Source organism: Lepisma saccharinum, chromosome 17, assembly GCF_977018435.1.
Source record: "Lepisma saccharinum chromosome 17, izLepSacc3.1, whole genome shotgun sequence".
In the NCBI taxonomy this organism is placed as follows: domain Eukaryota; kingdom Metazoa; phylum Arthropoda; class Insecta; order Zygentoma; family Lepismatidae; genus Lepisma; species Lepisma saccharinum.
In genome coordinates, this window is record NC_139245.1 from 10,941,257 (window position 1) to 11,013,345 (window position 72,089).

Here is a 72,089-nt window from a genome sequence, read left to right on the forward strand (position 1 = left end):
CCGTACACTATAAGTTTACGTCTACATGCGTTGTCTACACGTAATCTACGCGTAGCTTACATTGGGTGTAGTTTACATAGACTACGTAAACAATCTCAAGTGCATTAAAATTAATTTCTAAGGCTTTCATGAGAGGAAAGTGACATTTCCAACTACCTGGTATATTGGTTCCTAACGAACTGAAAATAATCCTATTTACAACAATATTTATCTTCTCTTCTATCATCACCATGGAAGAAGATAAATAGTATGAAAAAAAACAACAGATGGCAGTCGTGAGGCAAAATTAGTTGTTTTCCCATGAAACACTAGAATATTTCCTATGCTAGGTTTTCTTCCTAGGTGAGAAATAGTTGGAATTTGGAAGGGAGCGTGTGAAAAGTACTCCTTACACATCAGCAACTGATACGCAGTATAATTTTCTTTTAATTCCACGGCGTCCTTTGCTAAGTTATCACCTTTCGCCATGTTGTTTACATAGATTATATTATCTACGTGTATAAAATAGTCTATGTGTAGATTGTAGACTATCGTTGTTTACGCGTAGACGCACATCACTGGTCTGTAGTCAGTGCGTAAAGAACAGGATGGACGACATCCTGCACGGATACTGACTTTAACAGGGGAATTGAGAAGCAACATCCTGCATGTAGATGGCGCTCTCTTCAATGGAATGTTTGAGAACTAAAAGAAACATCCAGATTCCACTCTTTAGCCTCCATACACCCACAACTCTCAGATTTTAAAAAGCTATCATATTTCATATCTTCTGAAGGCTGTTTCTAGCTGTAGTTATGTCTCAATGATATGGTCGGGCAGAATTTCACGTGAAGCGTCAAAGTTTTCTTTAGATTAACTGGTTGATTTCGTTATTTCGTCTTTCTGACAGAGAACATTCATGCCAGGTCGGAATTCGAACCCGGAACCCATGGTATCGTAGCGCTTTGTGCTAACCATAATTTTCTGAGGCTAGATAACAACCGTTATCAACACAGTGGCGTAGCAAGGGGTGGGCGACCGTCCCATGGTGTTGATAGGAAGAATGTAATAAATAGAAGAGAGAAAAATATAAAGACTAATTTTTGCGGGCAATAAAATTAAGACATTCTGTTTCTATCTGGTTTTAAATTTTAGTTTAACGTTATAGTTTGAATGAATACGTCAAATCAGAGGCGTGACAATACAGGCGGTTGGGGCCCTAAGCCTACGAGAATTATTGTCATATTTCTCATGTGAAACATTTACGTAAAATAAAAAAAAATAAAATATGTTCGTCCATCGATAGTTTTTTCTTATGCTATGGTTTTTTATATTTACATCTACAAATTTTTAAAGAAATTTTGAAACAAAGAAAAGCTCATTGAAAATAATATTTATATTTAAAAATTCGTAGTTTGCATTTCTGATTTTTTTTAAACAAAAGTTGAGCATGTTTAAGGATAGTTCAGTGATGTCTTAGTGCCTGAAGAACATCTTTAGAAACGTAGACCTACTATTACTTCTACTTTGGTTTTAAAAAAATCCATTAGTGTGTTAGTGTATACTTCTGCCAAGTGTAAATTTCTCCGTGGCATATTATTAAATATAATTTTAGTCAGTAATTTATTATTACTATTAATATTTAAAAATTATAATTTGCTGACGTATCCTTGAAGATTTTCTATCGATTCAAATTGAGATTTGAAATTTAAAGATCGGACGGGGCCCTCGCATCCTAATCTCGCCCAGGGCCTCGCCACTGCTAGTGTATATGAATGTAATACGTATAATAATCCATATTCGAAAATGTACAGGGGATTGGATTGACCTTAAATGCAAGCGAGTGACCATAAAAAAATGTAAATTTATATTTTCAGTGATATACAGATTTCGCTCTTTTTCGCGTTGAATCCTGTGTTATGTTTCGTGGTTGTGCTCTCTCGCTCTTAATCTCTTTTCGCGGTTGTTCTACCACCCCAATCGCTAACCCTCCTTCTTACGTTCTTCCAGGGTGTGAAATCCTGGGGGGACAGGGGGGATTTCCCCCCACCAACAATCTTGACCTCAAAAATCACTCCCACCAAAATTTCCCGGGGAGGAGAGTTTTTCTTGTAACAACAAAATATAAGCAATTAGTATTTACTTCTTATGTACTTTACTAAGGATAATATCGAAAACACACAAAAACGTGAGTGCAGAATGCTTTCTCTCTTTCTCAAGAGATTATCACTCTGTCTACACCAATAAAACTATGCGTGCAATAAAAGAAGAATGCAAGTCAAACATAATTATAAATTATAATAGTTTTGTATTAATACAAAAACTAAACAAAAGCTTGTACATAACAGAACTATTTCGTATTATTTTTTTATTGATTGAATTTGTGTTTTTAGCCAACTTTATGCACAGTAAGGCTAATCGGGACTGGACCTACAGTTTAAAGTGGAATCCGAACCACTATGTGCCTCCATATTTCGTAATTTATTGACATCTTTAACCAGTTGGTAAATAAATTAATTTTACACATATCTGATATATATGAAAGTAACTAATTAATTACTTTATGTGTATTTAATTATAACGTTTTTTAAAAATATTTAGTAAGAAATTGACTTTTATATTTAATAACATTATAAATATCCATATCATAATTTATGTATGTATGTGTGTGTATATATATATAATATACTTACATGGGGGTGTAGATTAAGATCATCTCCCCCACCCCCCACCAGTCTTCAATGATTTCGCACCCTGTCACTATCCATGGCTCGTTAGCGACATGCTGCGAAAACAATATGACTCAGTCTGGCTGCTTTAGCAATAATTCATTCCGCGTATGTTGTATAATTGTTTTGTCCATTTGGGCTTCTAATTATGCCTAATGTAACAGCGTGTGTGCGTTCGATAGGTCCTATTGGCGGACGAAATTTATTACACGATTCCTTCGTTTGCATACCCTTTCCTTTAAAAACAAAAAAGAAGTTTCCTCTCCACAGACCATTTCATTCGTCCTTTCTCTTTAACGACCAGAGGCGAGAGATAGTAAAAAAAAACATTTTTAATCAGGCGAGCATTGCCATCGAACTGGAGAGTTGGCTATCTGCACCATTTATTCTACGTTGCACGGAGGAACAGTGGTACACATCCAAAACTGCCTATGGCTCGGTAATGCAGCAATTTACATTCTGTTCCTGCCCCCGTGTTTTCTGAATTTTATAGTTAGCGTCCCACTAATCAGCGACGGAAGAACCAGGGTGTGGCGACCACCTGTTGGTCTCTTCGACGTCCGCCATCTTGATTTCGGTCGTGTCACCTTGGAAACGGTGAAGGTTTAAAGGAGGGGAGGGGGAGATAGGGTTACCTCGGTGACGTTTTCATTTTTCAGCGAATGCTCAACACCGGTGGTTTCATTAGATGATTGTTTTAGGAGTTAACGAGCTCCTTCTTTCCGCCTCGTAATGGCGGTTTTCCGGTTCTCTCGTTAACTTTTGCTACCTCCTCGATTCCTGTAACGACCTCACTCGCGACGGATATTAATTTGTCCCTGAAGACTGTGCAAAGACTTGATTCGCTGCATGTAAGACGCTCGGGGGACAAAATGCAAGTATTTACTGTTGCCAGAGGCGTCTCCTGAACGAATGCGGTGCATGCTGCGCATGCGTCAATTGTGGGAAAAAGGACAGCTTGCTCTGCGACGACATTAATGAGCATTTCTACATTCTAATTTCTTCATATAGAAGTATTTATTTTACACGAGAACGCTGAACTAAGCTTATATTACATTTCTTGGATCTGAAGTGAAAGAAAGTAATAATTCTATTCCCACAATTGACACATGCGTCACTTCAGATCCAAGAAATATAATATAATCTTAGTTGAGCGCTCTCGTGTAATACTTCTCCTATATGAAGAAATTAGAATGTAGAAATGCTCATTAATGTCGTCGCAGTGCAAGCTGTCCTTTTTCCCACAATTGACGCATGCGTTCCGGAGACGCCTCTGATTGTTGCTAAGCTTGGTTGAATGTGGAAAATAAATTGTTGCATGATAAATTAATAGAAAGTCTTCGGTCTGTTACATTTTGATTGATTTGCTTTACTTTACTTAGCTTTTTGTGCCACTCTTGGCTGTTTTTGCAAAGATGGGGATGAGTGATGATATGATGAATTTGATGAATGGACACTCACGAACATCCATGCCCAGGCCGTGATTCGAACGCGGGACCCCTGCCGTCATATAGTGCGATGTGCTAACCACTCCGCCATACTTTTTTGAATCAGTAACTGAGTATGTTACTTTTCTGCAAACTAACTCGGTTACAGATGAGTAATTATGTAGATTGGAAGAGCTGCATAGAAATAAGACTTAATTTATCTGTCCGTTGTATGCCCAGGACGGGATTCGAACCCTGGATCTTCGGTTGCAAGATCGACCATGTTACGCGCTAGATGAAATCACAAGGTATGGATATGCTTGCTTGAGTTTGTTTTTTGAAGTCCACTTTATGCACAGAAAGGCTAATTGGGACTGGACCTACAGTTTAATGTCAGATCCGAAACACTATGTTCCTCCACCGGGTATCAAACCCGAGACCCCTTAATTACAAGAAGAAAACGTTACTACTATGCGATCGGGAAACGTTTCTATTAATTTGTGCTGTTGCAGAAGACAATCACATAAGACAGTACAATTTCTAGAGAGTAAGAGAAGACATCCTACCGTCGGGGACTGGTTAAGGCATGGGCCTCGCCAGATTTTTTGTAGGGGGCTGGTCAGATCATTGATAGAACTTGAATAGTGGAAATAATAATAATAATTATTATTATTATTATTATTATTATTATTAATATCATCATTTTAATAGAGTAGTAGTGACATAAATATATATTAGTGTGCAATATATATTACAACTAATGAAAAGAAACCAAATTTATTATTATTATATCCTTGGGAAGACTTCTTGCTCTACCAAATGAGTGAACGTCCAACTGTTTTATTCTGTTTTGATATGAACTTTTACATTTCTCGTTCAAGAAAGAGCTATAAAATGACATTTTAGCCGTACTGCTTATGTTGTGTAACTTCTTACATAAACCCTTCATTCTTTGCTTTGAATGATAAAAACATAAACTGGTTGTTGTATTTTGCACTAAATACTTGGTTGTGTCCTAATTGCGAACAAAAAAATGGGCCACACTTTTATTATTAAATTATATATAGGCTACTTTGGCGACTACTTTAATCATGTCGAATTTTCTATGATCCAACAAAACACTGACCAGTCTCAAGTCTAGAACTGAGTCCCTTTAAAATAAAATAAAAAATAGTTAAATAGACTCGGCAAGTGTGAGTGAAGGTTGTAGGTCCCAAGGCAGAAAAATGTGTTTGCGATAGTCCTGTTCAGGCAGCAAGTGTTCGCAATTAGAACGGTTCGCAATTAGGACTGTTTGCAACTAGGACTGTTCGCAAATGGGACTGTTCGCAATTAGGACTGTTCGCAATTGGGACTGTTCGCAAATGGGACTGTTCGCAATTAGGACTGTTGGCAATTAGGACTGTTGGCAATTGGGACTGTTCGCAACTAGGACTGTTCGCAATTGGGACTGTTCGCAAATGGGACTTTTCGCAACTAGGACTGTTGGCAATTAGGACTGTTCGCAACTAGGACTGTTCGCAATTAGGACTGTTGGCAATTAGGACTGTTGGCAATTAGGACTGTTGGCAATTAGGACTGTTCGCAACTAGGACTGTTGGCAATTAGGACTGTTGGCACTTAGGACTGTTCGCAACTAGGACTGTTGGCAATTAGGACTGTTCGCAATTGGGACTGTTCGCAATTGGGACTGTTCGCAAATGGGACTGTTCGCAACTAGGACTGTTGGCAATTAGGACTGTTGGCAATTAGGACTGTTGGCAACTAGGACTGTTGGCAATTAGGACTGTTGGCAATTAGGACTGTTGGCAATTAGGACTGTTCGCAACTAGGACTGTTCGCAAATGGGACTGTTCGCAATTGGGACTGTTCGCAATTGGGACTGTTCGCAACTAGGACTGTTCGCAATTAGGACGACACCAAATACTTTCGATTCAATGCATATTCATTTCGTTATTCTGGTCTAAAAATAACTAACTGAACTTTCTTTTCGTTATTATTTTTTTTTTAAATAACTAGCTTTCTGGCTTTTTGTAACGTGAAAGAAACGACGCCAACTTCCAGGGTTCAACCCCCCTGCTGGCTCTCATCGGTTAGACTAACGTGCTGAGAAGTCAGAGGTCCTCGGAACCGTGGCATGGTTCCATCATCCAATACATCAGCCCATCCTCGTCGTCGCGTTTAAGGATTACAAAAGTGACGTAAGATAACCGAAATAGAATGAGGGGAGGGGGAATAGGAAAGGAAACTGCAGAATGATCGGGAAAGAAGAATTTAGTAGACCTCGGATTTTTAGATTCTAAAAAATGTACTTTTAGGTTCCTAAAATAGGAACTAAAAATCATAAAATAGGTTCCAAATATTCTAAAATAGGTTCTAAAAAACATAAAATAGGTTCCAAATATTCTAAAATAGTTTCTAAAAATCATAAAATAGGTTCCAATTATTCTAAAATAGGCTCTAAAAATCATAAAATAGGTTCCAAATATTCTAAAATAGGCTCTAAAAAATCATAAAATAGGTTCCAAATATTCTAAAATAGGTTCTAAAAACATAAAATAGGTTCCAAATATTCTAAAATAGGCTCTAAAAATCATAAAATAGGTTCCAAATATTCTAAAATAGGTTCTAAAAATCATAAAATAGGTTCCAAATATTCTAAAATAGGCTCTAAAAATCATAAAATAGGTTCCAAATATTCTAAAATAGGCTCTAAAATCATAAAATAGGTTCCAAATATTCTAAAATAGGCTCTAAAATCATAAAATAGGTTCCAAATATTCTAAAATAGGTTCTAAAAATCATAGAATAGGTTCCAAATATTCTAAAATAGGCTCTAAATTCATAAAATAGGTTCCAAATATTCTAAAATAGGCTCTAAAATCATAAAATAGGTTCCAAATATTCTAAAATAGGCTCTAAAATCATAAAATAGGTTCCAAATATTCTAAAATAGGCTCTAAAATCATAAAATAGGTTCCAAATATTCTAAAATATGCTCTAAAAATCATAAAATAGGTTCCAAATATTCTAAAATAGGTTCTAAAAAACATAAAATAGGTTCCAAATATTCTAAAATAGGTTCTAGAAATCATAAAATAGGTTCCAAATATTCTAAAATAGGCTCTAAAAATCATAAAATAGGTTCCAAATATTCTAAAATAGGCTCTAAAAATCATAAAATAGGTTCCAAATATTCTAAAATAGGTTCTAAAAATCATAAAATAGGTTCCAAATATTCTAAAATAGGCTCTAAAAATCATAAAATAGGTTCCAAATATTCTAAAATAGGTTCTAAAAACATAAAATAGTTTCCAAATATTCTAAAATAGGTTCTAAAAATCATAAAATAGGTTCCAAATATTCTAAAATAGGCTCTAAAAATCATAAAATAGGTTCCAAATATTCTAAAATAGGCTGTAAAAATCATAAAATAGGTTCCAAATATTCTAAAATAGGCTCTAAAATCATAAAATAGGTTCCAAATATTCTAAAATAGGCCCTAAAAATATTAAATTAGACTAAAAAATCCTGAAGTAGGTTCCAAAAATAATAAAATGGTTCAAAGATCCTGAAAAATATTAATTAGGTACAATTGTTAAAAAAAAATTCAAAGAAACCGTGAGAAATTTTAATAGATATATGTAACATTAATTTTCTAACCCAATTTTCATTTCTATGCATTATTTTTAAAATGATCCACTAATTATTGCAATACTAATACTTGCATCGTTAGCAAAAGTTACTTATCGATATGGTAAGTGAATTATATATACGCAATTTCCTGCACGATACATATCAATATTTTTCACATTATCCTCAGACAAGACCCCGCCTTTTATCTGTGAGGATCATCTTATATGCTGAAAATGATCTTTAAGCAGATGCTTAGTCAATGGTGCAAATTTGATAAGCAGATCAGAAGTTTGCACTTGGACTGTGCAGGTAACAGTCGGATCAGGTATTTTGTTTTGTTTAGAGCCTTAAAAAACAGGCTTGGAGGTACAGAAAACACGGCTCAAACACGACAATCATTGAATTGCTTCATCACTAGAACGAGATATAAATATCCTGCAAAACCTTAAAAAATACATAAAAATCTAAAAAAAGGTTTAACTTAGGCACGTAAACCTAAAATAGGTTCTAAGGTCTATACCGCGTTTGTTACAACCTGTCCCGGTTCCCGCGCTAGCTGATCGCTGGCTTTTCTCCGTGCTGGGGAAAGTCAAAGCCAGGCAGCCAATTAAAATACGCAACGTCGCAACAGCGTCTATGTAAGCGCCTCTCTTCTGGCTTCCATTCGCTCCTCGCTGCCCAGCAGACGATTTTTTCCTCGTTTCTCATTGGCACCGAAACTGTCGAGCGATCGCTAGCGCGGGAAACGGGACAGGTTCTAACAAACGGGGTATAGTTGTAACCCTCAAGATAGCTTGCAGACTTCTATCCTGAAATTCCGTGGTTCGGTTCCGCACGTTCCATTTTTTTAATACAAGAGAAATAATTCATAATGCAATAATGCGTACATGCAAGAAAAATTGGTAAAAATGTCATGGCCGGGAAATGGATTTCTTCAAATTTACAGGAGAAAGTACTTACGGAATTGAGTTTCTGTGTAATTTCGAAAGGTTGTAGAAGTGTTTTCTCCCAATCTCAATGTATTTGGCCGCTAAATCATGTATTTTTCTATAATAATGTCCGTCCGATGCACGAAAGCTGTTGCTTGCATTTCCATCCATGTACTTGAACCGGATGTTGCGAGCATCTGATGACGTAATCCCCCGGTCAGTGTTTCAAAACACACAGTTTTTTCACTATATTGCCCAACCTAAAGCAACCTAGCCTAATCTTACCGTGATGGTGAGTGGGGCTATCGTGAATGGTTTTTGGGGCTATTCGTGGATGGTTATACGATCCCGAATGGTTTTTGGGGCTATGCGTGAATGGTTTTTGCTTGCAATGATATGTTGCTATAATGCGTGTTTGGCGCTTTAATCTAATTTTTTTTGTACTATAGCTACATTAAAAGACAAGCGATATCATAAACAATTTTAGGGGCGGTCTTGAGTGATAAGCCCCCTGTTTAGGGAGGAGGGGCATATCAAGTATAGTGTTCAGTAAAGCTAAGAGAAAAGTAGAGGAAGTGCCCGGGTTGAACGTCCTCTTGTGAGGAGCTGAAGTGAGGAGCAGTGTTGCCAGCTCCTCACCCGAAAAAATCACCAAGGTTTTTGTTTTTGGGTCTAACCTAGCCTAAAGCAAGGAGGTGGCAACCTTGCTTGAGGTATTTTCTCGCAGTGTTGCCAACTCCTCACTCGAAAAAATCACCAAGGTTTTTGTTTTTAGGTCTAACCTAACCTAAAGCAAGGAGCTGGCAACCTTGCTTGAGGCTTGCCTTACAGTGCATAAAGCAAGGTTGCCAACCCACTGGTATTTTTGCCATAGCCTTTTACAAGAAAAAAAAAGAGAAAGGGAAGAGTTAAACAACCGACAGCTTACCCACAGCCTTTTTTGCTCTAACCTAACCTAAAGCAAGGAGCTGGCAACTTTGCTTGTGCAATCAACCCGGTTGACCGCCCTCAAGTGGAGATTAGTGTTGCCAACTCCTCACTCGAAAAAAAATCACCAAGATTTTTTTTGGTCTAACCTAACCTAGAGCAAGAAGCTGGCAATTTTGATTGTGCAATCAACCCGGTTGACCGCCCTCAAGTGGAGATTAGCGTTGCCAACTCCTCACTCGAAAAAAAATCACCAAGATTTTTTTTGCTCTAACCTAACCTAAAGCAAGGAGCTGGCAATTTTGCTTGTGCAATCAACCCGGTTGACCGCCCTCAAGTGGAGATTAGTGTTGCCAACTCCTCACTCGAAAAAAAATCACCAAGATTTTTTTTGGTCTAACCTAACCTAAAGCAAGGAGCTGGCAACTTTGCTTGAGGCTTGCCTTACAGCACATAAAGCAATTTTTGCCAACCTGCACACACTGGGCAAGGAGAGCCGACACTGCTGTAAAAGAGAGAGATGGGTGGATGGCAACGCAGTATGTGTGTGCGTGTGTGCGTATAATATGTAGCATTATTAACTAGAGTGTGTTGGCAATTTACTTACAACTAAAAAAAAATAGAGATGCCAACGTTGGTGTAAGATGAAGAGAGAGAGAGAGATTTATGGCTGGGAACAGTAACGAGCGAATGCGCCATATCGTAATTTTCCAACTCCGTATATCGCGATTTTTGTAAACCTCTCTCTCTCGGGGGAACGACGTGCCACACACACACACACACACACACACACGCACGCACACGCGCGCGTATGTATTGTAACACAAACAAACAAACAAAATAATAATAATTGTTGTTTTTTTAGAATACCTGGCCCCTAACCCCGCCAGGGTGCGTGGTGCCCAACCAAAAATGTAAAAGTTTTCTAATGGCTGCGGTTATAGATTACCGCACCTCTGTAGAGTTTCACGTGTTTTTTTTTTTCCCCCAAACTTCCATAAAACTCTACAGAGGACCTCCGTAATACATGCAACGTGTACTAACGACTCTAGTGTTATTTGATGTTGTGATATTTTTGGATATAGAGTTTTATTGTGAGATATAGATAAAAAATAATTATGTTTATTATAATATTTTCTTGATGAAGATGGAGAATGTATGTGTGTGTTACAAATAAAGTTGCATGCTTTTTTTCTAGTGTGTGTGTATGTGTTTTTGATGTTTCGACAGCATCTGAAACGATAAAAAAGAAATTTTATTGTTAATTTTCACGTGTAAAAACAACAACAAATTTTTTTGTGCAAATTTTCTGATTGTCTCTCGTGCTATAGTGCAAAAAAGATATTGTAACTGATAACTAATGAAATTGACATTTGTAACTGATCTGAACTAGTGAAATTCGTATTGTGCTATTGTAACTGATTGTGCTAGTACAAAAAATTTCTTATTTGTGCAAGAAAAGATGTTAAAAACTTGTTAAAACTGCTCTGTGACCCTCTCGTTCTTCACGTCGTAGGCGAAGGACTTCTCTGCAATCAGGATGACACTGCATAGGGTATCCTCGGGCAAGGCATCGTGGAACTCGCAGACGATCTTGATGTTGGTTCGATCGTTGACCACAACCTTCTTTCTCTTAGATGTGTTGATGACGGTCATGGGTCTCCGTGCTTTGAACTCGCTGGGCGTGTAGTACATGTCCACGCTTCCCTCGGTCACGCGTTTGTAAGCCGAGAACGCTTCGTAAAGTTTGAGGTAATCGTTTTTGGTCACGTCGAGGTTGTAATTCTCGCGCGGGAACACTTCGTTGCGTCCATTCTTCAGATAAACGTTCTTGATCTTGCAGTCGTCGAACTTGCTGGAATCTTTTTCCTGATTCTTGTCCCTCCCGGTCTGAAAAAGCACTACGACGAAATCTGGCATGTCGAACTGTATGTTGTTGAACTGCGTCGTCACGTCGAATTCCATGTGACTTCCCGACGCCATCTTCTGCACGCACTGGTAACCGTGAAAGTGAATCGGCACCTGCGGACTTTTCAAGATCTCCGCTTTGTACTTGAGGGCGTAGTTCGTTTCGTATTCCACCACCGGCATTCTCAATTCCATGCTCCGGATGACGCACTTGGCTGCTTCGGGTAGAGTGTTGGCTATCGGCGTGGTGCCGTCCGGACCCAAAGTAGCGTATCGCATCAGTGCGTTGTTGTCGTTGGCCGCTCTTCGAAACGTGACCCTCAGTCCTCCCTTCCACATGATCTCCTTGTAGTCCGAGAAGAAACCCGGCAGCAGACGCATGGGAAAGAGCACCGTGTGACTTCTCGTCGATATTTTGGTCCCGGCTTCGAATCCCCCGGCCTGGTAGTATGCTGCGTCCGTTTTGGATAATTTCAACGTTCCCACTGCCGTCGACGTGATGCCTGGATAATCTATTCTGTCGATGACGGTGTTGTGTTTCCTCACCTCCACCTGCGAGAACAGGTGAGGCACGAAGTTGTCCACGAGTATCAAGTTTGCTGCTGCGGGAAACGCGTCTCCGCTTTCCTTCTTCACCACGTCGAATTGAAGGTAGAGGTCCGCTCTGTGAGGATGAACGAACCCATCGCCTACGTCCACGTCGTATTCGATCTCCCTGTTCGCTTCGTTGAGATTGGCGAACGTGCGACGGTTGGGAGGGAAAGATTGCAATTCGTAACTTTCGATTTGCTCCATTCTCACTATGTATGGTTATTTATTATACGTTGATCTCCACGATGGCCGTCGTAGTGGCACCTGCGAAATCCACCACGTCTCCTTTCTCGTTCGTCACCACCAACTCTATGTCGTCTATGCGGTTGCGACATACTGGAAAATAGATCGGCGAAGAGGGCGTGTAGATGATCGGTTCCATGAACTCGGAACTTGGTTTGAACGTGGCTATGATTCCCGTCTGCTTGTGACTTCCTAACAATCCGTCCGAAGATTTCGTGATCATGCCTTCCGCCACGTTACAGTGTACGTTCAGAGTCTCTATGGCCAAGAATTTAGGAATGTTGGTTGCTACGTGCTTGATACCAGCTTCGAGTTTGGTGTCGTTCTCGAAACCTAAAAGTTCTCCCATGGTGCCCAGGTCCACGGTCTCCGTCGCGGACAGGATTTCCACTCTGTGCGTGACCGAATTTTGAGAAAGGTACGTGCCTTTGGGTAATTGAGCTTGCAAAGTGGAAAGATTGTATTGTCCTGGCGTGACGACGATGTGTTCGCTTCCGACGCTAATTTTGTTGTTGTGCTGCGTAACATTGGGTATGAGGTACATGCTGTAGAATGCACGCAGAGCCACGGATTTAGGATAGACGATGTCGTCGTGCAGCGTGAGTTTCAAGATTGAAGATTCGCTCGTGAGATGGAACACGCCCATCCTAGTGATGCTGTTTGAGGTTCCACAATGCTTTCTGGAAATCCTCGATCGTAGGGTTATTTATTTTAGAGAGAAACGCGAGCACGGAGAGGCAGAGATGACCGCAGTTCACGTCTCCGAAATTTTGAATGCGTTCGTCGTTGTAGTATATAGAGGTTTTGTTCGTTTTCAGATAATAGACTAAATTTGTAGGTGGAACACCTCCGAAAGAATCGAAAACGAATGCTTTATCATCATTTTTGTGGTAACATATCCAATGCGTGCCTGGATTTTCTTGACCGTCCAAGTTGACTACTCCGCATTCTCTTCTTTTAACGCTTGAAGGTAACGAGTCGGACATGAAAACTCCTCTGAAGTGTTTGATTCGTAACGGTCCGATCAGAGATTCAATGTCTCGGTTGGTGAGTGCTTCTGTTTCTTTTTTTTAAACTTCTTCATCACGCCCTTTCCTCCTTTCTTCTCCATGGCCAGGTTGTGACGTTTCTGTTCTTCCAATTCCGCTTTGTTCTTCTTCGAGTCGATGACGGTTTTCGCGATGGCGGCACTTCCGCCGGCCAAACTTCCAACGGCCCCCAATGCTGCCAGGATGGCCGGGATGCTGAATATGAAGCCTCCGATCTTTTGCTGTTTCCGCGAACGCTGCAATCTTTTCAATTGAGGTGTGCTGAGCAGCAATTTCATTCCATGTCCTTTCGACAAGCAAGAACGTTTCTTTCGCGTTGTTTCTTGGTGAGTAACCCATCGAGGGCACCTAGATTTTTAAGATTGGAGTATGGTATCTGGTACACGACACCCTTGGGCTTCATGTTGATGCTCTATGTGTTATTTTCACGGTATGTTATTTATATATATATTCTGAGATTTTTTCTTGTGTAGTTTTTTACGGTATGTTATTTATATATTTTCAAGGCCTCGCAGTCGTTACACAAATTCTATAACGTGCTTCGTTTTCTTGCCAAGAAGTTCCTTTGTCCCCTTGTACACGATTCGAGTTTTGTTCTCGATTAAAATAGATAGCTTCTCGTCGCATAACATGTTAGCGTATCGATCTGGTAAAAATAGACTGTATTGTGCGTTGAGCAACAGGCGTACCTTGGGACCATACTGGGTAGAAACGATTGAACCGGAAGTTATCGTGTAAGGTTTGTCGACTTCCAATTCCTGAATTTTTACATACTCAACTGACAAATTTAGCATTTGTTTTAATGCTTGGAGATCACTTATTTTTTCGGTCGTCATATCAAAAAAAATTTCAGAGTGTTAGAGAGAAATTTAATTGTTTTTTTCACGATGTGTGTTATTTATATATACCGAAGATTATTTATTTATATATCAAGTTTTTTTGACACGTATATATATTATTATTTTTTTAACAGAGGAAGGAAGTCCGTGCTTCGGAAAACGCGATGATGTGCGTAATGATATCTTCCGTCTCCTGCATAGACTTGTACCAATCTACTGTGTACCGTCTTCTTCCCTGCCTTGCCTCGTGCAATTCATCGAACCTATCGTTTAATTTCTCCCCTGCGGCCAAAAGCAGAATGTTGAGATCACCGCACCTCAGGCCACTGATCTCCCGAAGATGGTCCTTGAGAACCATTTCACAAGGGATGCGAAATTCCGGCGTTGTTCTTGCTATGATTACAAGTTTCCCTACATCTCCGTTAACTACCTTTTTGAATATTTTAGATAGTAGCTCGGGTGGCAAATCAGTTATGCAAGCCATGTTGTTTTTTTTTACTGTATGTTATTTATATACCCCACCCCAATTTTTGTTTCGTGTTCATGGCGATGGTGGTGCCTAGTGCGGCGACCCGTTCACCCAACGATGCGTCTCTGCTCACGAACCTTTCGAAAGCTGCGTGCTCTAACTTTCTGTCTGCTTCGTGACGTGCGTCCAGATCCGTCTGCGTGGTGTTGTAGGCGATGTCGTGATCTTTGCATGCCGCGTCCAACGGATTCACACCCTTGTCTCCTCTCTCCAATCTTTTCTCGAGTTTGGTACCCGGTCCGCAGTACTGGTAGCCAGGTAGATGCATCTCGAAAGGTAACTTGTTGATGATGTCGTTCACGAGCCCCTTTCCTTCGGCCACGTTCCAAAATTTCGGAGGCAGCGTGTTGATGATTTTGATCAGGTAACCTATGCCCTTGTCGTCGTTCACGATGAAGTTGGAAAGTTTCGTGCTGATCATGTCCACGATGCCAACCTTCTCGTTGTAGAAATTACGGTTGCCTGCATTCTCTTCGCCGGCTATCACCAACAATCGGTCCACGAGTTTCCTAACGTCGTCCACCCAAACGAATTCTTTGGGTAACGTGTTGTAGCGTTTGACGCCGCTGCCCGTTTTGACCTGGTTCCAAATCGGTTTGATGAGATTCCTGTACTTCTCGCCGCTGCTCGATTTCACCCTATTCTGCGAGGCGTCGTTGTTCTGGTACAAGGCATCCGTCATGATCAGAATTTCCTTGTAACTCTGGTAATCTTCGTCGGTGTAATCTTTCGGCTGCTTTTTGGCGACGAGTTCCCACAGTCCCACCGTACCCGGATACCTGGTCCAACTATCCTTGTCGCCTAAATTGACTTTAATGTCGTTGCCTTCGAAGGTCGCCTTCGATTTCCCAATCTTCCACACCACACCGCCGCCTTCGCTGGTTTCCATGCTGGGATACAATCCGAACACTTCATCCTTGTCGAATTTCCCCGTGCTCAGGTAGTCTCGTGCCAAAGGTCGCAACTCGATTTTATCCGAAGACGACGACGTGCTACCAATGGCTCGACGTCGTGCCGGTGCATCCTTCAGTTCGAACGGCGTCGAAGGAATGCTCGAAATGGGTGTGGGTACGCCGTAATTTTAGCTGCGAGCGGTACGAGTTCGTTGATCAAATTTTTATTTTGTTCCGTGACACTTTTAATTTCTTTACCTAGACTGCTGATGGCATCGATCACGGGTTGATCCTGACGTTTCTTCTCTTCGTAGAATCCGCGATTCTCGGATTTCCAACCTTTGAAGCGTTTCGCGAGGTATTTTCGCAACTTGAGATTTTCGTCTTCGATTTTTCGTTTCGTCATGACGTTATTTATACACGTCGTTTCTCACAACGTTGCAACGTTTAGAAAGTCGTTGATTTTGTTTCTGTATTTTCCGTCGTTGGGTTTCCTCGTCATGTCGATCGTCGTGAATCCGAAATCGTCACCGTTCCAGCAAGTAGAGCAGCAGCTTTCCGAAAATTGATTGTAGTTCATGTCTCCGCCTACGTAGTCATCGTACGCGTGCTTGAGGTTGGTGTGATCTTGACGAAACAAACATATGAAATTAGCGTTGTCGCGTACTAACTGTTTTGGAATTTTGGAAAACGTTTGAGCTAGGTAGAAGCAATCCATTCCTTTGTGACGACCTTGCGTGAAAAAGTTGCGAATTTCATTTTGATTTTCCAGGATGGCGTCGTCGAACACAACGACTGAATTTTCGCGACAATCGTCGAGTGGTTTTATTTCCGAGGCGAATGTTGCAATGTCCAGACCATCGTACAGTTTCATCAGTTGCTGGTATTTGGATTGCTCCAAACTTTTCGAGAACACGTACAGGTGCCTGTTCTTCCAATCTAACCAATTCGGTGCGAGGAGAAAATTGTCCACGAGCAGTGTCGTTTTCCCACACCCCGAAGGACCTACGATCAGACAGCGGATGCTGTCGGGAAGCAACTTGCCGTTCTTTTTTTTTCTCGTTTGACTTTCCGGATCCGGTAGACGCTTCACCACGTTCCACGTACTTACAAGATCACTTCGTCCGCGCCGATCCAACTTTTTTCCGGAAGTCCCAGCCATTTGACAAACAGTTTGTCACCTTTCCTACGCAATATTTTTTCGATGAGGTACGTGTCGGGGTGTTTCGTTTTAGAGAGTTCCTCTTCGTAAAATCTTCCTTTCAAAATCTCGCCGCTACTATCTTTTATTATATACGTGTGTCGGTTTCCGGGTAGAACTCGAACCACCGTAAAAAGTTCCGTGCTCCAATTTTTTGTGAATCCCTTCTCGAAGGTGCGTTTGAATTTGCTGATCCTCACCTGGTCTCCAATTTTGTATTTAGCTTTTTTTGTCGTGGGTGTGTACTTTGGACAGTAAACGGTAGAAATTAAACGCTGCTCGTCGGACTTGGTAACGTCAACTGGCTTCATGCCTATCGTTCTGTGTACCGTATCATTATAGGTGTCGACGAGTTCCGGCAGGATGTCGACCCATTTGAGTAGAGGTTGACCCCGCCAACGTCAATCGCTATTTAATATTCGCAATTCATTTGCACGTATTTATAACTAATTTGCACGTACTTAGAACTTATTTGCGCGTACTTAGAATTCATTAGCATGTACTTAGAATACTTTACATTTATGTATTTGCATGTTTAGAACTTTTTATGAATATATATTTATTTATTTTATGAAAAATATGTATATAGAAGGTAATTAGAGGTACTAAATGCTATGCATATGGTTTTATATTCATTACTGCAAAGTATGTATCGTATAAAATGTTAATATTAATGTTTATAATATTGAAAATAAGTTTTCTATGGTTTATGAACCGCTATGAAAGGTGTTAATGGTACGAAAGAAGACGGTCCCGGTACTCGAACCTGCGATATGTAATATTATTAATTAGTACTATGTAATAATTTCATCATGTTATGAAACACGATGGTGCAACACGCTAGACAGAATACTGTCTCCGAATTTTGACTCCGCTCTGATGCCAGACAGAGAGAATGAATTAATATTCAGCGCAGGTAGAGAAGAAAGGAATTTTGGGGAAGCGCGGTGATGCCAGACAGAGAGAATAAATTAATATTCCGCCCAGGTATCAAGAATGAAGCCTCTGTTAACGTAGGTCAAGGCGAAAGGGTTTGCTGACGAGACGGGATGTTGTTGTTGTGACGGGGCAAATACACGACAAGTTATTTTGGAGAAAATAAATTGGTTAGAGAAACGAACCGCTTCGATTTCAGGTGGAAAAAGAAAATGTATCACGGGGTGATTGTGTCCCTTGAAAGAAAACAAAAGATTGTAAAATGCTAATTTTTTAAAAGTCTCCCGCTAAGCGGAAACTCCCTCTCTGTGTGGGTGTGGTGGGGCGATACGGACTTTAAAATAGTAATCGCCAAGGCAGATACAGAATTTGGACGAAAAAAAGGATTTTAAGTTAAAAGGACATGAGTGGAAGGTGATATAATTCAAGGCGGGTGGATGTAAGGAATTTATCTAATGGAAAGAGAGGCTGAGGGTTTTAAATTTGGACTCGTAGAGTTAACAAGGCAGCGTGAATTTAAAGGGAATGTTAGTTTCCAGTATGGAAAATAGGGGCGGCCCGATTGTGGGGTATTTAAACTTGGGAATCCGAATTTGTCCGCACATTTTTGTTATTTTTTCTACGGTGTTTGTTGGTGTGTTTGTCTTTTGAGTTTTCTGTTTTGAAGATGATGATCCATGTTGTAAGTATTGCATTTTTTATCTAAGTACAAGAGTTATACGAGAATGGAATTTGACTAGTGTTTTATTTTAAATACAAACTAACTTGTCAAGTTCTATCTCGGTTGTGTTTTAGCGGCAAAGTGTTTAGCGTGGCGAGACGGAATAAAAGTGAATTCTAGTAACAGTCGCGATTAATGTATTTGAGATTTGTGCAAGATCCGTAACAAGGATCGAACCTACGACCGTTTGCACCAACAATATTAGCTTTTTTTTACTCTACATATAACTATAAAACTTTTATTTTTTAAAAAGAAATAAAACGCACAAGTCTACTACATACAAGTTTATTGTTCTAAAACTAATCTACTACAAAATAAATACAGAGTCAAATTAATTTTACAAATTATTTATACATAGCGTTTACACAACGCTTTACAGTTTTTTATAAGTCAGGTTATACATATACAGAATACATAGCGTTAACACAACGCTTTACAGTTTTTTATAAGTCATTTTGTACACATGTTGTAATACATAGCGTTCACATAACGCTTTATATTTTCTCAAGCAAAATTGTACATATACATTTATATATAATGAGTTTTACATAACTCATACAGCTTTAACACTACGCTGCTATATTTATACATTATAACTACTCTAAATTACAATGCTTTTAAGTTGTTACTTTGTGGAACAAATAGCTTCCCAGAACTTGTTCTCCAAAGAAAAATCATATGAGTGAAACCGGTGCGAATCCAACGCACATATACATTCTGGTATATACATATATCCCTGCCCACAAAAGTGAAACTTTTTTGTTGGCTTTTCATTATATTTAAACACACAGTGACGTACGGGATTACCGTACAATTCTCTTCTGCGTAATGTCTGTACTGGCGCCCCAGAAAAGTACACTTTATTATTATTACAGGTGATAAATTCATTTATATACATTACACCTTTTTGTTCTGTTTTTGATTTGTTTGGAGCCCACAAATCATTGCATGTATATGCAATATGATGATTATTATAGAAAAATGTACTATGCAGAAATTTAGTATACAGTTTCATAACTAGTTCGATATCTACACTGTCCACTTTTGCATCGAACGCCTTTCTGTCACGTATAAATATTCTTTATGAGCCTGCTGGAAGTAGCAGCAAATAACACCCTTGTAAGTTTTGATCAACTGTTCCATTTTCTTTTTTTCTATGCACTCAAGATTTAGACATTTGTGAAGTTCTTCTTTTGGTTCGCCAAGTTCACATTCAGAACATGTAGGCTTGGGATAATTTTCTACTATTGCTTGTGCAATAGAGAAAATAAGACACTGGTCTTCGATGCAGTATTCACTGCAGGCACACTGTAAATTAATTAAAGGCACTTGAGAATTTTGTCCATACAATTCTGTCATTTCTTTTTAAGTTTGTTCCAAACAATGACAGAAAATAGGTTAGGGGTAACTCACGGCACATATAATGTAAAAACATAATACAATAAATTCCACACATTGATGAGTTCGGGTTTTGAACCACCGTTTCACTGATGCACCATGATATACAGTTCTTTTTTATAAATTTTAGTACATTTGCACTAGGAGGCTGACCAAAACTATCAAAGTACATGGCCTCCTTATCACTGTTTATAAACAAACTTGTCCAGTGTATTCCTGGTCCAGATTCATTGTCGGTGTTAATAATCAATGCAGCAGGCAATTGCACATTTTTTGGCAATGTGTTATTAGCAAAAACACCTCGAAAAATAAAAGACAGACATTTGTCTGATTGAACAGTTTTTTCAATTTCAATGTTATTCATTGTTCACTATCCGAAAATGCACTGTTTTCGGAAGAGCAACCTTGCTCGGATAAGTAATACACACTTGATGCGTCGTTGTAAAACGAAGCTAAAGAAGAATATCCACTGTCTGATGTTGAGGTGTTCTGTTTAGGTGCAGTCCTTGTGGCTTCTCCTATAATATGCTGTTGAAGCATGAAGCTACGGAGATAAGATGCGTATAAATGTGCGTCTCTAAGAGCACATTTGATTGTCCTTAATCTGTGATAATTGCGACAGCAATTTTGTGCAGGGAAGGCTAACAGTGACGCTTTAGGGCATCCTAGGTCCTCGAGGTTAACCACAGTGCGGTGAAGTACTGTAATCAGAAACTTGCATTTGTCAGCTCCAAAAGCATAAATAACTGATGCGTTTCTGGTGTACTGGGAAAGTACGGAAACCAATTTTGAATAGCAAAGTTCACCGATAGGCCATTCGAGAGAATGCTTGTTTTGTGTTTGCCACATATTTTCGTTTTTTGCTCCAATATCTAAAGTATCCCATTCGTAAGGTGGTAGAAATATCCATGATTGCATACTATCTGAGTCTGCATCGACTATAGCTAGTTCTTTAGGAATAAAGTTGCCAGAATTGTCTCGGAATCCTTGAAAATCAACGACAGCCCTCATATTGTGATCCGTACTCCTTCCTGGCTGGTACTCAACTGATTATTATTTTGTATTATCTGGGAAAATACCTCTATGTCTGTCTATTTGGATAAGAGAGTCGAATTCTCCATAAATAATGCATGTGACCGCCGTAGGCAACGGCGCAGAGAATGACAGTTTAGCACTTACACTCCCATCACGTAATATGTCCCAAGTAGAGTCAATTTCCATTGTGGGTGAAAGAATAAAGGGATACAAAGCAAATCCATTATCAAAATCTTCTCGGGAGAGACTATTTCCTGTATCCTGGTAATGTATTCCCGTTCCAGAGAATAAATTGTAATATGCTTGGATAATATTTTTGTCTGTGAAGCTGGGGCAGAGAGGTTGGTTTGGAATGGTTCTAGTTCCAACTTGGAGTTGAATTTTATTCAATCCGAAATGATGGAAATTAAAGGGGTTTTTATGTATTTGACCATTGAAAGCTGAATTTTCAACAAAACCTAATATTACACGTTTAGGAACAGTACCTAAAAATATATTATCTAGATTATAAGAAGTAATATTTTGAGGGATAGTTATTGATTTTACTTCCACGCGTGTAATTGGGTATTTAGCTGTAGTAGTTTCAAGAGCATTTGCATGAGCAAGCCCTATATCTGGAGATACAGTAACTCTTTTTACATAAAGAGAAATGTCCTGTATTTCTACACGATAAGAAGAATTCTCGGCGGCCATCAATGAAAATGCATCGTTTGTTCTATGTAATTTAATTCTCATGGACACATTGTTCAAGAGAAGACGAGGTTGGCACATAAAATCAGAATACAGTCGCCCGTACATGTCGAATGACCGACTTTGCGCGGCAAGACTCATTCGTTTTTCAATTCCTTTATTTTCAGTTAGATTTTCTAATTTCCCAGGCGTATCGCGATACCAGAGAGCAGCAGTGAGATGAGATTTTTTAGCCTCATTAGAATAGTTGAGTAATGTTTCAATGTATGCCCTGTAAGCGTAACACCCTGCAGAGGACGAAATCAATTTGTCATTTAACGAAACGTCGACCTGACTGAATGCTGTATGTAGAAAATTGTTTCCGGGGGCAACCAGGTTATCGGCAGCTAAGGCCGTACCATCTGGTTTAGTTATTTTACATTTTAGGTACAGATAAATGTGTGCTGGATCAATGTATTCTCCACTGTCTCCAGTAATGGCAAACTCGACTGGACTTTTACTAGTTAAAGATGAAATGGGACGATACTCCACTAAACAAGAATTTTCAATGCTAGTTTGAGTTAATGGCAGAGAAAACAAATCCAATTCTGTATTTGTGCATTCCGATGAGTTACAGTTTACTAACGACATGGTAGTTAATTAGCGAATATATCTCTGTGTACCCTTCGCCTTTTTTTGCGTGACTGGCAGGTAATAAAGGGTGGTTCGAATTTTATAGTTTTAGCCTTTCTTTTTTGTCTGCCTTTACCTGAAAGAATCTGAGAAATTTTTCTCTCGCCTTTTTCACGAAGAGCTTCTCCCGCCTGATTTACACGATCTCTGAAAGATTGTTTGAGAGGCCTGTTTTGTAAAACATCCCCAACAAATTCCATTCCCGAATGTAAAGCTTGCTGGCCAATTGCTTTAGCACCCTGTTTTAATAAAGGCGCCGCAAAACGAAACAAGCTTTTAAATATTGAACCGAGGGCTCCGTGGCCTTTTTGATAGGGAGGACCGGAAAAATAAGGTAAACCTGTTCCCGCCTGGTTGAGATAATAATCTCGATATAACTGTCGTCTATCGTATCTCATTGTCGCTTGAAATGTAGTTTAACACTCAGATCTCCGAAAGCAAATGAGAGTTTACGACCTGTGTTGTCTCTTAAAACTATTTCTATTGTATCAAATAAATATTTCGATACAGGCATATAATGAACGGGGTTAAATATTATAGATTGTGACCGGCCATAAGGAACCGAAGAAAATGTAAACATTCTTAAAAGAGGTGCCTTTGTATCTCCTACAAACTGGTAACTGAGTACATTAGTGTATACTAAAACCTGCTGGGGATAACCAATATTTAGGTTGGTCTGTTTCGAACTATGCTGTTGTTTAACAAGATTTCTATTTGGTTCGAATCCTAACTGCAGAGCCAAAATATCAGAGAGGTTCAGTGTAGATAATTGTGCATTGTATTTTCCCTCAACAATATTGCTGGACGGGTTATAACCGAATCGAAATAGCCCTTCTCCAATATGATCTTGATTTAAAACTTGTAAAACAGACTCCACACTTGAATAATATCCAGGGGGAACGATTGTTTTACCGCTCTGTTTACTTGACTGATCCGAGTCTTGGTTATAATAAGTCCACATAATTTCATTTTGTCCTTTTTGAATATTAAACAGACTGTTTGTGAAATGAATTTCAGACAGACCCACTAACCAGCCTCCAGACTCGAGCTTAACAGCATTAGAAAGTTTAGTTAAAAAATGAGAAGGTGTATTAGTCGGAAAAATATTTTTGGATGCATTTGAAACCAAAGTTACATAGTAATCATTATCACTGCCTTCAGAAATCATTATTCCACTTTTTTAAAATGTAATGTAACGCTTGACGCTCCAAACTCAAATGGAAGCAAAGTTCCATGCTCTGTTTTTAATATAATTTCAATTGTTTCAAAGTAACGCTTCTCTACTTTTAGATACTGCCTGGGCTCAAATATATAACTTTTTATTGCTCCATATTCATAATCAACCACACTAACCGTTCGTATTACGGGACCTATATTTGCTTGATATTTGACAATATCTGTGCATATGTTGATTTCACGGGGGATATGATAATCTAAATTACAAGGATAAATAGAACTTGATCTTGCCGTACCTGGACCAATAACCGAATGTATAGATATTTCTGACTTGGGAGTATCCAACGAAAAACCAAACACTGGAGCTAATTGTGGAGATATATACACTTTCATAATTTCATCTTCCTCTAGCGTTGTTTGTGTATACATACTATGCGTGGACAAAGTATAGCCAAATCGGACATGTTGAGCAAGAAGTTTTCTTTTTGAAGGGGGAATATTGTTTAATAATAATTGAATATTGGAGTAGTAACCTTTAGGAACTATACTTTCACTATAAAAAATCTGGTCCTTCTTTTTCGGTTTAAATTGATATGAAATGCTATTTGTATCGGAAACAATATTATAAAAACTCCAAGTTAAATGAAGCTCTGTGGCCGCCACCACCCATTGTTCATTTAATTCTATTGGTTCGCTCAGCTTAGTACGGTAATGTGCTATTTTATTATCAGGAAACAAGTTCAAGTTTACATTGGAAGGTAATGTAACATAGAATTCGTCCAGCGGCATAATGGCAACTAACCTAAACACGCGTAATATCTGATTTATGTACATAACTTGCACATGCGAGGGGGTAGTTTTTCCATTTTACTAGAACAAAGTCTCCCTTTCGTTTTAGAATTTTCTCGATAGTAAATGGCTTGTCTGGATCAAGTGTAATTTTTTGTAATTCTGGTTCATAGAAAATGCCTTTGACAGGATCGTTACTCCAGTCTTTTATACGATATGTAGGGGGATCAGTACTCATACGATCGCTAATTATAAAAATTTCCTCTGTCCAACTAGGTAGATATCCTTTCTCGAATTTCATTTTGGCTTTACTTATCCTTACGTAGTTACCGATATTAAATTTAAATTTGATATTATTGGTTTTTTGACTTGTATTGTTTCTAGACTGAGACCAGACCTGCAGCGCATTATTTTCGCTCACCTCAACAGGAGCCATTTTTATAGAACGGTGATACGAGTGATTATATGATTTTACTACAAGGGGGAGAATATCTACATAACGATATGTATTATTGGCTGAGAAGTGTTTATACAATTTTGATTTTAAAGTACGAATAAATCGTTCCACTACTGCTGCCTTTAGTTCTGAATAAACGCTATAATGAATAATATTGTACTTGTCAAACACTTTTTTCACTTGAGCGTTATAAAACTCTTTTCCTTGATCTGTCTGGGAGTAAACAGGAGGATATTCTAACATGTTTATAATTTTAGTGATTGCTTTTGCCATAATTTCACCCGTTTTGCTTTTCACTGGTATACAGAACGCTTGCCTTGAAAACACGTCAATTGCACAAAGTATATAGCGCATACCGTCATTGTACTTGGCGATATTCTGCATATCTGCCAAATCCATTTGCATAAGTTCCAGGGGAAAAGTGGTTTCGTAACGTTTACGTGGGAATTTTTTTCTAACTGGAACATGTAAAGTATATGCATCTTGTTTTGATAGCCACTCAGAAATATTCTTTCGTGATTGCGTAGAATGTTTGGATAATTTTTCAGTATTGGAAAATGAAGTCGGTAGTTCATGTGTATAATACAATGTTTTAAGATCCATAATTTATATATCTTCCCATATAAACTCAGCTTTCCTATTTCTTGAAGGGGGTGGGGGCGTGCGTGTAACTATATATTCTTTGGGTATGTTTAGAGAATGAAGGATAGATTGGAACTGATCTCTCCCGACAGGATCTCTACTTTTCTTACGGGGGCGAACAGAATCATTAATCAGATCTATGATATTTGAACCCTGAATTCTTTTTCCATTTATGTACACTGTTCCATATGCGTCCCAATTTATATATTGAGAAGAGAATAGTCTTTTAAGTAAAAGTTCCGTTTTCTTCTGAACAGTTTTCGGTACTGAAGCAAGAATTTCTTCCCTGAGAGTAACACTAGGAGGGGGGTCGTCTTGTTGCACTGGTTCACTTATTTGTGGCAGCTTATTTTCTTCTTCTTCGATCAATGGTAGGTGTGTGGGAATAGGCTTAGTAAAATTAACAAATTGTCGAAGTGCCTGTTGGTAAAGTTTCCATTTTTCACTTTCCCCTATATCTTCACGTGCTAATATTGTACGAATATTAGAATCTAATCTTGATTCGTGTCTCTGAGCTTTCTCAACGGAGGCATGCATATTAGTGGCAAAGTCCTCGGGAACAAGAATCATTTTTCTCACGCTCATTGTGAAAACAATGCACTACCTAACGCTGATATAATCGGACCGATTAAAAATGGCAAAAAGCCGGCGCCTTTTTGAATTAATATTTTCTTTTTATTTTTGAGCGAAGTGCCCTTCGCCGCTAGTTTACGCAAACTGGCCTTATACTTTTGAAGCTTAGTTTTTTGTACCCCTGAAAGTGGAATATTACCGCGTACTGTGTTGGCTGCACATTGTCCTAGTACACGAACTAGTCCTGGTGTTGCTCGTTGCAAAAGGCGTTTCCGTTGAATAGGTTTTAATTTACACAATAATTTAAGTGCCGGAGCATGTTCTTTTAGTTGTGATGTCATTCTGACGTTCGCACAAGAAATGGTTTGTTGACATGCTTTCAAGTGGCATAAATAGTCATTTGTTCATCAGGGAAAATATGCGCCCTCATACGTAAAATTTCAGGTGTATTTTGTGTTAAATCGAACATTAAATAACTGTGGGGTGTTTCAGTTGCATTTTGAAAAGCTTCCAAAACACTTTTACTATTGTCAGGTTTGAATTGTCGTGCTAAATGGTATATTTGGTGTTTGTCACGTGGATTTTTGAATATCACAAGATAGTGTGAGTTGAGGCTTATGTCTCTCATTTTAGCACCTTTGTGAAATAAATTTTGTACTATAAAAATAACACTTATATTTTTGTGATGAGAATATTTCGTAAATATATCTGCAACAGCGGAATCTTTGCTGCTTTCATTCATTAGATCATCAATGACTATTAATCCAGGAGTTTCAATATCCATATTTGCTACATCAGGGATTCCTTCAATAAAGTGAATATTTGTATTTTGGCTTAATTTTAATCTGGGAGGAACCGCACCATACGCCCATATTACTGTTTTTGGAATTTGTGTAAACATTTTATGTTTATAAAATAGAAGCTTATCCACAAAAGTGGTTTTTCCACTTTGTGAGGGCCCACAAACCATCATAGCAAACGGGTGTGTAAAACGCAGTTCCATGTTGAACAACACACGTTCTCTGCTTGAAGCGCAGACACACAATGGCCCAAATATATACCACAAATTAATTTTATCTTTTCTTTTCAGGATGAGATCAAACAGGAATGCGAAATTTGTTGGAGAACGGGCTTCAGGGGCAAAAAGGCCCTCATATTCCACCTCCGGACCGCTCACCGCCTGCGCCCGGTGTCCCCTCCCTCGTCGCGTCAGAGGCGGCGAAGAAGAGAGGGGAGATGCGGTTTCTGCGCCAGGCGGCGCATCAACGGGGAGTGCCCCTGGATAAATACACAAATTGAAATTTTGCAGACAATTTTGGGGCTGTAAAAAAAAAAAAAAAAAACAATAAAAAATAAAAAAACACTCGTTTTTTATTTAGATACCATATGGAACCGTCTCAAAATTTTCAATTTTTCTTCGTTTTGTGTGCACTGCTTGGTGTGTTTTCTGCTCAGATTCAGAAACAATTTCAAAATTGGCTTTTCGTTTAATTTTACGTGGGTTCTCAACAACTCGCTTTTCAATTTCCCCTTTGACCAGTTGCTTAAAATAATCAAAATTAATCTGGAGTCGAGTTCTGTAATTCATGGTAATGCCCCTTACTTTAATAACATGTTTCTCATCCTGAGGATCATGTTTGTTCACCATCTTATATGCATAGTTTTTGGGACCACCACCCAAAAAGCATGTAATTTGGTAGGGGTCTTTAATCTCATCCGTCATTTCACCAAGAAATGAGCCTGTAGGAATAAGTTTTTCATGTTCTCTTTCTACATAGAACACAGAGTCCGTATCCACGTAGTGAATACTTTCCTTGACTTTGTCCATAAAAGAATATAAGTGCATTCTTCCATAAGCAGTAATAAACGCAGAGACAAGTACATTTGAGAGTACTAACGGTTCATTTTTGCTTTCCAGATCAATATAATTCACTAATAAACAAAATTCGGAAATAGGGACAACATTACTGATTTCATACTGTGGATTAAACACTATATCATGGAATTTCTGTTCTGTATTTACAAAAATAGACTTAGTTTTTAACGTATTTTCTGAGAATTTTCCAAAAAGTGAATTTAGCAGAATTTTGGAAATAAAACGAAGTCCAGGGTTAGGTGCAATTTCATCTTTTACAAGTTGAATTCCCTCATGATCGAAATAATCTTGAATATACTTGTCTTTGTCAAGTTCTGAACTGCAGCCGGAAGGATATCCTGAAGACTGTTGTTTCAGTCTAAGAAATGTGTCTACATAGTCTTTGAACACATTATCATTCTGGTCAGCCGAAGGAAAATCCCAAATTTCATATATTTTGAGTATTTTGTACCCTTTTTTTACAGCCAGTTTCAGTTCTTCCGATACCCAGGTGCCATGTAAGTATCTTTCTTTATCTGCGTGTGAACATTGTTCTTGATTCTCGCTTTGTGCACAAGTTCTGCATAAAGCAAACATTAATTTGTTATTGCACGACATGCCCAGTACTGGTAAATATAAATCTTTAGGGGGGAGAATATCACATTTTACAACCCCAAACACATTATCCAAGGTGGGAAACTCTGACGTGTAAATCACTGGTTTCCCTGTAGGCATTTTTCTTTGCTTCATCATTGCAGGGTAAAGGGAAACTACATCTAGCAATTTCATGCTTGTATTTTCATTCTCTTGTTTTTCATAAACTGCCCTGAAAAGTTCAGTGCGGCCCCCATTAAAAGCTTGTTTTGGGATAAGTGGATTATTCAGGGAATAACAATTCTCAGCAATAAATTTGCGTAATTCTGGATCTTTTTTAATTTCTTCATTGAATTGACATTCCCATTTTTCTACAACCTTGTACCCCATTTGCTCTAATATTTCTTTACGGGTAACAGTACGTTCGTACCTATGATCTAGGGTCTCACCAGTCTCGTTAAGAGGCTTATCCCTGTTTTCAGGAAGACAAATCGGGCAAGCATGGTAGTAGCACCCTTGGAAACTATAAACAGTTTTGCTTTCTTCATGGAGCCCGTCCAACTTATAACGTCCTATTTTAGCCTCCCCGAGATTCCCTGCGTGTCTTAGAGTGATCTTTTCAGTATTTTCTACCCACTTTAACCACTTTAATGCAATTAGAGACTGTTGGTCTTGTTCCCGAAATCCAAATGGCGGAACTTTAATAAGCGTGTTTTCTTTAAGATATTTACTTCTAAATATCAAAGACGCTAACGACGCAAGAGTCGGGCAGCGAACAAAGCACTGTATTCCACTCAGATCTTCGATCAGATTAGAGAATTTAATACATGCAGCAGCAAGAATTTCCACATCTTTAATACAGTATTCGCGCAACTCTTTTTGAAAATCAAAAATTTTCCCTGCTTGCACCGTTTCCTCGTGCCATTTTAGCATCTCTTCTCTTTCGTTGGGGGACTTGGAATCTATATCATAATATTGAATATCAGGGAATGGACCAACATAATTCTGATTTGCAGGAGTGGAAAACAAATACGGAAAATCGCCTTTCTGCAAATCTTCCGCTAGTCCCAGACTTGCAGGCAGATCTTTCAATTTCATGAGCATGAAATTCAAGGAGTCCCTGAACACTATTTTCTTGGTAATAGACATCTCTATTATTTTCCTACCCTGCATAATTACGGAGGGGGTAATATTCTCTTTAGTAATCAGGTAATTTAAAACAAAATGTGAATCGTATCGCCCTGCATTATGTGCAATACACACGATTTTATCAAACCCTTCCCTCGGAGTTTGTATATATTGCATAAATTCTTGAATATTGGGGAAAATATGGACACGGGGACCACACATCTCGCAGAAATCTACATCAGTGTCTTTACAGACATGACATGCTTGCTTAGCAACAGCCAGATTAACTACGTGTTTCTGCTCATTTTCTCTTTCTACCAGCATACACTCAAAATCATAAAAAATATAAAGAAACTTTGCACTTGGTTCAGGCTTAACAGGCTGAATATAGCATTTGTGTGCTGGGTCAACAAAAGCATTACAGCTTTTACAAAAGAATTCATCGCATTTGTGTGGTGTTTTGCGCAATCTCTTGTTCACTACTTTGTAACAAACGTTACATTGGTGAATAGTTTGACAAACACTTGATTTTCGCCCTTCTGTACGCAAATGATTTTCATAGCATTCCGGGGACAGAAACTTCCTGTTACATGCAGAGCATTTTCTGGGAATAGTGTTAGTGGCTTTATTACCATCATGAGTGTATTCACACAATGAACAATATCTCGTGCATTCAGTATGTTGATACTTGTGAGCGAACCCGACTTGACATTTGGGGCAGTAATACTTCTTCACAAGAAGTTTGGGGACAGAGTTGACTATATCAAAATGTTGATCGTGATACAGTAAATTAATCTGTTTAGGGGCGAACGGAGTGGATCGAATAACTTCATACTCCCTTTCCCCCTCTTTCATTGAAAACACTACAATTTGGTACTCTGGTCCCAATTGGTTTTGAAATTTAACAATGTCCTCTACAGTGCATCCATTGGTTGGATCGACGCGTGCTTCATGGCATAACCGCATAGCCGCTTCTTTCAGTTTATTATCAGATCTTCGAAATGATTGGATTTTGTTTGTGTTCTTGTCGACTTTGACTTGGGCAAATGCAATAGCGCGTGGCAAGCACAAATTGTCATTGTTAGTCATAATAGTAAAAGCAGTCTGTCTCTGGTTAGGATTGTTTATTGATAGTAAAGGGGCGTACTTCCTGTAAAGGGGGTACTTTTTCTTCCCTCTACCGCGCTTGGGTTCGACAATATGCGCCATGCATTTCAGAGAGTTATCTACAAAGAAGGATTCATTGCTGTTCAGCACTTTGGTCACATAGTGTTGAATAATTTTAGGATTTAATGCCGAAAGGCGGCGCCAAGGGATATAAATATCCTTATTGGTTTCATTGCCGAAAATAATCAAACCAACCTGACTGTCCGGTGCCACATCAAAGAAAATCTTTTTCATTAGAAATTGGAACATGGACCCAACCAAATATTCAGGGTCGCCCACAACCTGATTAGGTATTTCAATGGATACCTCCCGCCCTAGCATTCCAAATCGTCTAAAATATCTTTCTCTTTCATCCACAATTGAAAACTGATTTGCCCCCACCCCTAATTGACACATTGCTGTGTGCACTGTCTCACAGAAAAAAGTCGGATCACATGAAGGGATATCGTCATGGAAAATAACTCTGTCACACATATCATAGTATGCATTAACAAGTTCTAGTGGGGAAGTGTACTTTCCAGAATGAAAATTACATATAATTTCGTTCGAAGTACTCACCGCAGTGTGGTTAGCCTCGTTTGTGGAGCTTGAAGACGCCATCTTTTACTAATGGTCCCTTCCAGTCGCACGCACACAGACAATAGAATCACCTGTAAAAAATAGAAAAACTAGTTGTAGTACTTGTTCACATTACGCATATTTGTTTCTTGCTTCGGTTCATTATTTGGTTTACATATTATTTAAAACACAATACATATATGTAACAATTCACTTACCTTAATTATAGCTTCTTTTGAGTTCTTTGTCTTCAAATCTCAGACAATAATCACAAGTTGATGTCTTCTCTGACACAATGGTTCAGAAATTCTACTCAAACTAACATCTTCTCGCTTTTACGCAGTTTTTTATACTTCATAAACAAAAGTGACGCGTTCTCTGATTGGTTGAAATAAAACCGACGCGTTTTCTGATTGGTTGAAATATAAACCGACGCTTTCTTTGTTCTTGCGTTCTAGTTCACCTTGAACTCCTTCCCATCATCCTTTGTTCTAGTGTTCTCGGTAACCTTGGCATACTTTGACAGAAACATGTCGTAGCATGCAAGCGACGCGCAGTTTAAAAAAAAAAAAAATTGACCCTTGCTGCGCATTCTCAGACATTCTTTGTTGTCTGGTTGAATCCCTCCCTGCCCTACAGTATTGCATAGCTTACCCCTGTTATTGCGTACTGGTTAACCTTGAAAAAACCGGTTCTGAAAACCTACCGACGCGTTCTCTGATTGGTCAATCAGATTCCTTCTTTGTCCTGACGTTGTGACGTCATTTGACCTTGAGCGCGCTTCCCCAAAATTCCTTTCTCGTCTACCTGCGCTGAATATTAATTCATTCTCTCTGTCTGGCATCAGAGCGGAGTCAAAATTCGGAGACAGTATTCTGTCTAGCGTGTTGCACCATCGTGTTTCATAACATGATGAAATTATTACATAGTACTAATTAATAATATTACATATCGCAGGTTCGAGTACCGGGACCGTCTTCTTTCGTACCATTAACACCTTTCATAGCGGTTCATAAACCATAGAAAACTTATTTTCAATATTATAAACATTAATATTAACATTTTATACGATACATACTTTGCAGTAATGAATATAAAACCATATGCATAGCATTTAGTACCTCTAATTACCTTCTATATACATATTTTTCATAAAATAAATAAATATATATTCATAAAAAGTTCTAAACATGCAAATACATAAATGTAAAGTATTCTAAGTACATGCTAATGAATTCTAAGTACGCGCAAATAAGTTCTAAGTACGTGCAAATTAGTTATAAATACGTGCAAATGAATTGCGAATATTAAATAGCGATTGACGTTGGCGGGGTCAACCTCTACTCATTTGTAATTTCCCCGAAGCGTGAATCGTTTCCACATGTGTGTTTTCAAGGTTCGATTAAATCTTTCCACGATGCTGGCTTTGATGTGACTGAAGCTCGAATAATGTCGAATCTTGTGTTTTTGAATAAACTTTTGGAATACAGCGTTATAAAATTCTTTACCGTTGTCCGTTTGCAGAAACCGTGGTCGTCTGCCACCGCTTTCGCGAAAAATTAATTTGAATGCTTCCGTGACGCATGTTCCCGTTTTCGCCTTCAAAGGTAGAGCCCATGCGAATTTCGAAAACGTGTCTATGACGGTGAGAAGGTACTTGTTGCCCTTGTTCAATTTATGCACGTTTTTCAAATTGCCGCTACTCATCTCCACGAGGTCACTTTGCCAGAGGTCGTCGATGCCCTTGGTTACCACAGCCAAACGTTCGTAGTTACGGCGTGCAGGTTTATGCAATTCTTCGACGATGGCTTGCCTAGACATTTTTTTTTAGAGATTACGTTTCAAGAGAAGCACAAGCGTGATGGGATTCAAAGAGGGTGGCACTTCGCTCGTGTTTTGAATAATCAGCTTATCGCCGGCACTCACGTCGAAAACGGTGAGATCTTCGTCTTCGTGTATTTCATATATGTTGCGCGTTTCGTTCCAACGTGCCAGAGGAATGTTTCCTGCTTTCTGGACACCACGATTCGATATCAAGGTCATGGTAGGAACGCTAGCTTTTCTACCGTGAGACCAGTACGAAAATTCGTTTATCTGAATCGTACCATCGAGGAGAAACTTGTAGTACGGATGATAAGGATGCAACATGTACAGTTTGTTACCTTCGACGAATTTGGAGATTCTCTGTTGATTGGGTACGCTGTTGATTTCGATGGCTTGCAGAGAATGCAGTTTAGCGAATTTAGTGTCGACGCCGAGCAGATTACTGTGAACTTGTCCGAGTTTATTTTCGATGGGCAGCAAATGCTCGATTATGGTATCCGTTACGGTAGAAAACGACGGTTTGATTTTCACTTCCACGTTCAACTGCTTGTAGTTTTCGTTGAGTTCTTGCAACTTGGCACCGAAAGAGGCCAGCGTCGATTCCTGCGTGGATTCCAGCACTCCAACTTGATCTCTGATGTTGACGACGATGTTCTGAAGGTTCTCGACTTGATTCAATTTCGAGCTCTTCTCGGTAAGATCGTTCACGATGCTTCGCATCTCTGTAAACTGCGTGTGAAGGTCGGCTACGCTCTGGGAAGTGGGCAGCGTCGACACCAGCGAACTAATTTCGTCTCGAATCTGTTCCACGTTCGCCGTTTCCGTTTCCAGTCGTTTCAGCATTCGAGATATGTTTCTTTTCAAAGCGTGCAATTCTTTGGAGGTGGGGAGATTGGTCACTTTACTCTCGAGATCGCTCAACGAACTTTTGATGTCGCTCGAATCGGATAGTGCCGTCACCGCCGTTTTCAATTTTTCCAAATCTTCGCTCGAAGGCACGCTTGTCCGTAACGATTCCAAGTCACCCTGTATGTTGTCCAGTACGTGATGAAAATGAGCGAGATTCGTTTCGACGTTCAAATTTTCTAAATATTCGATCTTCTGCTGAACCGCGCTTAACGTGTCTTGAATACTCGTCAACGCTCTTGCTTCAGCGTGAATATTTTTAATTTCTTCGTTGATCAATTCCAAGGACGCCTGAAGCGTAGCGATGGTGGTTTGAATGTGTTCGAAATCTTGATAGGCCTCCAATTGAATTTTTATGTTCGCGACGCTTTTACCGATGACCTGCAGTTCGTCCGACGATGGTAGGTTCGTCATTGTATCTTCCAAAGTCTGCAACTTGGATTTAATTTCTTCCAACGTGCTGGTGAATTCTTCTTGTAATTTGGAAACGACGACGTGCAAGCGTTCTGCGTCTATATCGTTCACCACGGTTTGAAGTTCGGAGAAATTCTTTTCTATTGCGGAAGTTCGTTCTTCGATTTCGAGTTTCAATTTTTCCAAATCTTCATTTTTCGATTGAAATTGCTGTAATTTGGCCAAATCATTTTGAAGCGAATCCACGCTCAACTGTATATTTTGAACGTTGTCGTAAGAAGGTACGTCGACATAATTTTTTATGAGCGTTTTCAGTTCGGAATCGATTTTCAGAATGGGGTCGAGACATTGCGTTTGGAGCGTGGCGATTTCCGACTCTAACCTTTTGTTTAAGGTTTCCTGCAAAGCAATCAAATCGGTCCTCAACTTCTTAACTCGAATGTCCAACATGAGAATCTCTTCTGCATGGTCCACGCGCTTGGTGTTGCCGAAAATGTCGTTAGGCATTTTTGGTTAACGGTTATTTATAATAGGATAGACGATTCGTAATTCTACGAAGAGAGGAATAAGTTTGTCGTAATCTCCGAGGAGTTCCATGTAAAGATAATCTCCTGCGGAAACATCGTACGCAATGTTAGAAAGCATCTTGTCGTGCTTAATTCGAAAAATGTTCTTGCCGGTAGATATTTTGATTTCGCCCACGTTTTCCGGATTCACGGTGATCCGAAGTTTCCCGTCGATCGGAATTTCATAGAAATGTAAATTGTTGTTAAAAACATAAAACATCTTGCCCACGTTCTCATCCAATTTCGTCCAAATGCTGTTGAGGTGAATGATCAACAGACCGTTGAGTTTAGGTAACACGGAAGGTAAGACTTCATGATCTGGTATGGTTTCCATAATAATCTGTTTTTTGAAACCGAACAAATTCATAGGCATGCTGGTTATTTAAGAATACAGTCAAAGTTTCTTGTAATGACAGTCAAAGTGTTTTTTTTTTGTTTTGTTTTGTTTTTATGAATCTTCTGTTGAAGATGGACATATGTTGCAGGTTTTGCTTTCTGCTAAGCGATAGTGCCCCCACGGCAATGTGTGAATACCACACTCGAGAACGCACCTCTTGTCGTCGTTGGGATCCAGGGCAATTTTTCTAACTTTGTTTGTGGTGATGATATGGTCGACGCTCTGGATACGCTGTTCTTCTCTTAGAACCGACGACCTGGTCTTGAGGCAATCGACAAAGTCCTCGAATGCGAGATGCTCCCGAACCACCTGTCTGCCGACACCCTTGGCCTTCTTGGTAACGCTGCCCTCGGCTTTGATGGCATAGGCCTTGGCGCGAAGACCTGCAAACTCGAGAATTACATCACCGTCCTTCTCGTCTTTGAGTTTGCCAGGCACTTTTTTGTTTCGGGGCAGGATGCCGTACTGGTTCGGCTGGGGATAGCCCGAGGTGTCGAAGAGGTTGACCAAAGCTGGTACCGTGACTATATCCCTGTACGCATCGGCTGAGTGGACGTGGTACACCAAGCTGTCCGTGTCCGTGTAGAGAAGCGAGATGTTGTGGCTATAATGTGGACGTAATATGTCGTAGTACGTCTCGAACATGTGCAGCTTGCTCAGGTCTAATACTGAGGCACCAACATAAATTGGCTTGTCGAGCCTCACCTCACTCTTCCTCATATGCACCAGAGCAAGCTGCTCATTATAAATGGTCCTCGATTTGAATAACGGGTTCGCTACGAGCCTGCGACATTGTGCTTTCCTCGTTACCAATTTTATGTCCATGCGATTCCGTACATTCTCCATAGTTTTGCCAAACACCGCATTGTTCATTAACTTGAAGAAATCCTTATCGAGCTCGGACGTGGCTGCAGTGCGGTGTTTGGTGTTGACTTCAATATATGGACGCAACCATGGAGAATGCTCGAACTTGAGGATGCGGTGAACTGCGCGGACCGCGACCCCTTGCTTCATCAGCCACCGGAGATTCTGGTAGTGTAGGACATAACGCTCTTTGGACTCGAAGTCCATGACGAGCTTCTTCTGGTTGGAATCGGGTGGACACTTGAACTCGGGTGCAGGGGGAAGATCGCAGAACAAATCCTGCAGCTTCTCGGAGAACTCAAGGTCCACCTCGGCGAAGAACCCATGTTCCGATTCGTCGAAGCTTTCGACGTCGAAGTTGGAAGGGTCAACTCGAAGCCTCTAAAGGGGAGTGGCTGCATCATGGAGTATCCATAGAGGTTATTGACGTCCGTGTACATGATGTAGCTGGACGGTCGTGAGGGGTCGTAACCGGTGGACATGTGGTGATTGTTGGCGCGCGAGTGTCGCTGCGACACCTGGACCATTCCACCCCGCACGGCGCGTTCCACAAACAGCATCATGTCCACGTTCGAAAGAAGCTCCAGCTTGATCTTCGTCACCAGAAACATGGCTGACCACGCCAGTCCGGGGAGACTGTAGAAGTAGGCGGGGTCCAGCTTGTAGATCTTCATTGCGGTCGCACGGAACGTCTGGAACACGTCGGCGAGGAGCGTCACATCAAGTCTGAGGTAGGCGTCGTGGTAGTCCCCGAGAGTTCGACAGTCCAGCTCGTGCCACATGGACTGGGCATGGTGATATTCTTCGTCGGTGATGTTCGAGCCTCGCAGCTGACTGTAGAACTTCGCCTGGGGAGGTAGCGACGTCTCTGCGAACTTGGAAGGGTCTGTGACATATTCGTAGGGATAGACTCCCTTACGCCTGAAGAGGCCGGCGTCCAAGTTCGGAAAGTTTCCGGAGGTGATGAGCATTTGCTCGTCGCTAAGCTTCCCTGCGAGAGCATCGAGGCTTGCTGGGAGGAACCTCAGAGAGTCGAGGAAGCGAAGCTCGACGGTAGAGTGTGATCCTGGGATTCGCACCCACTTGCTCACACTGATGTAATGCTCCTCGTTCTGCGCCAGGACGTTGATTCGCATGTCGTCGTACCCAAGATGCTTGACGAGGTGGTGGAAGTCGTATCCCGAGCCGTTGTGAAAAAACACAGGGATAAATCGCGGGTCCCGGGCCATGAGGTTGCATCTGTTGCACCAAGGGCCAACATACCTACCGTCAAAGTGATCATGGTGTTGGACTTTACGGTTGTTGGCGGTGTACTCCTTGACGCAGACAGGGCAAGCGATGGACTCGTCGTGTCTACACTGATCGTCAGGGGACAGTGGGAGCATAGACTTGGGGGCCAACAGTACCTTCCCTATCTCGTTGGCCTCGACAACCATCCTCTCGAGGAAGTGTTTGGCTGCGTCGGGACCACGGTACACGTAGGGCTCGGGGGCGATGTGCTGGTCTCGTCGCACCACAACGTATGCGAAACTGGATGCCTCGTGGAGTTGGTAAGGGGTGGTGGAAGAAACTTCGGGGTCGGGATCGCAAGTGGACAGGGGTTTGAGGAAGGCCTCGAAATCCGCGATGATGATAGCGGGATGCTCTACCATGGCACCGTGCATGTGGAAACGCTCCACGGTGCCAGGTTTGGGCAAGACTGCCACACCCGGCTCGTTGGCATTGCAGTAGATCTTGTGGCGAGCGAGCTTCTCGACAGCGATGTTGGGACCTTTGATCTGCTGATAATCCTGCTGTTTTTGATTGTCAAAAGTTGACAAGCACCTGCGACAAACTTCTATGCTACCATCATGCTTGCTTTTTTGGCTCGACACCAACCGGGAGAGGGAACGGATAAGGGTGTAGTGGTGATGGGTCTCGTCCTTGATGAGCAGAAGGTGAATTTCCTGCGCACCATCAACGTTTACGTCGCTCACCCGGATGGGGTACACCACATTTTCGTCAGTGAGACCGTAAACGTTGATAGCCAACCGCGTACGAGCCTCAAACTTTCGAATGTCCGTGACCTCTACCGGGTAGTCGATCCCAGCCATCGCAACTTCCAGCTCTGCCTCATAGGGTAGGTAGTGGCCAACACGTTTTGGATTATTTTTTGGCTCAACTGGGTGCAACGCTGCCAGAACACACCATACAAAGCACTTGGCGTCACTGTTCTGAATGTTCAGGACGGCCTTCTTTGCCACAATGGTAGGTGGTAAGGGGACGTAGCTGGAGGCGGAGAGAGGCACGAACTTACAAAGTTTGACGCACAGTTCGTGAGGCTCGCCACACAGCGAACCCCCCGAGCCTTTAGCTTGATGTTCCTCCTGTTTTGCCACCAGCTCATCGGTAAACTGGTTGTAGATGACCTCGAGGTTGCCGACATCCGCCAGATGCAGCGTCTTCGCCTTGGTGTTGTGGCAGAAGCTGTAAATTTCATCGGACGGCTTCTTGTACTGGCAACGTAGCGATGCGTAGAATTTGGTGGAGTGCATTGCAAGCGCATCGCCGAGGATGGAAATAATTTCGGCTTGCACGTTCTCCAAAAAGCTACGCACGTCGCATGAGCCCTCCGAAGTGATGACAAAATCCTCTAACAACCGCTCGAAAGCAGTCTGGTTTGTTTTTGTCACAGGCTTGACGCGTTTGGCGGGTGGTGGCGAGTCGGCTTCCGCTTTCCTCTTGGTCGAGCTGGTCGACGGTTGGGGAACAGGTGCTTCGACGACAACTTTGCATGATGTTATATGCCTCTTCAAATTATTAATGGTAATAGGTATACCGCACCTGGGACATGATTTTTTAGCGGTTACACGCTTACCAGGTGCGCAGGTACGACAATGTCTTGCAAAATTTTGGCTTGATATGGTTATCTTGCACACAGGGCAACTTTTCTCAGATTGCATCTTGTTGAAAATATTTGTGGGTATGTTTCTAATTCGCAATAGTGAAAATATTTGTGGGGTATGTTATTTTATATATATAGTAGAGGAGTGTCACAAAATAAATGCTTTACAATAAAAAAAATCTTGGAAGGCTAATTCGCTATAATAAAATATTTGTGGGGTATGTTATTATATATATAGTGGAGTGCCACAAAATAAATACTGTGCAATAATTCACAATGGTGTTGGGTTTGGTGGGAGTGTGTTATTTATGTATATGCTACTTCTTGCTTCTTAATAAATCCTGTAAATAATTGAAAAAAATAATTAAGCTTGTGTATGTGTTTTTTATCGTTTCAGATGCTGTCGAAACATCAAAAACACATACACACACACTAGAAAAAAAAGCATGCAACTTTATTTGTAACACGCACATACATTCTCCATCTTCATCAAGAAAATATTATAATAAACATAATTATTTTTTATCTATATCTCACAATAAAACTCTATATCCAAAAATATCACAACATCAAATAACACTAGAGTCGTTAGTACACGTTGCATGCATTACGGAGGTCCTCTGTAGAGTTTCATGGAAGTTTGGGGGAAAAAAAAAACACGTGAAACTCTACAGAGGTGCGGTTGTAGATAACCGCAGCCATTAGAACCTTTTTGGGCTGGGCACCACGCACCCTGGCGAGGTTATAGGGGCCAGGCATCCTAAAAACAACAATTATTATTTGTTTGTTTGTTTGTGTTACAATACATACGCGCGCGCGCGCGTGCGTGTGTGTGTGTGCGTGTGTGTGGCACATCGTTCCCCCGAGAGAGAGAGGTTTACAAAAATTACGATATACAAACATTGGCCCCCGGGAGTTGGAAAATTACGATATGGCGCATTCGCTCATTACTGTTCCCAGCTATAAGTTTTTTCTCTCTCTCTCTTCATCTTACACCAACGTTGGCATCTCTATTTTTTTTTAGTTGTAAGTAAATTGCCAACACACTCTAGTTAATAATGCCACATATTATACACACACACGCACACACATACTGCGTTGCCATCCACCCATCTCTCTCTCTTTTACAGCAGTGCCGGCTCTCCTTGCCCAGTGTGTGCAGGTTGGCAAAAATTGCTTTATGCGCTGTAAGGCAAGCCTCAAGCAAAATTGCCAGCTCCTTGCTTTAGGTTAGGTTAGACCAAAAAAAATCTTGGTGTTTTTTTTTCGAGTGAGGAGTTGGCAACGCTGATTTTTACTTGAGGGCGGTCAACCAGGTTGATTGCACAAGCAAAGTTGCCAGCTCCTTGCTTTAGGTTAGGTTAGACCAAAAAAAATCTTGGTGATTTTTTTTTCGAGTGAGGAGTTGGCAACGCTGATTTTTACTTGAGGGCGGTCAACCAGGTTGATTGCACAAGCAAAGTTGCCAGCTCCTTGCTTTAGGTTAGGTTAGACCAAAAAAAATCTTGGTGATTTTTTTTTCGAGTGAGGAGTTGGCAACGCTGATTTTTACTTGAGGGCGGTCAACCAGGTTGATTGCACAAGCAAAGTTGCCAGCTCCTTGCTTTAGGTTAGGTTAGAGCAAAAAAGGCTGTGGGTAAGCTGTCGGTTGTTTAACTCTTCCCTCTCTCTTTTTTTTCTTGTAAAAGGCTATGGCAAAAGTACCAGTGGGTTGGCAACCTTGCTTTATGCACTGTAAGGCAAGCCTCAAGCAAGATTGCCAGCTCCTTGCTTTAGGTTAGGTTAGAGCAAGAAAAAAAACCTTGGTGATTTTTCGAGTAAGGAGTTGGCAACACTGCGAGAAAATACCTCAAGCAAGGTTGCCAGCTCCTTGCTTTAGGTTAGGTTATACCCAAAAACAAAAACCTTGGTGATTTTTTCGAGTGAGGAGTTGACAACACTGCTCCTCACTTCAGCTCCTCACAAGAGGACGTTCAACTGTCTAAACTGGACTACTGAGAAAAGTTACTTTCGGTAGACACTCAGTCGCAATTAAATACTTTTTGGTGATTACAATATGGTTTGAGGGAGCGAGTGATATGATTTGGGGGATGTGCCATTGGCCTTGGGGTGGGGGATGGGCACCCCTGTTGTATCCTCTGCGTAATAATCCGTGAGGGCCATTGTCTACCTACTAACTGCCAGTCAATGAACCACCCCTGTAGAAAAAATTACACCATTTGATTACAACAGAAGCAGACGACAGAAGTTCTGTTGCGTGATTATTCCGTGTGCGCTCTCAGTTCGCGAGGTCCTTAAGAAGACCTTGGACAATCCACTGCCAGGGCCCCTCCTCGATGAGGCAGTGGTGACGTTGTGGCATTGTATTCATGGGGTCCCGGGTTCGATGCCACTTTACGATAGGATACCACTTTGAACTCTTTTAGTCCCGATTAGCCTATCTGCGCATAAAGTGGACTTAAAAAGACCCGCACCCATTATCAGGGTTGAAAAGCCAGAAGTCACCAGTGCCATCAGGTCCGTACCCAGAACCATGACATCTTTAAAATATGAACACTTAAAATGCTACGAAATAAGAATTTTGTAAAAAATTCAGTTCTGTCCTTGCATAAATGAATGTGTTCGTTGTGTAGAGAGGATGTCTGCAGAAGTCTGCATTCTGCGATATTGGGTACTTTTCATTTTATAACCATTGATGCAAGGCTACCAGCAATGGCGGCAAATAAGAAGATCCCACTTTAAACTGTAGGTTCAGTCCCGATTAGCCTATCTGTGCCTAAAAGTGGACCTAAAACAAAAATTCACACTAAAACTTGTCTGTCAAGAAAATGTAAATTGTCCTTGCTCCCTTTTGGTTAACTCACATTTAGAGTTCTATATTGTAATAATAATTCCTAATACATATCATTTAATTTACAAACATATTATTTTCTAAGAATTATGATAATTATATGTTTTGATAGATGTTATAATAATGCGATATGATAATTCTACGTGCTAGGACACCAGGGGTTCCGGGTTCGATTCCCAGCCTGTGTCTTCCTTTAATCTTTCAATCCTCATCGTCGCGATTGGACAAACTTGGCAGAAAAGCAACGAAAAATAATCTAATTCAATCGACCTTAAAGCAGGTATCTTTGTTCTCGTTTAAAAAAAAAAAGGGTAGTTGTGACTAGCACAGTAGTTGCAATGTTGTGTTATGTTGAGTTATGATGAGTTTGTTATGTGAATTTATGAACATACGTGTTGTGTTATGTTGAGTTATGATGAGTTTGTTATGTGAATTTATGAACATACGTGTTGTGTTATGTTGAGTTATGATGAGTTTGTAACGTGAATTTATGAACGTACGTGTTCAAAATGAAAGAAAATGACTATCAAATATAGTAAACACGTAAAAAGTTATGTACCATGTCTAAGTTAAGAATACAAGAAATATTAATATTGGAATCTAGTTTTATGTTGATAAAAATGTGTAGGTTTCATAGTCGCCTTAGCAACATATTTACAAAATAAAGATGAAATACGAATGCAAGACACGCATAATATGAAATCTTAATGATCATTATTAATAGAAGGCAAGCATTAATTAAAATCTAAGACTTAATAAAAACATTACAACTATTTTGTTATCTCTTTACATTCTGTATATACGGTTGGATATATACATTTTTGGAACTGGCTTCTAGCTCAATAGAATCCTGAGTGTCACCGAGGCTTGTTAGCACGTTGCAACCTACGAAGCAGAGTGTTCATTTACATGTCCAAAGTCAAACAGGAAAAGAGAGATGTCTTACACGAAGTGTCACGTTTGACACAAAAATTCTACATCCTGACACGCTCTTTGTCCTCGCGGGAGAAACTCAAAAGTGTCATTTCTAAACGATCGTTTCGCTTGTCGATCACGTGACTTGCGAACAATGATTCACCATGAGAACTCCACGCTTTCCTCATTGAAACTTTGGCCATTGAAAGCGAGGAAATGTGTAAACCATAGAGACCGTGCAACAATACGTCATGCCTTACTCTCTCGTAACTTGGCGAAATAAAGAGATCTTGGTAAAGGAAGATTGGTAAAGAGCAATTGTCTTCCATTTATTCGTCTCAACAGTGCACCATTTTGTTTTTTCTTCTTCTTCTTTTTAACGTTAACAGTCGGCTTCTCGTCTTATGCAAATGCAGCTGCCGGTGCACTGGCAAGATACATATGTTCTCTGCTGCATTGTGTATCGCACTTTCATCATTTTAAATGCTTTTGTCGCTGGTCTTTGAACAATGGAAACGGTTGCTGACATGGGAAGCTCCACTGACGGTTGTAGGTTGCTTTCGATCAGTTTAATGTAAAAAACAACATTGGCAACATTGACGCCGACTTCAAACACACACACATATGTAGCTACCCCCTGCACAATGCAACATGCTATGAAAGCAGTGTGTATCTCTTACCTTTGTTAAGTTAAACACAAATATAGCATGTTTATTACAAGACAAACACTCTCACTCACACTCATTCTTAAAAAGTTAGATGTAAAATATTCACATTGATGGCAATGTACATTATACTACCACAATATTCGCTTCTATTCTGCAGTATTTTTTTTAGTATTTAAGCGCAGAAAAGTGAAAATTGCAATAAAGTATATAGTGCATATGTTTGGTTATTGTGCCACTAAAACTCGGCCCATGGAGCGGCTGCAATCACGTCGCTTGCCGGCGAAATTGGTTTACGTAGCACATAAACTCAAGCCCATAGACTTGTTTTAATTAAATGTTTCACAATTACAAGTAATCACGTACTCTTGTCACAGAAGATGCTCACACATTTTTCATCATTGATAAAGTTTACATTGACACACATTAGTTCATCTTCACGAGATTGTTTTCACATTTGAATCGTGAATAAAAATTCTTTGTCCTATGGTGTATATAAGCAAATGCTGACATTTACAGCAGAATGGCTGAGTTGCCACGTCCGGACGGTATGGATCTGTTGTCGAAAACCTCGGATTTTTAGGCTCTAAAAATTGTGCTTTTAGGGATCCTAAAATAGGCTCTAAAAATCCTAAAATAGGTTCTAAAGATCTTGTTAGGTTCGAAAAGTCTTGAAGTGGGTTCAAAAAAACATAAAGTAGTTCAAAATTTCTGAATACTGCTGATTAGGTATAGTCACCGGCAATGAAAATGGGACACCTATATCCTGAAATAGGCACTATCTTGCATAACGTTATGCGTGTTGCCTAACCCTACGGCGATGGCAGAACTTACCATTGGAAATTTGCTATTAGAATCCACTCTTCGCCGTATACTTAGGCAAAAATCTTTTTTAATGTTATCCACAGTCAAACTCAGCAATTTTGTCTCTGAGGATCTTCATGCTGAAAATAATATTTCAACAAAAATATAGTCAGTGGTGCAAACTTCAATGCTGAAATGTTAATTTGCAAGGCGTGAATGCCACAAAGCACCGAAGTGACGAGAAAGTGAGCAAAACCACACAGATCAGACCACTTTGGGTCGTACAGGTAACAGTGGCACAAGACGTTTTGCTTTGTTTAGAGCTTTGAAAAATCTCCATGGACTTGGAGGAAGGGAAATCGACAGAGAGTACCTTTCAAACACGTTCGTCATTGAATTTTTTCTTTACCAACAAGGCAAATGCCTCTGTGTGACAAAAATCTTGTAAAACCTTTAAAAATATATAAAAACCTAAAAAAAGGTTTGATTTAGGCGAAAATTGAGCTTGGAAGCTACAAAATACGTACAGCCAATTTCGCCGGCAAACTGTACGATACCAGCCGCTAAACGGGCCGTGTTCTAGCGGCACAATACCCAAATGAAGGCATTGTATAAATTTCAATTTCCATACATGAAAATGCTACCCGGATGTATTATTGCACAAAATCTTTGCAACAATTATCATTTTTCTGTGCTATCGTGTTGTTAGAATCAAGGTAGCTCGAAGTACAATGCCGTTAACTTCAGTCTCTTCCTATTCGTGCATTTGTAAGCAAAAGTAAGGAACAGTTAGGATCGCATTTTATATTCACACCATTTAGCGATCCGATCTTGCACCCACCGGCACCGCCTTCGTGAAGAGGCTTGAAGACCGAGCACCGATCGCTCTGTGTAATCTTCTTCTGGCAGAAGAGGCTATCGGAGAATTCGTAACCCTTTCTCGCAACGGGAAGATGAAGATAGGAGAAATGACATTGAGTTGTCAATTCCACCGTATAAGGCTCCTCCTCCTCTGAAATCGCGATAATATCGTGACACATTCGCATTAAGTCGGCCAAGAACATCGCCTTGATTGACGTTCGCAGATTTTTCGTGACTCCAGAAGATGGAAGCTGCGTGTGGAGGAGGCTTAAGTCTTGACGCGAGCAAATCCGACCACATTATCATTCACAGGTCCGATCTGACATTGGCGTCTCGTGCAAGAGGTAAAAACTCGTAGCGGTCTGTACGTAACCAAGCATCAGCCTCTCGTGAGCGTTACGGCACTTTTTGAATATCGCCAAACTTGAAAAATCTGATGCAGATCGACCACAAACAACCTTCGGCCAGAAGCCTTCGCGCATCATCCCCTCCATCCGTTCCGCTCTGGTTCCACTATAGCAACCTATTCTGTAAAAATAATTTACTTCTTCCTCTTAACTATCTGCTTTCAAAATTATTTTTGGAACATCTCTGCTGGTATCTTACGTGCGAGTTTATATTGTGACGTTGTAGAAAAAACTCCGCGTACATGGCAGTTTTTGTCGACCAGGCGCATGCGCGCTTAGCTGTTGCGCATATCGACTGCACATTGTAGGTTTGCTGGCTCGCATCAAGGCTGAATTCACTCATGATTTGAATTTGAGGGAACTCCAACAAGATACTTTTTCTAAGCTTATGAGATCTTGAAATAAAATACATCACATTTTTTATTTGACGTAAAATGCAGCGAAAAAAAGTGCTGAAACTTGACGACACAACACTTGCCTTGGTGTCTCGTTACACCGCTGGAAGTTCAACCAACATCACACTCGATCACATGATCCATAATTTTGCTTGCTTGTTTTAATGAATTATATTATTGGACGTCGATTTTCTGCCACTTTTGGCTAATCGCGACGATGGGGATGAATGAGCGAAATAAATGAAGGCATAAACACATATGGACAGGAAACAGGTCCAGGCGCAATGACCTCGTTAGTCTGCAAAACGCAGCCCAAGGTGTCGATAATTTGCTGTAAGCATAGTGTAGCATTTTTGTTTACTATTTATATTTTGTTTATTTTATTTTGTCTTGTTTTCTGTGTTTTTTAACACTAGTGTACTATTTTACTGTTGTTTCTTTTTGGTTTAAAATGGCTTGTGCTGTACTGGAAATTTCAATAAATAAATAAATTAATTAAGTTTACAAGGTAAGGAACTGGAAAGATATACTAACTGTACTCGTAACTGGAAAATAGCTGAAAAATAAAGTATAAAACTGGCTATTTTCAATAAAATAAAAAAGTTTGTAGAGCAATGCCACGGTATGCCAGAGACCTGAGTTCGAGTCCTGGTCGAGCGTCCATTTCTTGCTGAAACTTAACGGAATACGTATGCATATGTGGAACAGAGATTAAGATTGTTCTCTCATGTAGCGTAATATATGAATGAAAAGGAGACCTTTGCTGTAGCTGCGTTGTATTTAATCGAAGAAGGTAAATATGTTTTCCGATAGATGGCACCGTGTTTGTCCCAGTTAGCAAGTGTAGCGAACGGCTTCGACTGCTGTTTCCTCAGTTGGCAAAAGTTGTTTTTGCTCGGACGGATGCACTATGGATTCCTCCAGATCAGCGCAGAGAGCTGTAATGCAATTTCTTTGAGCAGAAGGCGAGCATGCTTCACAAATTCATCGCAGGATGAAGGACCTCTACTCGTCGACTGTTCTGCAACACGTTGCTGAGGCTTAAACAGACCATCAAAAACAAGTGCAGGGGTAAGCTCTCGAAGGGGATAGTGCTGCTCCAGGACAACGCTAGGCCGCATGTGGCCAAGAAGACGCTCGACCTGCTGAGAACATTTCGATGGAAAGTCCTCACACATCCTCCATACAGCCCCGATATTTTCCCATGCGACTCCCGTATTTTCGGCCCCTTAAAACAATCACTGAAAGGTCAACGGTTCACCTATGACAATGAAGGCAGAACACCGTGGAAAACTGGATCCGTTAGCAACCCAGGAGTTTCTACACTGAAGCCATCCACTCCCTTCCTATGCGCTGGGATCAGAGCATCAATATCAATGGCATTTATGTGTAGGTATCATGTTACACATTAATTGTAATTCACATATTATGTAATGCAAATATTCTGTAATATAATACTCTTTAGATATAACCGTAGTCTCCTTTTCATTTGGGCATACCATTAGTTAACGCCATTGGCTTATAATCTAGGATTCAGGGTTTGATTCCTGGTGGGAGCACGATTTCAGTCCTTCGAATCTGACTATAAGCTGTGCGACTTCACCATTTTGCGTAGATTTTCTTGCGTATAAAATTGATTGATTGCATTAGCTTATTTCACGACGCTTTTCTGCTACTTTTGATTAATCGCGACGCGTGATGATGTGATGAAATTGATGAAAGAGCACCCAGGCCAGGATTCGAACCCGAGACCTCTGGTGTTACATTTTTAAGAGATATAACTTCGAGGAACTTCTTCAACTCTCAAGGTTAAGCTTGCTTGATGAAAGATAACTGTTTTTACTCTGTAAAAAAAATGTATAGCTACTGTACAAAGTAATCTAAAGAACCCATGACGCGCCAATTGGCCATGTAGTTCCTAGAAGGAAAAATTTCCCTGTCGTAAACCTTTTTCTCTACCCCCAGGGAGGATATTTTGGACCCAGCAACACCCAGGAAAATATGTGTCAATGTCTTTCGAGCGTAACCTTCAGCGCAAACGCCTCATTTGAAACTTGCGTGTCTCCTGAGTTCTGGGCGAAATCGCGCAATTGGCATGCTGTAAAGAAGAAGAAAAAAAGAAAAATGGTGTTTAATCACGGTTGCCCCCTGGTGGCAATATTGCGAAGTAGCGCATGTGAACATTTGTCAAGGGATCATTTTTACACAGCCTCCTGGGTGCCTTCTGTTTATGCATAAAATCTCCTTACGGTGTAAAATAAATATGAACAGGTGCTATAAAAATGACGTCATATCTACGGCTTACCCGGATGTCTAGGATTGAAGTGATACTTTGGACTTTATCAGGAAACACATTTTCAGAAACCTATGCTGTTGGGGGAAAAGCACTTTTCTAAAAACAAAATGTAATTTTACAGCAATATAACCTTTACGCATGCATAATACCGTGTGATTCAAAAGTCTCGACATTTTCCTTAAATAGCTCATGAATAGTTTTCAGGATGGGATAAAGGACACTGTTGTGCGTCCCCTAGACGCTTTTGTCTGGGGTTTCATTAAGCTTATGGTGTGGTGTACCAGATAAAGATGAACCCCATAGAGCAACTGACGCAGCAACAGGGGAGATCATGCAAGCTATGCTGGAACATGTGTTCCTGTCTACGCAAGAGAGGTGCGTGCTATGCATAGACTTACAGGGCCACCACATTGAAACGCACTGAGTTTGTCTTCTATTCTAGAATACTTTTCTGCAGTAATGTCAATTTTGTCAATAAAATGTTTTTTTGATTAAAATTATCAGGAAACTTTAGGACCACCCTGTACAAGATTATATTTATAATATTTTATTTACTTATGTGCCTTTTCCCGATCACCTTAGAAATTTCTATCGTTTAGAAAAACTACCGCCGACCTCCGTGAGTTAGTGGTTAGCACAGTGCGCTAACACGCCAGGGTTCTGGATCTCCATTACAAGCCTGGGCAATGGATGTTTTTTGTATCTCTTTGCTAAACTTTATCTCTGCTTTTCTATGACTTTTGTCCTTTTTCTGTTGGTTTTTATCTCACGTTTCTGTTTGCCTCCCCCTCCATCCCCTCTCTGTGTCTTTAGCTGCTTTCTCTTTCTGTTTGTGGCTATCTTTCTTTTTCTGTTGACTATTTTTCTTCGCTTCTTTCTTTTCCTGTTGATCTGTCTCGTATCTACTCGTCGTGTTTCCTAACATTTATAAAGAACCAGCTTACTCTACAATTACAGAAAATCAGCGCAGGGACAAAGCCCGTAGCCACGATTTTATTTCGGGGGGGGCTCATCCCGTAACAGCCCAGGCGTCGCCAGAAATATTTATAGAGGGGGGCAGGCCAATAATAAAACTTGATTATTGTAAATAATAATCACAATAATTATAATTACCACATTTATAATTGTAATTTTACAATTATAACTATTATAAATTATTATTATTATAAGTTATTAAAAATTAACTAATTTCAATTACAAATTTATTGTTATTATTATTATTATTATTATTATTATATAAATGCTACTCGATCCACCGTATGAGTGAATATCCAACACTGTTGTCCATTATTTTTCATACATTTTGTACAGTTAGTGTACTAAAATGTATTGTATAGTTATTGTATTGTGTTACTAACTTTTACACATTCCGTTAAAAAGAGGCTTTGAATGTTAGGGCGAAATTTTACTCATAAAGTTTATATTGTGTGACCTCTCACAAAGAAAACTATATATTTTGATTCTTTGTATTAAATGGTAGAAAATCAAACTATAACCTGGCTCCTCTGTTAAACATTAAACTTTTTTTTCGATCTAATGTTTATTCCTGCTAAGGAGGTAAAATTAATTACCACTACACACTATTTAAATTAGATATTTGTGTGATTTCGGAAGGGTGGGCTTCAGCCCCCTTAGCCCTCCCCCTGGCTACGTGCCTGCCAGGGACACACTAAAGACATGCAGATAAAGGAGACACTGATCTCTATCTATCTATCTATGTCTGTCAGTTCGTCTCTATTCTATTTGTGAGTTTTCTTTCACATGCTTCTCTCTCCCCGTCCTCTTTCCAAACTGAAAGAAGAAAACATCGCATACTCAGGGGGGGGGGGGGCTCACGATTTATCAGGGGGGCTTTGTAAACCAAGTCCATTTTTCAAAAGTTTAATAGTATTAAATGAAGGTAAATTATGTGTGTCGGGGGTTATTAAGTTAATTTAAAATATAAAATTTAGAAATATCTTACAAATACTACTAACTCCCTAGCCTTCTTAAACCCGAAGGTTCATGGCTGCAGCAACACAGGCGTTCCATCTTTCCCCATCTTGAGCAAGATCTATATACTCTTTTCCATCCCTACCGATTTCCCTTAGGTCCATCTCAACGTTGTCCCTCCATCTTCGTCTTGGCCTTCCTACAGGTCTCTTACCATCAGGTTTCACAACAAAAATCCTGTAAACTCCTCTTTCCTCTCCCATTCGTGCCACATGGCCTGCCCACCTAAGTCTTCTTGATTTAATTATTCGAATAATATTTGGACATGAATACAAATTATGTAGTTCTAAATTATGTAACCTTCTCCACTCACCTGTTTCCTCATCCCTTTTAGGTCCAAAGATTTTCCTAAGGATCTTATTTTCAAATACTCTCAATTTATGTTCCTCTTTCAATGTAACGGAGCAAGTTTCACATCCATATAATATTACAGGCAAAATTACTGTTTTGTACATTTTAACTTTTAGTTTCTTAGATATTAAACGAGAAGACAAAAGTTTATGAAGAGAGAAGTAACATGCATTTCCTGAATTAAGCCTACTTTTTATTTCCTCTTTAATATAATTTTCATTTGTTAATATTACTCCTAAGTATTTGAATTTGGAAACTGGTTCAAACGAGTTGTTATCAATAATTAGATTTTGATTATTACCTAACACTTGGTTTCGGCCTGTAAGCATATATTTAGTTTTCTCTTTGTTAACTTCCAAACCTATCTCTTTAGCAGTTTTGAAAAATATTTTAGCATTATTCTTAATTCTTACAAATACTACAGGTTTTTTTAAATATATATATATCTTCTAAAACATCTTTTGAAGTGCTAATGACTGCTACACACTCCATACTGTTTTTGATGATACAGATATTTATATCATACATTTTAAAATGTACAATATTCACTTCAATCATAGTGCTTACCGTACATTCCACCCCCGGCTGAAGCAATAAAACTCCCCTTCGTTCCCAAAACTTGGGATCTGTTGACATTTGACGCAGATGCGGAAATAATGTGGATAATGACATAGCAGTCACAGATTTCTGTCAAACGAGAGGCTGCAACAGGGGCAGGGAAGGTGCAGATAAAGACGGCGTACCAAAGAAAGAACTTTCTAAAGTCTTGAGAATCTTCTAAACACTTGCCGCTGCTTGTACTTCTGCTCATAAACAAGATGAACGAACGAAGTTATGAACAAAATAATATATTCTGTCTACATTTTCACATTAAACAAATAAGAATACAAAATAGTTTTACCTAATATCAAGGGGGGCTGGCGACCCTGTCAGGGGAGGCTGAACCCCCTTGGCCCCTGCCTGGCTACGGACCAGCGAATACTTGTAACGTCCATCATTTCTTGTAGGTGGTTGATATTAAAACTATGTTGCCTTTCACTTGATAGCTCAAACGTCATACATTTGGCGAGATTCGACGATCCCAGTAGGAAACCTCCGTTTATTATTGAACCCCGTCCTCCCAATTAGTAGCCAGTCACCGAAACGACGCGGATACAATAGTTCATGAATGAAGCTGACGGGATCGTGATAAAGCGCACTTGACGGAAGCCGCAATACTGGTTTTTCGCGGTCTTTGATCAAATGTGTATCAACTTACAGAGCCCCGGCGCGCTGCTGTGGAGAACGCTTTGGCAGTGTTGCCAAGCTCGGCGCCAAACGGTGCTGCCACCTGCACTCGGCGGAGAGGTCGAATGCGGCGAGGCTTCCGATTCGACTGGAAGACCGCGAAAAGATTTTGAGCGCGAAAGTGAAATTACCAGAGGCGAGGCGAGATGCGGCGATGACAAAGCAAAATATTAAAAATATTGCTTTTTAAATATTTTAGGGAAGAAGAAAAAATAAATCAGAATATTCGCATATTTGAGCGAAATTAGTCAAGTAACACCATTAAACAGCTAGAAATACGCAAGAGATTCGCTAAGTTTAGCGCATCGAAAGGAGAGCCCAGTTCTACACCCCGCTCCCCCCGTGCCAAGTCGTCCCGCTGCTTTTCCGTTGAGTGCAATGGTGTCAGGCGGGCCAGCTCATCGCAGCAGGTCTGCGAATCCAAGGTCCTTCGACCACTTTTCCCCCGCTTTTGAAGGTCTGGTCATAAGAGGCCTTTTTTCAGCCCCATTGTTTACAAACACGGCAGGGTTTCTGTGACATCAAGATGAAACTTCTCAGAATGTCCAGCACTGTAAAGCATTCAACGCTCTTGTTTTTTAAGAAAAAAAACAAAACATATTGAAGAGCATCGCAACGCAACTTACACAGAATACTCACATTTTGTGAGTAGTTCTGGCAAATCGTTTATAAAAATTAAATATAGCAAGGGACCAAGGTTCGACCCCTGTGGAACTCCCGAACTGGCCACGAATTCGGTTGATCTGCAGCCTTGATACACGACATATTGTCGGCGGTTCTGCAGATAGGAAGAAAGAAGGGTCTTCAACTTTCGAGCCCTATTTATAGCCGATTGGTAAAGGAATAATTTTGCCACTTTATAAATATCTGATACAGATAATAGTAAAAATGAATTCCTTTCTTTATTTAATAATATATATGTTAAAATATTTAGCAATTCACTTGTATATGTAACAACATAACATGTACAGTCACTGACACTTCTGGGTTTTAACGATTCTATTGAATGTCAATGGGATTGTTACAACCCAGAATTGTCCGTGACTGTACATCATAGGCTATAATAATTAATATGTGTTTGTGTATATATGCGTATATACAGGGCGATTCACAGAAAACTAACACATTTCTTTCCTAATTTATTTCAACAAGAATATTGCTAAACACAATTTGTTATGCCACAAATGTAGAGTAACTTTGGGAGATTACTACCCTCTACAGCAAATGCTGTGGCCACAGGGTCTTGGAAATTATGCGGTCGTCAAAAGAACTTTCAATGAGCTCCATGAATTTGTTCGATGTATGGCATGTGGCGCCGTCTTGTTGAAAATGTCCTTGACTCGGCTCCAGTTGCTCCCATGAAGATGCGTCGGCACTCTGCAGTGTTCATAGTCACTTCGAAAAAAATTGGTCCCGCTATTCTCCGTGCGGAGATTGCGCACCAAACCCAGTAACATGGAACGACGTGTGTGTTGCGTTGTGCTTGGAGCAGCAGGGAGGACATTTTCAGTATTTGCTGTAGAGGGTAGTAATCTCCCAAGGTTACTCTACATTTGTGGCATAACAAATTGTGTTTTGCAACATTCTTGTTGAAATAAATTAGGAAAGAAATGTGTTAGTTTTCTGCGAATCACCCTGTATGTGTATGTGTGTGAATTAAGATTCCCCATCCCACCCCAACCAATATTCAATGAATTTACACACTGTATCGTTTAGTAGAGTCGAGTGAAAAATAGAGGGCGCAGTACGAGAAAAATATAAAACGTTTATAAAGAGTACTCTTTGCGGAATCCTGTGAAAGTATTTGCAGCGTGTTAAATTAATAATATTACTACTTTGCACAGGAACAGATCTAAAAGTATTATTTTTCAATACAACCATTTCAACATCAAGTTTTTAACTCGTGGCTTGAGAAGAGGTTTGTTAGTTTTCTGAATGTAAGTGACAATGGTTCTACATTAGCATGAAAAATGCAATGTGACAGTACACGTATCACTGTTTCGAGAGATCACCGATTCTCTCGTCTGCAAGTGAACTAATTTTATTTTGCCATCGCACAAAGGCTATAGTGAAATAGACACACGAAAATAAAATCGCAAAACTAATATAAGAAGCCTTAAAAACGGAATCACACCACCATTAGTAATCAAGATTACCAAAGTGTAGAGAAATTATATTTCGCCCCATGAATGTATCCTCATACTAAATGGAAACTAGATGGCGCAAATACAGCATTTTTGCAAAGAATATGTACTGTAACTAGAAAATGTGTTATATACTTCAAAATATGTGAAAATATGAAGCACGAAATTCATATATACCGCTGCTAACATTTTCGCTTGACTACATACAAAGAACAAATATGTAATTACTTAAAAATTGGAGATCCTAATGATCATTGTATTCAATTAACTGTATAATAAGGTATTCTAAAATACCGAATGAAAGAAAGATACTACCACCTTTTTATGGGTTCTTGGCGAGTTCGGGAAGTTGTTTGGCACGTGCATTACAAAAAGCAGTTAGTTATGGGCAGGGGCGTGCCGGAGGGGGGTTGGAGAGTGGTTATGCCCGCTCTTTGGACCAGTATTCCTAAAGGAAAGAACGTCAAAGGCAGAGAAACATGTCAAAATGGGGACTGACTGCTAAAAATATTTTGCACGCCACTGTTTGTGAGGCGAACTTGTTCCAACAGGACACCACAATCTATTCTCGCCCTGGAGAGCAGATAGCTATTCTACGTCCACGGAAGGAACGAAATGACTGTAAACAAAGTCACGTGAGCTTGCTGATTGTCCGATTCTTGACTCAACTTGTCCATTCATAAAAATAAGGTTCTTTAAAACTTGCTATTAGTATAATGGTTCAGCTCAATCATACGCACTCTGTTCCTATGCGCAAGGTTATTTGGGAGCAGCCTATCATCGGAATTAGCCAATTGGATTCCTCACAGGTCACGTGCTTTTGTTTCCGTTACTTCGTTCTTACGGTGGACGTGGTATAGATATGGCTCTGGTTATTCCAGGTCTGATTTTTCATATTTCGTTCTTATTCTTTTGCGTAAATTCGTGTAATCAGAATTATACTCATGCTTAATCACTCTTTAGCCGACTTCTGTGTCTATCACAGAGAGCTACAACGCAAAGGATCGCAGGTTCGAATCCCGGGCTAGGTATGATTGTTCATTGTGAGCATCCATTTATCAGTTTCATTCAGGTCCAGGGTTGTTAAAGGCCAAGGAACCATAAATTCTAATGGGTTCTATTGGGTTCTGCTGGAGGACTGGAACCTTTCTTCTCGCAAAATTTGAATTCGGTCCAAGTTACGTATTGTTTCATTGGAAAAAGTTCCCGGACCGTATTTAAATTAATCCTGGACCGAATTTCAATTGGTTCGGAAAAAAAGTTCCCGGACCGTATTTAAATTCATTCAGAGAAAGGTTCCTGGACCGAATTAAAATGCTTAAAATATGAAGAGGTTTATACACTGTCTGGAACCCATTCACGCTTGCTGATTTTCTCTCCTGGACCGGAATTGAATTTATTTAAAATTACTGGACCTTTTACAACCCTGGTTTCATCATCATCATTCATCGCCGTGGCAGAAAAGCGACGCTAAATAAGCAAAAATCAAATCACATAATTTTTACGTTTTCCTTTGCCTATTATTGCAGGGTTAGTGTGTGTATATTCACTTCGCTGGTTTTTTTTGTTATTTTTTAATGCTCTGGATTAATCGAGCCTCGAGTCTCTCTGATCCCACTTTAAACTCTAGACGTCGTCTCGATTAGCACATCTGTGCACAAAATAGACATCAACAACTTTACTTAATCTGCTTTCCTGCTGTATGTCCTCGACTACAGTTCTGTATGTTAGATAGATCACGGAGTATGACTATCTTAGAGAACTCAGCCACACTTTTGCCTTTATTTCATAACGAAAGGCAGCTTCCATAGGACCCTCCTATCCAGGCACGTAGCCAGGAGGAGGGCTGAAGCCCCCGCTCTCCGAAATCCTGCAAATATCTAATTTAGATAGTGTACAGTGATAATTAATTTACTTCCTTCGCAAGATCAAACTTTAGAGCGGAAAAAGTTTATTGTAAAATATAATAAAGCGACCAGCTTATATTTTTATATTATACAATTTAATCCAAAGAATAAATGGATCCACAGCTCCCAAAATTTATATAGTTTTGTTTGTGAAAGGTCACACAATATAAACTTTGTAAGTAAATTTCTTTACACGAATGTGTAAAAGTTAATAACAAAATACAATAACTATGAATTTCAGTACACTAACTGTACAAAAGGTAAGAAAAATAGTGTCACTCATACGGTAGATCCAGTCTCCATTTATATAATTATAATAATAATAAAAATTTTGGATTAAAATTGGTTTATTTTTAATAACTTATAATAGTTATTAATGTAAAATGACAATTAAAACCGTGGTAATAATTATTATTGTCATTAGTATTTCTACTAATCACGTTTTATTAATGGCCTGCCCCCTACAAATATTTCTGGCGACGCCTCTGCTGATTAGGGATGAGCCCCCCCACCCCCCCGAAAAAAAAGTCCTGGCTACGGGCCTGCTTCTATCACCTCAACCAATCAACACCTCTTTCCTCTACGAGGATCTCCGAACCAAAACAAGACGTAGAAGGAACGATGTTTACAACGGAGCGTGGCATTACAATTTTTATGGGTAACAGGCGGGAAACAGAAAGACCGAAAAAAGAGCAAGAACATCTTCAAAGGCAAGAGAAGAGAGGCAGGAAAAAAACCTTAACCGCAAGGTGCCACGGTAACACATTAACTGCTTGTGGAGGAAATTCCACAAGAAACGAGCCACCATTGTTGTGAGCCTCCAGGAACTAAATTTTTTAACCTCAGGCACAGTAGATTCCAGCGATTTTTTGATGCCTTGTCGGAAGTTTCAAACTGTTCCAGAAATTGTGTACATAAAGTACACCGATTGACTTGTAGAAACTAGTAAAAAAGAATGTTTCTAATTTTCAGACAAGTCAACAAATACAAATGCTCGAACACATGTTGCAAGAAATTGAGTTATTGTCTGTTGTTTATTATAACTTGGCTCCTGCACTGTTGGCGTGTGTTCCAACTATCAAGAAATACTGGATTCGAATGATTAGAGCATATAGTTACAGGGGGGGACCCCCGGAACATGCCCGCCTCAACCCTCATACAATCAAGGGTATGCTCTTATGTTCTGGTACCTAAAAACGCTCGAATATGCAGAATATCAAAATGTCATTTTAATGTGACAATAATCGTACAAATATATATTGATGACGTCCTGGTGGTTTCAGCCCATAATCATCTACTCATTTTCTATGTATCGGTAAGGTAGGCATATTACATTAACATGAATATGATGGCTATGTTCACTTTAGTTACAATTTCACTGCGTCTTTAACTTCACGATCCATATTTGCAAGCCCACTACTATAGAAAAATTACTCTCATTTGGCTTCGAGCGTATATAGATCGTTTGAATGTTCGAGCGTTATTCGCTCGAGCGAAGAAACTCTCGATTCCGTAAGCCATCTAGCGTCGTCCGTGCGAACTATTAGACGATCGAGCAAAAAGGCCTCGATGCAGCACACTAGTTTAGATACAATCCGCAGGATCGGTAATCCAGAACAAACCCACTTTACAAAGTTTGCTAATATGATACTTGTTTTGTGGTCGTTTTCTTGGGTATAGAGCAGTGATGTGCGTCTACGCGTAAACAACAATAGTCTACATTCTACACGTAGACTATTTTATACACGTAGATGACGTTATCCATGTAAACAACATGGCGAAAGGTGATAATATAAAAATTTTACTTTTATTTCATAATATCTACTTCAAACTTATTTAATTATTTAACATAAATAAAAAACACAAAATCTTAAACTCCAACCCCGCCAAAACATTTCTCTTCGTATCTCTTTGCTTCAATAAAATTTTAGCAGCCAAAAAAAACATAACATTAACAAAATATCCAAATTGGAAGCAATATAAATTGAATTGTAAACAATTAAATTTAATTAAAACATAATACTTTTCTTCCTCAAAATCAGCTCTCAAACAAAATGCTATTGTATTTTTATATCATACAACTATCGCCCCTAATATAATAATTTTAGCCCCTACAAACAAAAATAACCACATATAGACAAAGCTAAAAATTCAACAGCCAATAAAATAAAAAACAATTCTTCCAAAAAAAAAACAACTTAAAAAACAAAAACAAAATAAAAACTTAACAAACATAATTCTGCAAACAAAATTTTTAAAAACAATTTTAAAACATTCACAATTAAAACTTTCAACACCTTTATAAATCAAAAAAAAAATATTTTCTCTTCTCTAAACCAAATTTAAATTCTTAGCTTTAAATGCTCAAATATAATATTTACATACAGCATCAACCATCAGCAGTCTGCGCTGCTAACTTATTCTAACCCAATGCATTGCAAATCTACAAAAATATCTTATTCCTAATAGCGCTTGTGCTGGCGAGCAAAATTGTAAATATTTCTACAATAATATATTAAATTTTAAATCGTAACATATCCTAATATTCTAATTTCTAAATCCTAATTGTTTGTAAATTTAGCTAATAAATAAAAAACAATATAAAAAAACATCATCGTCCTTTTCCATTAGCCAAACTTCAAACCATTCACACAATAAATAATTCCATATCGTATTTAAATTAATACATTTAAATTTCTTATTTACACAAAAGACATACATACCTAATAATTAACATAACCTAAATTCAAACCCTAAACACCCCCATTCTTTTATTTTTAATTATCATTAACACCCCCTTTATTTTTAATTACTAATATACTGCGTATCAGTTGCTGATGTGTGAAGAGAACTTTTCATACGCTTCCTTCCAAATTCGAACAATTTCTCACCTAGGAAGAAACCTAATATAAGAAATATTCTAGTGTTTTATGGGGAAAATACCACTCTTGCCTCACGACTGCCATCTGTTTTTTTTTTTGTTTTTTTTTGCATACTATTTATCTTCTTCCATAGTTGATAATAGAAGAGAAGAGAAATTTTGTTGTAAATAGGATTCTTTTCATTTCGTTAGGAACCAATATAGTTGCAAATGTCACTTTCCCTTCATGAAACCCTTGAAAATTAATTATAATGCATTTTAGATTGGGTTGTAGTTTACATAGACTACGTAGACAATGTAATCTACGCGATTACGTCTAGACAATGCATGTAGACGTGAACTTATAGTCTACGGCACATCACTGGAGAGTGTGTTTCAGTACGTAATGTTAGGAGTTGAGTGGGTAAATGTGACGTTGTGTGGACGTGTTCTCGTGTTATATTGTTGTTTGGTGCGTTTATGTGTATGTAGTTTTTTCTGTGTAAATGTGTGAAGAGAGAGTGTAATGAAGGCAGGGAGAAGTTAATCAAATAAGATGGTTAGGAGTTGTGGCTAAAGTATGAAGTGTGATAATAGTGTCAGATATGAGAGGGGTTGTGTGAGTGTCTTGAGGTAGGGGGAATGGTCAAAACTCCAGGAGATGTTTATCCTGGGATTCGTCAGGATAGCAAGGTTATGAAAGAAGAAGGTGATGGAGGAATAATATTTAATAAAAGTGGGTAAGTCAAGAGTTGTAAATGCTTATAGCTTACAGCTTATAGTTCTGGTCAAACTTTAAAGAACTCTGACCTGAAGAAGCCTGTAGAACTACATGTCTTTTCGATATTGCCAGTTCTTATAAAAACCCACGAAGACATCTAGAGTTTTGATTGATTGATATAGTTTATTTAACTTCGCGTTTTGTGCCTCTGGGTTAATTTGCGAAGATGGGGATGAGTGATGAAATGATGAAATTGATGAATGGACATTCACAAACAACGAAGCCCGAGCGGGACCCTTGGCGTCGCAGCGCGATGTGCTAACCACTCGGCCACGGGGTTCGGCATCTAGAGTTTTGGTAAGGTGAGATATGAAGTCTAAGCGAAGAGTTAACATTGTAACGACACAAGCTACTTGCAAGAAAAGGGGCAACATTTCCTATGAAAACGGAAGCATAAGCAGAAAGTTGACAATTACAAACATATACTAGAGGAAATCGGGGGGACATGCCCCCTCTCGACCATTCCTACCCACTTACCGCTCCTCTAACAAAGAAGAAAACTTGGTAAATAATCGCTCTTTTACTTCATATACGAGCTCGTATTAATTTTTATGATATTGAATTGTGTCAAATGTAACTGCCCCCGGAGCACCTCTCGGACACATGAGTCTCTGTCTCGTCTCGGTACCATACCTGCTGCTTTCTTGCTCATTTGTTTCGGCATCATTATTGTTCGAATCTTCAATCTTGGGTCTTGAATCTTGGGGTTTGGATCTTGAATCTTTGGTTTTGGATCTTAGATTTTGGATCTTGGATCTTGAATATTGGGGTTTGGATCTTAGATTTTGAATCTTGAATCTTGGGTTTTGAATCTCGAATCTTGGGTTTTGGATCTTGAATCTTGTGTCTTGGATCTTGAATCTTGGGCTTGGATCTTGAATCTTGGTTCTTGAATCTTGAATCTTGGATCCCGGAAAAGAAACTGATCTATCCATCTCGAGTAAATACGGATACTGAAATATGGACACAACAGTAGCCTCTTATTATAAGGTACTTACTGCACTTCACCCTTGCCTTTCCCGCTTTCACCTTAATTTACTTAAGAAGTAATATTAGCTTAAAAATATTTAGTTTCGTAAGTCATGTCTTGTGCCTTGTAAAATGCCATCAGCCCCTTCAATACCGATCTGCAGGTTGCACGGTGAATTATGTAGTTAGGCTTATGAACAATCTTCCCAAATGCTTCTGCTTGCAGAGGAAAAAGCCAAACACGTGATCCTGAGAGTCCTCTCTCTTATGCGGGAAGTAGTACTCTCATTAAAATGGTCATTGCAGAAGAGGGGCGGTGGGGACGGGGAGTTGAAAAAACGAGGTGTTGCAATCCTGAGATCTGAGTGTTCGTCTAATGACCGGTTCTTTTGATTGACGACTCGCAGCCACGAGTGGAAGTAGTAGGCGTTGGAGCAGGAGGGGGGAAGAACCGTTGGTAACGAGATTATAATGAAAACAAGATCGTTCCTTGCCTGCAAACTTCACTCCCTCCTTCCCTTCTACCTTATTTTCATTGATAACCAGTGATGTCATCAATGAGGAGTCGTAACCATATGTGGTAATGACAAGTGGGGGAATTAGACTTCTTTTGCAGACGAGAAGAAGAAGGACTTCTTTCTTGGGGTTACGAGTTCATGTTCGTAGAATTTTTATTTGGCGACGCTTTTCTGCCACTTTTGCCCAATCGCGGCGATGAGGAAGAGTGATGGTTAAAAGAAACTGATGGACTCTCACAAAGAACATTGCATTACAGTAAACCCTCGTTAACACGAATCCCAAGGGACTGAAAAATCAAGTGTTCGTGTTAGTTGCAATACAGTTCTTTCTACACATTAACCATTTACAATACGTATTATGTATGTCATCATAGAAAACACTAGTACAGTATTACAGCAATTGTCGTTTTGTTGAATGCACCACGGTCTACTTCCTCTAGGATTTTCAGTTTTCTTTGCAGGTCTATGCCTGTCTGTTTCCTCTTGACCATGACTCCCGTCTTACTGCTTGCAACTACTTGATGTTTCTCGTACTGGCTACGTTTTAAAGAATAGAAAAACACATCTGAACACACAACTGAATTTGTTGGTTAAATACGTATAAGTTCATTGTTGACACTATGATCGCGATTGTCGAGCAATTGCACCCAAGTTTTAATTTTGATGTTACTCGTACTGGCTATGCTTTAAAGAATAGAAAAACACATTTGAACACATTGTTGATCTGAATCTGTTGGTTACAATACTGTATAAGTTGATTGTTGACAAGATGATAGAGATTGTTGAGCGATTTCTTACATACCTAACAGAGGAACAACAGAACAAAATTGTGAAAAACTTTGAAAGTTCGTGTTAAATTAGATCTAATGACGCAACGGACTAAAAAACAGTTCGTGGTAACCGAAATTCGCGTTAACCGATGAAACTTTCTATAAGATATTATACATCCCTGCCAGGACCAACATTTTGTTAGTCTTAGTAAGCAATTTGCATTGTTTTTTCACTTTCAATAGTGAGAACAACGACCTGGGTGACGGAGTGGTTAACACAGCGCGCTACGACCCAAGGGGTCCAGGTTTAGAATCCCGACCTGGGCATGGATTTTTCTTTGTGAGTGTCCCTTCATCAATTTCTTCATATCACTCATCCTCATCGTCGCTATTAGCCTAAAGTGGAACAAAAGTGACTTAACAACAAAAATCAAATCAAATTTAGATTTAGCTTTTCAATTTCCATCGATTTTCCTGATAGATTGGAACTATATTCATGAGGTTTGTTCCTCTTATTTTAGAGCAATATTTTTATGTAATGCAGGCTCTGCCAGGACTCGAACCCCGGTCTTCTGGCATACGGAACCCTTACTCTTGCAACATTTCTTATTCTCTTTTCATATTATTTTTCGTTTTCTTGTTTTCCCTTATTACCTTTCTGATTTTCAGCATGATATGGAAACGTTAATGTCTTTCCCAGGATTCGAACCCAAGAACCTTTGTCGTCGTAGCGTGCTGCATCTCCAGCGAAGTCGATGCCGCATGAACTTCCTAGACTACTCAGCTTTTACCTGATTTTTCGCTTCCCCCTGTTTTATCTGTGTGGAGTTGCATTGGGACATGTTATCTTTGAGAAATAATATAAGTATATGGCTACAGCCGGATTGCGCACACTTTTCCGATTTTATCAGTGGTATCTGATAAGCCGTTGACAAGCTGTCACAAATGTACAGGATTGCGCACAAAAAAATGAGGCGATGTTGTCAGATGTAAAATGTTCTCAAGCCGTTCTCACTTCTGTTGTGTTTGTTTGTGTGTGTGTGTGGACTTACACGTGTTTTTGCTGGAAGGGGAGCATTAGATAGGCATAGAGGATGAACCTGATTGGTGGACTAGAATGTAATGGTGGGTGTATCTCCGTATTTATACCGAAGGTCACGAACTTCGATTGACAGAAGTGTTTGTTGTGCAGTCATTACTCTAACCTAACCTAACTTTTGAGTTTGAGTAAATTGGTATGAAAATTGTATCTTGAAAACATCAATAGTGACTTACTGTATTATGTAAATTGGTATGAAAATTGTATCTTGACTTGCTACATTTACTGGTCAAATTATATTTTTTATTTAATCCTTAAGAGATTTACTATTTTATTCCTAATTTCTCTCCCTCTTCTTGTCTAAAGAAAAGAAACAGTTTTGTGCACAGACTTTAAAGCTATCAAAGTGGCAACGTTCGATCAAAATTTGTGCGCAAAACAGGTCAGTGAGATTTGTGCGCAATTCTGGATCTAAAATGTGCGCAATTTGGTTGCGGCGAAGTATATCGCATGAATGTAGTATACAGGGCCTCAGTGGGAGAGACTATGTACCGTCGACGTCATCAGTGTTTCAAGTGCAACATACAGAGGCAATTCCACCCAATAAAACAGCGGAAGCAAAAATTAGGTAGAACCAAGGTTGGTTTTGTAGCGGCTCGCTCCGGTATGCCAGAATACCGTACCATGTTCGAGTTCTGATCACCGGCCCCGTGGCGAAGAGGTTAGCACATCGCGCTACGACGTCAGGGGTCCCGGGTTCGAATCCCGCCCTGGGCATGGTTGTTTGTAAGGGTCCATTCATTAACGTCATCATATCACTCGTCCCCATTTTCGCAAATTAGCAAAAACTGGCACAAAAGCGAAGTAAAATAAAGCATATCAATCAATTAAGTCCTGATCGAGCCTGTATTTTTTCGTTAAAATATGTACTCTACGTCTCCTGTATGTGCCAAATACATGACCACACGATGAATATTATCTACGAAGCTTTAGGTAGCATACGTGAGGTTATAAAATGCCCAATACTCAAAACGCTGCACTATATATATATATATCGAATAACTTATTAGGTCAGCAACATAGTATTGTTTATTAACTTTCAATAGTGAAAATAGTACTTTCAGTCTTATCAAATACATTTTAGTTATTCGTTAGCAGCTGTATTAACCTTGACTTGTATTTATTTTCAGGTGAGTCTAGATGCAAAGAAGAAACTGGTTCCTAAGTTTCAAATACCTGGATATGTCGTCCCAGCTCAGCTTATATGCCACCTCTTCAGTGGATTAACACGTGATGAACCTAACCTTTGAGGTAAAGGTGTGTCAAATTAGAGCAATCAAAACACGGCACTCATTTGAATTAAGTCACGAAATTAATGGTAGGCAAGAAGCTGACTTAGTAGTCAGCCATCACTTTGCCTTTGACGTTCTTTATTTTAGGATTACTGGCCCAAAGGTGGGTGACCCCCTCCCCCTTGGGCACGTCACGGCCTATTGTGTCTTGTTTGCCAAGCAGCTTTGCACTTGGTGTACCGAAATGCATATTCTATTTTGACTTGCAAACGTCTCTTTCAAGAATAAAAACAACTTTAAACGTTGTTGGGGGGATTTCAGTTATAGAGTTTATGTTGTGACCTCTCACATAAAACTCTACTTTTTAGAATTTTGAAAACTGTAGAATCATTTATTACTTGGACTACATGGTATAATATGAAAATATAATCTGGTTCCTGTATCTTACACTCGATCTTTTCGATCTAGCGCAGTTTTACTTAGCTTATTCTCCTAAAATACTAATTGCACTTTATATTTGTTATTAACAACAAAAATAACAAGCTTTCTGCAATGGTGTGTCGGTTTGACCCCCACCTCCCCATCCTGACATCCATGATCTCTTGTGTGTGTCATAAGTAGGGAACGGAACTTTATGTGCTAAAAAACTCAGAAATATTTATTTTTTATGTGTCATAAATGTTGAAAATATGTGATAAAAACAGGAAAATATGTGACAAAAATAAAAACATTTGGTAACAAAAACAAACTATAACATGCATTTTAAACACCTGAAATTAGTTTCTATTTTTTGGAAGAGTTGCAGTGGATCACCATAGTTCTTTCCAAATTCTCCATTGTAAATCTGTGACGATTATCTCTAAAAAGCATCTTATATTGTGAGAAATATGGCTCCACGTCACAAGAAACAATTCTTGCATATTTGAAGCACGAAATGTCACTAACACTGAAGTTTTCCAAAGCTTCCTCTTCCTCTACTTCACTTCCTTCCAAAACACATGCAATTTGGCACAATGTTTGAAAACCTTGGTTTTTCCCCAAAAATTCTGTACATTTAGACATTTAGATCCAGTGAGTTCTTTCAGTTTCGTTTCTACTATACGGACTTCACCAATGGAAGCTGCCAAAGTGTTCGCGGACGATTCAAGCTTTCATATGGAATTAGAGAGAATGGACAGGTTTGTTGAAATGTATGCCAATTCGACTTTTAAGGAGGGCTCCATCAACAGTTCTTGCAGAATTCTTCTTTGTCGAGATCATTTACAACAGATACAATTTTTTTCAAAGTTCTGGGCATAACATCTGCATCGCGTAACTACAGGTGTAGGGGGAAAGGGAACCTCAGGACATTTTTGTTTAAAAATGTCTATTCTTCTAGGCGACTTGATAAAAACTTTCTTCCCATTTGAAACCAGTTTATCGACATTGGGATAAAGAGCTCTTATCTTTTCACATATTCTATGCAACGCATGCGCCACACATGTAACGTGCACCATTTTGGGGTAGCTAACGGCAAGACCACTGCATGTTAGCTGCAGCATCTGTCAAGAGAAGAACATTGTCAAATTTTATGTCTTCTGGCCACAATAGCTGCATTGCTTCATTAAAAAGCCTTGCTATCGTTACGTGTAGCCAGCCCAGCTACTTACAGCTATTTTCTCCCGATAGGATCGTAGGCGAGGTGCCAGAAGTCTGCCAGCGAGCGTTTTCAAAGACAAAACAAACCTAGCACTCTCGATATGAAAGAGGTGCGGGGAATAAACATTTTTCCTTGGAGGATTTCGAGGTAGATGAAGTCAACGAGCGATTTTATGTATTTAAAATGAAAATTCGCAAAATATGTATTTACATACGGAAAACTGGAAAATATGTGTTTTTATGTAAAATAAAATTTGCTGTGTTGACATATAAGGCTATGATCAGAATTTTGGCAAAAATGAGGGTCTCTATCTTATCGCAGAAAAAACATTTATTTACCTAAAGTTCCTTTCCCTAGTCATAAGCTCCATCTAGTTCGCAGCACTTTTTGACTCTCTCCGAGCTCGCGCGTATAGTTGATTACGCGGTGCAACACTGATTGGTCTACTTCATTGATTTGGTGACAAGTAGTGTATTTGGTGTCTGCACCGTTTGCTCTACGTTCTGGAGCGGTGTAACGTGTGGTGTATGATCACGTGGTGCGTGCTAACTTATCAAATGACAGTCTAAACTTGAATACCGCTATTCGTGTCCTTGGTTGAACGTCATTTTCTTGCACACGCCTGACACCGGGATACGCCTGCACTGCACCTAGTATGAAAAAGTTGAGCGAACTGGACGGGGCTACGGTAACGTTTTGTTTCCACGGGTCTTCCTCTTCGCACAACAGTTTTGCTACCTTGTGTTCTGACGTCAGATGAAGAATGCCTACGAGGTTAGGTTAGGTTCTATTAGCATAAATACAGTGAAAAATTCTTATTTAGGCTAAGATAACTAAACATAACAACTTAGGCATTTAGCCTAAAATGAAAAAGCCTTCTTCCGTGACGTCAGAACACAAGGTTGCTCAAGTGTTGTCCGATAAGTGAGACCCGTTCTCCACTGGCAGATCTTTTGCACTGTGACGTCACCAGTAATTCAAACGCAACCTGTTGCAACATCACTGGCCGGAGTAATTTCCACACGGCATATGAGGTCCTCTAGATAGTCTCAATATTGCTTATGCAGGAGACCAGGGTTTGTGTCCTTCTGGAATCTGTTAAATTTCTATAATAAACATAATGTACTTTTGCCCCACTTTGCGATTTTTGGACCGGGGGAGGGAAAGAGGTGTAACATAAAAACAAGCGTGAAGGGCCAAGTATGCCCTCAGCGGAGCTCTTGCCAGCAACGTCTTCATCTTTGGAGGCTATTGAAGAAAAAAAACATCACAGGTGTCAATGACATGATAAGTGTGACACACTGCAGATGAAGTTGAAGGCCATTTGTGCAGCCGCTGTACCAGCGAGAGTGACTGATCTCCGAGCCTCCTCTCTTTCTGCAGCGCCCAAGGCAACCAAAAGCACAAAGGGAACGCTGTGTGGTGCTGAGTGTTCAAGGTCGTGGATGGATGCAAGCGCGCAACTCATCACTGCGGAAAATGCTTCATACGCAGACGACGTATTGTGGATGCCCGGGTGGAAATTACAGGAAAATACACTCCAGGACATATTTATTCGCAATTCTCTTTTTTGCGGATCTCGCAATACGTAAAGGTCCCGCTAAAACCCTAACAGGATGCGAATAAATAGTAATTTCAGTCAAGCGTACGTCCAGCAAGAAAATAATCTGTGAAATTAAGAAGCTTTTGGATTTATTTTCAGCGTGTTTAAATTATTCGACGTCACATATTTTTGCCGTTAAGCTGGACTGTTATGCAAGAATGGAAAAATGAATTAACTGTAACCGCACAGATGGCGCTGAACTTGTGTCTGTCTCAGCAAACCATTTCTTCAAGAAATATATTTTGCTTGGAAGCAGCATGTAGGTACTAAATACACAATTTAGATCTCTTTTAGAATCTCTAAGAAAGCTTCTGTGTGGTGCTATAACTGTTGTATGGATATTTGTAATATTAATTTCTTGACATTGTACTACTACGTGTTTTCTATAAATATGTATAATACGGTTTATTATCCAACAGTCATAAGAATTGAATGTTTTCCCTTCGTTTGAACTATAAGCAAATTGGAAAACAATTTTTTGTTTTATTACATTGCTTCCTTGGACCCCAATGTACTCCCTGAGAAGAATCACCAAAAATGGGAGTTGAGGAACATACATAAATTTTGAAAAGTATGTCATTTTGGAAATTCGAAAAACAGCATTTAGGCGATAACGATGAACCCACAAATTATGCTGCTCGCGATATTTTACTAAACTCTATAAAAGAAAGCTACTATTATTATTAATAATAATAATAATAATAAATCGGAATAAAATTGGTTTAATTTTATTGTTTATTGACATTATTGTTGTGTTAGGACAATCATAACCATGATAATATTTATTCTTGTTATTTCTACTAGTAGCCAAGGAGAGGGCTAAGGGGGTTGAACAGGCCCGTACCCCCTCGAGACATGAAATATTTTGATTCAAACCTACAAAAATAACATGGATATATTTTTTTAAGATTTTGCAAGAATTTATTTTTTCTTCTTGTATAAATGAATGGGTTGTCTCTGGAGAGAGGCAGACTTTTAGTAATTTTAGTTTTATAACCATTTATGCGAAGCTACTAAATGTTACAATTTGGTCGGGACAGTTCACCATATTTACTCCCTGTTTTGACTTTTTTCGAACTGCAGTCTTGATGAGAAAATGTCGTCTTTTGTGGTTAGTTCACATTCAGACATGTTCTTCATTATAAGGATAATTCCATAGCGTTGGTGGTCACATTCAAGGTACGAATTCCCATGGCGGAAGGGGGATCTCCCACCTTCCCACCAACGATCTTGTTCTAATACAACTTTCCCCCATTAAAATTTTCCGAGGGTAAGAGTTTGTGTTTTAACAACAACGATAAGCAATTAGTTTGGACTTCACACATACTTTACTAAGAATAACATCATAAACACATACAAAGATGGAATAACAAAGAATGATGTCAGCCTGTGTGTGAATGTGGCATACATCTCTCTCTCTCTCTCTCTCTCTCTCTCTCTCTCTCTCTCTCTCTCTCTCTCTCTCTCTCTCTCTTTAGGGCTGGTAACAGAATGGGGTAAAAACAACGCACTTCTACAGATAAGATTTTAAAATTATATCAAATTCGATAAGTAAGAAATGGAGCCGTAGCTGCGAAGGTGGTTGTCATTGTCACCCTAGGCCCCTGGAACGCAGAAGTTAGACCGACCTGTCATTTCTCCTCCATTTCTCACCTTCTTTCGTCAGGAATAAAACATAGCACTTACATGTTAATTTAATAGAAAACTAATGTCTTCTTAAAGTTTCTCATTTTTTGTCCCTCCACCTAGTTATCTTCAATTTGCAATCGATTTTGCAGATGTGAACAATAACACACACTGCTTCAATGAAGATGGTGTGGAATGCACAACCGACTGTCCTTTTATTAGCCACATTTCTTGAATGCTAAGTTTTCTTTTCATCGGATTCAGGGGAAAAGAGTAGGTACATAAAATTTCTACAATGTCTAAGTATGCCAGCTACATCTAGGTAAGGGGGTGCAAATTCGGTGCAGGGGGTGCGAAAATCATTCTCTTCCTGGGCGCTGAAATCTCTAGCTACAACTCTGATAAGGAAATATTTCCTTTCAAGAAACCATTAATAGATTTACACCATTATAAAAACATAACACAATAAAGTATAAAAAATTAATTATCATTTTTAATAAAAAGCAATAATTAAATAATATCTAACACTTATTAAAAACATTTCACCTATCTTCTAATTTCTTGACATTTTGAACCAGTCGTTAAAGGAATTAATTTGCTAGTTTATAAATGTAGCAAATTAATTTGTTTATATATGTTTATAAATATAAATATATATAAATAAATACATTATTTAATAATTGACATATATTTCATGATAATTTTATATAGTGTACACACACACACACACCCACACACACACACACACACACACACACACACACACACACACACACATATATATATATATATATATATATATATATATCTTTATTTATTTAACCAAGGTATCGGGCTTGGCCCCCCCTCAAAAAAATCCTGCGTACGGGCCTGGGGCTGAAGCCCCCTCCCGAAATCCTACAAATATCTAATTTAGATGTTGTTTTTATTGTTAATAACAGAAATAAAGTTATATCCACAGTAAGAACTGCTTTACATCGGAAAAAGTTTAGTGTAACAGTTGGACTGAAAAGTTCGTAGGCTGACTCATAGATGGCGTTACTAGAATGAAATCCATGTGATTTTTACTTAGTACTAACCTTCAAAAGATACGTGTATAAATTTCACAGCTGCCGGATAATTAGTTCGTGAGATATAGCATTGTGAGTGAAGCAGCTTTTGTTATTGTGAAAAAATGGATAAAAACAGAATTTCGTGTGTTAATAAAGCATTGCTTTTTGGCCAAAAAAAATACTGTTGGAGCCAAGGCTTGGCTTGATAAACATTATTCGGACTCTGCACCAGGAAAATCAACCGTTGAGAAGTGGTTTGCTAAATTTAAACGAGGCGAAATGAGCATCGAAGACGATGCACGCAGTGGACGCCCCAAAGAGGCTGTTACTGACGAAAACATAAAAAAAGTCCACAAAATAATTTTAAATGATCGTAAAGTGAAGTTGATCGAGATAGCTGAGATTATTACATAGCGTTGTTGGAGCGTTTAAAGGATGAAATCACGAAAAAACGGCCCCATTTGAAGAAGAAAAAAGTGCTGTTTCATCAAGACAATGCACCGTGTCACAAATCAATGAAAACGATGGCAAAATTATATGAATTAGACTACGAATTGCTTCCCCATCCACCATATTCTCCAGATCTGGCCCCCAGTGACTTTTTCCTGTTTGCAGGCCTTAAAGGAATGTTCGCTGGAAAGAAATTTAGCACTGATGAAGAGGTAATCGCCGAAACTGAGGCCTATTTTGAGGATAAAGAGAAATCGTACTATAAAAATGGCATCGAAAAGTTGTATGACCGCTATAATCGTTGTATCGCCCTCGAAGGCAACTATATTGAATAATAAAATCGAATTTTGTCAAAAAAATATTTTTTACTATGTTAGCCTACGAACTTTTCAGCCCAACTGTTATAAGAGAGGAACCAGGCTATATTTTTATATTCTACCATTTAATCGAAAGAATAAATGGATCCACAGCTTCCAAAATTTATAGTTTTCTTTATGAAAGGTCACAGAATATAAACTTTATGAGTAAAATTTGCCACTACTATTAAAGCCTTTCTTTGAACGACTGTGTAAAAGTTAATAACAATACCTATGATTTTCAGTACACTAACTGTACAAAATATAAGAAAAATAATGGACAACAATTGGGTTGTGTTAGATATTCACTGATACGGGCCAGTCTCTTCATTTACGTAATTAATAACAATAAATTTGGATTGAAATTGGTATATTTTTAATAACTTATAATAGTTATTGTAAAATAACAATAATTATTATTTGCACTAATCAAGTTTTATGTATGGCCTCTACAAATATTTCTGGCGACGCCCGTGCTGATAAGGGATGAGCCCCACCCTCCCCGAAATAAAATCCTGGCTACGGGCCTGCCTGACACCCCTCTTCCTATAAATAATTGTGGCGACGCCCATGGCAAGATGAATTATTCAGTCAGTCATCCAAGTGCGACATGGTCTTGTGAAATTCTAGCTGTTCCTCGTCCTGGTACAGTCAATGTCCGAAATCTTGAATGTCTCGCCTCGCCAAGCGAAGGATTGTCAGGAGAATGCTCGCTGCCAATCGATCATGAGCGGATAGGAGAAAGCCATATACACGCGGAAGACAGTTTGCCGAAGGAGTTCTGAACGTTGAGTAACATAGCAAAGTGCGATCTGTATCTCGTAGCAGTTTCTTGCAACAGGTTGAAAGACGTTTCGTTGAGATTGCCCAACCCAGCAAGCAGCTACGTATTTAACAATGGCGTTTATTAAACAGCATCTGTGTGGTGTAAACCACAATTGCAACAACATTAGTAGAATGTTATCTCTGGACCGGTGGCGTATACCGAGTCCAAGATCTAGACTATGTCACGTGGTCCTAGGCTAAGAATAGAAATATGTTTACCAAACTCTTAAGAAATCAGGTTGCTAACTCATAAGAAATCAGGTTGCCAACTCATAGGAAATCAGGTTGCCAACTCAGAAAATCAGGTT